This window comes from Bufo gargarizans, chromosome 10 (assembly GCF_014858855.1).
Source record: "Bufo gargarizans isolate SCDJY-AF-19 chromosome 10, ASM1485885v1, whole genome shotgun sequence".
In the NCBI taxonomy this organism is placed as follows: Eukaryota; Metazoa; Chordata; class Amphibia; order Anura; family Bufonidae; genus Bufo; species Bufo gargarizans.
The window spans coordinates 120,877,875-120,949,963 of record NC_058089.1 but is presented as its reverse complement, the minus strand read 5'-3'; the positions used below and the strand labels follow the sequence as shown (position 1 = coordinate 120,949,963).

The 72,089-nt window shown below is 46.6% G+C and overlaps 2 protein-coding genes across 5 annotated transcripts in view; both read left to right on the top strand.

Annotated features, from left to right (window-relative positions):
* Nucleotides 1-3,084, top strand: part of LOC122920969 (IST1 homolog) — a 15,775-nt gene extending 12,691 nt beyond the window's left edge. For all 3 annotated transcript variants that reach the window (XM_044270820.1, XM_044270819.1, XM_044270818.1), the window contains one exon: nucleotides 2,074-3,084. In XM_044270820.1, the coding sequence (XP_044126755.1) occupies nucleotides 2,074-2,255 (182 nt within the window). In that variant the 3' untranslated portion in view covers nucleotides 2,256-3,084. The remainder of the gene's footprint in view (nucleotides 1-2,073) is intronic.
* Nucleotides 3,085-29,702: 26,618 nt separating this feature from the next.
* Nucleotides 29,703-66,347, top strand: AP1G1 (adaptor related protein complex 1 subunit gamma 1). 2 transcript variants are annotated; one of them, XM_044269576.1, is made up of 24 exons: nucleotides 29,703-29,765; nucleotides 34,777-34,980; nucleotides 36,830-36,954; nucleotides 41,525-41,666; nucleotides 41,916-42,012; nucleotides 42,130-42,206; nucleotides 44,562-44,570; nucleotides 44,866-44,961; nucleotides 45,973-46,053; nucleotides 46,675-46,773; nucleotides 48,482-48,537; nucleotides 48,655-48,768; nucleotides 48,980-49,120; nucleotides 49,219-49,273; nucleotides 49,811-49,933; nucleotides 51,656-51,745; nucleotides 51,830-51,957; nucleotides 52,068-52,172; nucleotides 52,251-52,392; nucleotides 58,212-58,338; nucleotides 62,071-62,157; nucleotides 62,472-62,632; nucleotides 62,738-62,836; nucleotides 64,644-66,347. In XM_044269576.1, exons 1-24 carry the CDS (start codon nucleotides 29,718-29,720, stop codon nucleotides 64,743-64,745), a joined length of 2,508 nt encoding a protein of 835 aa, XP_044125511.1. In that variant the 5' UTR covers nucleotides 29,703-29,717; the 3' UTR covers nucleotides 64,746-66,347. The 2 variants fall into 2 exon arrangements, with proteins under 2 accessions (XP_044125511.1, XP_044125512.1); XM_044269577.1 differs by lacking the exon at nucleotides 44,562-44,570.
* Nucleotides 66,348-72,089: the final 5,742 nt, after the last annotated feature.

Below are 72,089 nucleotides of genomic sequence, written 5' to 3'. Positions count from 1 at the left end.
ATTACATGCAGAAATCTCCTCTGCTATGCCATCGCCGGTCCCCATGCTGTATAATGGTTTGCCGGCGGCAGATCATAATTAGACAGCCGCCGGCAAACAATGATTTTTAAAGAGGTTATCCCATCTTAGACAATGTGGGCGTATCGCTAGGAGCGGAGAACGGAGAATGTGGGCGTATCGCAAGGAGAACGGAGCGGAGAAAGTTAAGGAGGGCGCACTGCGCATGCGCAGCCGCGCTCCATTCATTTCTATGGAGCTGCCGAAAAATAGCCGAGCGCTGGCTCGGCTATTTCCGTCGGCCCCATAGAAATGAATGGGAGCGGTGTCTGCACATGCACGGGGCAGTCCCATTCACTTCAATGGGAGAGGCAGGGAGCTGGGCCTGGTGGTGGACGGACCCCGGGGTCCTCCAGCCACAACTCTCCCAGGCTCCGTTCTCCTTGTAGGTGCGGGTCCCAGAGGTCCCCGCACCTATCAGACAATGGGGGGCATATCCTAGCGATAGGCCCCCATTGTCTAAGATGGGAAAGCCCCTTTAAGCATTGCCTTATGAACGAGCAGCAGTTTGACCAATAACAAAAATCCAGATAGGCTCCAGGATTGGCATAATTGGTTCACATCCCCCTAGGAGTACCACCACTCAGAAGCCATACATAAGGGTACCGCCACTTAATCAGGCTCCTGGATGCAGTTTTGGAAACTGAAATCAGGAGTTAATCATAAGGGCTACATTCACACGACCGTAGGTATTTTGCGGTCTGCAAAAAATACGGTTGACGATCCGTCTTGCATCCGTTTTTTTTTTTTTTTTGCGGATCCATTGTAACAATGCCTATCCTTGGCCCCATTTAAGTGAATGAGTCCACAACCATCCGCAAAAAAAAACAGTACGGACACTGAAACAAAATACGTTCGTGTAAATGTAGCCTTAAGGGCTCTTTCACACGAGCGGATGCCGTGCGGATAATCTGCTGCGTGAAAGAGAGCCAAGCCCTGTTCCGGACAGCAGAGACACGGATTGATAACGCTCTGTGCCTCTCTGTGATCTTTCTACTATAAAATCACAGTGAGATAAAGTTGTCACCGTGATTTTGTAGTAAAAAGGTCACTGAGAGGCACGGAGCATCATCAATCATGTTACTGCTCCGTGTCTCTGCTGTCCGGAACGGGGCTTGGTTCTCTTTCACGCAGCAGATTACTCGCACGGCATCCGCTCGTGTGAAAGAGCCCCTAAAGTTGAAAAAATATAAAGGGCAAATACAACTTCTCTTTTTTAATTCACTCCTGGATTTTGGCTTCCAAACTGCACACAGATACCTGACCCTGCGTCCGTACCCTAAGCCTCTGTTCACATCTATGTGACTTATTGCTACTCTTCTGCTCTGTCATAGGAGAAAAACAAAAACAATGCCCCGCACCCCTGATTGACTATTATGGGTTCTGTCTGACTTTATCCTATTTTCTGACTCTGGTTTGTCCAAGTTAATAGAAAAAATAACCAGGCGTGGAAGGTCTTAAAATAACAAAATAATGCACAATCATCAGTTCAAACCCCCTCTGCTCCAGCGCCCCTACCCATATTTTTTTTTACATGGCTGCAGTGGTGCCATGCCCTGCACATGACCTCAGGCAGGCGATCACTGGTCTCAGCAGTCACATGACCTAGGCATTGCTCAGCCCCATAGAAGTGAATGCGCGATACCAAGCACAGCCGCTATACAATGTACAAGAAGAATCATCCCTTGGCGCAAAAACGGACCGGCCAGTTGGAGTTATTAGCAGTCTTCAAATATTTATTGATTACAGAAACACTTCACAACTGCGTTTCGGGGAAAAAAACACACCTTCTTCAGGTGGAAATATACAATGTACGGCACTGAGTTTGGCGAGTAGGGAGAAGGCAGCGGTGCTCAAAGGGGCACCTCAAACAGCTGATCGGCGGGTGCCGGACCCCTGCCGATCAGATATGATTAGGTCATGAGTATTAAAGTCCCGGAAACCCTTTTAAGCTCACCTACGCCAGACTAACAAACTATGATACTGATGCTTGACATCATTTCTTGCCATTTGCAGGCGCTGACACCAAACCGGGAACAAATTTCCCTGGGAAGTATGACAATCTAGCATTACCGAAGCTTCCGTCAGTACCGGTCAGCCCCGCTCGTCTGTCACCAACAAACGACCACGCTCCATACGAGGACATAGACTTTGAAGATCTGTCAAAAAGACTGGAGGACCTTAAGAAGAAGACGTAAGAACCGCGCAACTCATTCAAATCTTGGGCTCGGACCTTTTATTGACCCTGGCCTAAATCAGTCTGGGCGTCATCAGAAGACCATTCGTTACCTATAATCAATCAAAAAGAAAATTGATTTGCTCCATATTGCATCACAGTACCCACCGTCAGATAACCTACATGGTGGCCATGAATACCTTCCTTTCTGGTGGCATCCAGTCAAGATACCCAGAACAGTACATCTATTAATGAGACTGTCTCCATAATCATCACTCATGGCCATACATCATGGACCACACTGAGGACTGGTGAAGCCGCCAGTGGCATCTGCTCCTAAAGCCCCAATGCAAAATCTGTAACGGGGCTTCTCATTTACTAATCATAATTGTATCTTCTTATGTGACCTTCGGGTTCCAGGGCCTAGGTGTGACTGCTTCCTCTGCACCCCCTATAGTTATGCCCCCTGGAGAAGTGTGTGCCACCCTGTTAATACCGCTGCACCGCCCGCTGATAATACCGCTCCTGTATTATGTGACCGGGGGGCTCTTTGGGCACCTCAGGTGCGATGACGGCTCCATCCCCTATAATTACACCACTGGATACATGTACAGATGTTTTGCTACCATTGAAGTTCTGCATTGATCTAAATATGATATTTCTATTATATTCTTATACTAATGATAAATCAAAGACTGGAGGGAAAATTTTAAAAATGTTAAATATTTTGCTTGAGCATATTATATTATTTTTTTTGTATCTATAGCTCTTAAATTTATAGATCTGTTTGTACTTTGTGGAAATATTTTTTGTCCTGAAAATTACCAATAAAGCAAACTGGAAAAAAACAAACAAAAAAAAATCTAATTATCATTTTCCAATGTCGCGCTGCTGTAGGGCGTGTCCCCGCCCTATAGGACATGCCTAGGTTTTAGAGGAGGAAAATAATTTTAATTTTTTTTTTCATCAGACCACAGTTCAGACTGCCAAACAGCAGTGATGGACCAGTTTGCATTGTTCGCCCACGAGCACATGCGGGCTGCCATCTTTTCTCACAAGTCCGGCGAGGCACAGGTAAGCTCTTACCTGTGCCTGCGCCGCGAGCCAGTCTGAAACAAATGCGGTCAGCGGGAGCAGGCAGTTCCGAGAACAGCCGCCGGGAGCCTTCATCAGGCTGTTCTCGGAACTGCCTGCTGCAGTGACCGCATTTGATTTCAGACCGGCTCGCGCACAGGCACAGGTAAGGGCTTACCTGTGCCTCGCCGGACTTGTGAGAAAAGATGGCAGTCCGCATGTGTTCGCGGGTGAATACGGCGAACTGGCCATCACTGCCAAACAGACCTCTGATCAGACTCCCAATGTTAAAGGGGTTATCCGATCCTATAAAAAGCCCCCCCCCCCCACACATTGAATATACTTACCTGGCTCCCTGCGCCGCTCCTGGTCCCCGCACCGCCGCTGTTGCTTCTCTCCGTGCATAGGATAAAAACATCCGGTGTCGAGCAGCCAATGGCAGGTGGGTGACGCTAGGGAGGCTCCGACCCACCGACACCAGATGTTTTTATCTGCGGACGGGGAGAAGCAGCAGCGGCAGTGCAGGGACCCGGAGCGGCGCAGGGACCCAAGTAAATATATTCAGTGTGGTGGGTTCCGGAATGTTGGGGGGGCTTTTTATAGGATTGGATAACCCCTATAATTAGACTGGAGGTCAGACCAAAAAATAAATAAAAATCAAGTCCCCTGTTTCAACCATCAATGCCACCGCTGTGCCTGAGATCCAGCGCTCCTCCTGCTGCGCTGTCCCGTGACCTGACATTGCACAGAGTAAGGTCACAGAATGCGCCTACGTCCTCACGCAGGTCACTGGCACAGAGCGCGGCGCCGGCAGATGAAGACCAGGGAGCGGTGAGTACAGAGACAGCAGAGGGAGCTCTATATTCACCGCTCCCAGTTCCTACTGTACTAATGAGCACTTCCATAATGGAAGCGCAGGCGCTCATTAGTATTCTTCCTATAAGACGCACTTGCAAAAGTGTGTCTTACAGAGCGAAAAATACTGTGTATATATAGAGAACATCATAACAACAAAACCCATAAAACTGTGGCATTATTGGCTTCTGTGATACATACAGTGTAGGTTGGGAAAAGCTATAACACTATCTGTCACCAGCATACTGCTATGGTATCTGTTTGTAACATATACTTTTTTTAGCGGGTGCATCTGTCTGGTGATGAGGGCTATACAGGGCTATTCAAAGGGATCTGTCAGCAGTTTTGTTGATACTTTCCCTGCAGATACGTTAAAGGTTCACTGTGTAAAAAGACCCCAACAAGCAGAATGACCTCGACTACCTTCTCCAGTTTCCAAAAAAAATCATGGTCACAACAATTTCTTACAGACGCCAGAGAAAAGTCTCCTCAAAAGGTCTTTTATTAACTTTAAAGGGGCGTTCCCCTCTGGGACACTGACGGCACATCTGATATGGGCAAGCACGACCCTTCTCCATTCACCGCTATGGGACTTAAACAGCCAAGCGTGCTCACTTAGCTATTTTCGGATGTCCCATATCAATGAATGAAGAGAACGCTGCACACGCACGGCTGCTCTCCCTTCACTTAGGGGGTCCCATTCTGGAAATAGGAACAGGTGTCAGAGGTGGGACCCGCGCCTATCTGACACTGATGGCATGTCCTAGTGATAAGTCATCAATGTCTGAGATGGGAATATCCCTTTAAGTGGGGCACAAAGTGTAATATAAAAATATATAAAAGGATAAAACTGAATAGAAAAAATGGATTAAAAAATGCCACTACTAGCCCACACCGCAGCTGCTAGCCCTGCCCCCCACAACTATATATTCTCTATATCAAAATATCTAAAAATGTACTGTAGTTGCACTTTGTACTATTAAAAAAAAAAAATATATATAATATATATATATTAAAATACACGAAAAACAGACTATTTTCTCCTTTTTTAAAATTTTTCTCAGGTATAAAAAATAAAAACAAATGGGGGGCATTAATATTACTGGCGGGCACTAATGGGGGCATTAATATTACTGGGGGGCACTAATGGGGGCATTATTCATTCTGGGGGGCACTGATGGAGGCATTAATATTACTGGGGGGCTCTACTGGGGGCATTACTATTATAAGGGGGCACTAATGGGACATTACTATTACTGGGGGGCTCTACAATTATAGGGGGGCACTAATAAGGGCATTACTATTACGGGGGGCACTAATGGGGGCATTATTCATTTTGGGGGCACTGATGGAGGCATACATATTACTGGGGGGCTCTACTGGGGGCATTACTATTATAAGGAGGCACTAATGGGGCATTACTATTACTGGGGGGCTCTACAATTATAGGGGGGGCACTAATGGGGCATTACTATTACTGGGGGGCTCTACAATTATAGGGGGGCACCAATGGGGACATTATTTATTCTGGGGGGCACTGATGGAGGCATTAATATTACTGGGGGCACTAATATTACTGGGGGGCTCTACTGGGGGCATTACTATTATAAGGGGGCACTAATGGGGCATTACTATTACTGGGGGACATTAATGGGGGTATTATTAATTCTGGTGGGCACTAATAGAGGCATTAACATTACTGGGGGGCACTATTAATACTGGGAACCACATTATGACTTGGAGACTTAGCACCCCGTGATACGTCACCGCCCCTACAACCACACCCCTTTTGGGGTGTGGCTTAACTGGACCTGTATTTTTTGTTGGGAAAGGTGGCAAGTTCAGAGAGACCCAGGGACTACAACTGCCATCATTGCTGCTGCCTATGCACCTCTATTGGGAGCAGACTGCACTGCTATACACTTTGGAACCTTGCCTTTTGCTGCTGTATGTACTCAGGGCTGGTGCAAGCATTTTTTCCACCCTAGGCAAAAGCTAATTTTGCCGCCCCTTGACTCCGCCCATTGACCACGCCCTTTGACCCGTCCCTTTTTTGTTGGCCACCTATTTAATGATTGTTGCATGCAACATTTTACTTGACCAGCTAGCTTTAGATATTCTGCAGCAGTCCCGTTACAATCCCCCCTCCCCCCAATCAGCCTTTCGACCAAATAATAAAAATAGTAAAATAGAACATTCAATTAAAACATTTTAATTGTAAACATTTTCTCATATGCAAAACATAAGACTGCAGCATTGCACATACACTGCAGCACGTGCCTCTCCCGTCCAGGTGACGTCTCCTCCGATGCAGATCTTCTCTGTCATCATCTTCCCATTCAGGTCCGGACACTTCTCTCAGCCGCTTCGTCTCTGCAGAGTGTGCCCCCCAATACCACAAATACTATCCTGAAGAAATAATAGTGCCCCCATAGTAATAGTGCTCCGCATAGTCCCACCAATAGTATTTCCCTTCTAGAAAGCCCCCATTAGTAATACTGCCCCCACACTGCCCCACATTAAGTATTATGCCCCCACACTGCCCCACATTAAGTAATATGCCCCCCACACTGCCCCACATTTAGTAATTTGCCCCCCACTAAGTAATTTTGCCCCCAGACTGCCCTCCATTATGTATTCTGCCCTTCCCCCGTACTTGTGTCGCTGACACTTGCCGGCTGCGCGAGCATGAGTTCAGTTAAGTTAAGTGTCTTCGGCGCGCAATCCTGTCCTGCGGCGCGTGATCCCGCGAGACCCACATCGGGAGGTCGTGGGTCTCGCGGGATTGCGCGTCGAAATGACTTAACTCATGCCCACGCAGCCGGCAAGTACTCGACACAAGTACAAGGGGGCGGGTGCTAGAGGTGTCGGGAACTTGGGTCAGACTGGTGTCACCCGCCGCACCCACCTCACAACGCCACTGGCGGCCAGACTCCAGAGCGCCGGCGCCCCCAGCAAGAGTGCGCTCTGCGCGGTGGCCTACTCTGCTTGTGGGTGGAGCCGGCCCTGTATGTACTACTACTCCCATCATCGATTTAGTAAATAAAGACTTTATTTATTGAAAACAACAGTCCCGGCCCAACACCAAGTGCGCCCCGAAGACCACCAGGCAGGAGACCCCAAAAGTCCAGGGTGTGCCCCAAGGGAAGAAAGGGGGCTACCTCCCGTCACTGCATGGGCCCAAGGAGCTCCAGAGGGGATATTGCCACTGTAAACTGAGTACTACAGCCCCCAGCATAGTTACCACCACTCCCATCTTCCTCCTAGCACTCCCCAGTGGGTTGCTGTAAATACTGCAATAAAAATAAAGGGGAAAAGAAGAAAAAGATGCAAAAATTATCGGCATAACCAACTAAACAAAGAAAGTCATGGCTTTTGAAGCTGCATGTACAAAAAAAATGTAATATGAGTCTGTTCAGGAAGGAGGGTAAATGGCCAGGTCTTGAACTAATAAAATAAAAAAGTCCCCCCAAAATATATTTTTAATTGAGCCTAGGGATGTGCATTAATTAATATTAACAATAATGGAGTTGCCCTTTAAATGAAGAAGCAGAAGGAAATAAGGGTCGGATCCTGTAACTGACAGCTGCATGAACGTTATGATTCCACGCCCACATTATACCATGTGACCTCAGGGGCACCGCCCTCCCTTACTTCCGGGTCTGGCAGTGACGGGGCACTGAGCTGACGTCATCACTGGCTGCCCTGGCCGCTTCTCTCGTGTGTCCTTCCGCTAGATCACGAAAAAAAAAAAAAAAAAAAGAATTCCGGCCCAAGTAGGAAGGCTCTCGGTGAGCGGCTCTTCACGCGCCTCCACTTGCGGCTTCTGCGCCTCCTCCGTCTCCCGATTCCACTCACGCTCCGTCCATCGCCTTCACGGGACGTCTTTCCCGTCGGCTTCGTACAGATCCTTCCGCACAGCCGCGGTGCTGCGGCCCATCAGCCGCCATTTTGGGTGTCCCGGAGCCGAGGAAATAGCAGCAGCACCGGGCGGTGAGAGTGACAGCGACCTGTGGGGGGGGGGGGACTCTGAGGTGGTCTGTGACAGCTGGGCTGGGGGGGCTGCTGACCCTGGCAGGGGGGGAGGCACTGTGACACGGGTGGTAATGTCACGGAGGGGTGTGTGTGGTCAGTGACAGGAGGCTTGCAGAGGGTGAGGCTTCTGCCTAATGACTGCTGAGGGACTACAACTCCCAGCGTGTGCCACCAGCCTGCTGCAGTCATTGCCCGTAGAGCTGTCATACGTTGTGTAGGAATTGGTAGCGGATAAAAGTTGCAGGTTGGCGCAGTCAGCGCCGCCATGCGACAACGAGAACAAGTGATTAGTGTTTTTTTTATTTTTTTGCAGCGTGTATGTCATGTGACTTCACTCCAGGTAACCCCTGCGCGCGCCGGCCACCGATGGGACTAGGGATTTGTGGCCGGAGGTCGCGTTGGCTTCGGAACTTCTTATGCAGGTCGTTATGGCAACGCGATTCTTTTTGGCATCTGGGGGTCATGCCGGGTGTTGTGTGCGCATTGGAGCGGTGTATATTTATATATATCAAATTTCTTCCCCTTTAATCACATCCCCTTTAAGGGGCACTTACTGACACCGGTCTGGTTGTCCATTTTGGTCAGGTGTAGCTTACCGGTTAGGAAGCTCCTCTGACCGGGATGTATGGACCTATTAAAGGGGTGTTCAGATAGGTCATCAGTATGTGATCGGCGGGGGTCTGACACCTGACAACCCTGCCAATCGGCTGTCTGAGGCGGCCGCGGAGCCTGGGTTAGCCGCGCGGCCTCCTTGCAGCGCCATACCTTGGGTAGCGGCTGTGTTTTGTATTGCACCCCAGGACCTTGTGACCAGTGAATGCGACGTCGCTGGCCGTGTGCAGATATCTGACCCCATGTACACCTTGCTTTTTAAAGGGGTTTTCCAGGATTTTTCCTCAGGATAGGTCATCAATATCAGACTGGTGGGGGTCCGACACCCAGCACCCGTCGCCGATCAGCTGTATGAAGAGAAGGAATGCGCCGTCCGTCTCTCTTCCTGCTCGCTCGCTGCTATGTCTATGGCGAGCAGGAAGAGAGACTGCGCACGTGTGCCTTCTCTTCATACAGCTGATCGGCGGGGGTGGCGGACCCCTGCCGATCTGACACCGCCAGTTACATGTGATTTTTTTCGGGATACAAAAGCACAGAAAACTGCACGAAAAAGGGTTTTCTGGGATTTTTCGGTTGATGGTCTATCCTCAGGATAGGTCATCCATATCAGATGCCCCCCCCGGTGATCAGATATGTGCCATAAAAAATGGTCGGGGGAGCCACGATTGGCGTGGGATATGCAGCAGACACACGGGCCGATCAGTCGTGTGCATGAGCCCTAATGGCGGTTCCTGCCGCAGGTCATTCTGTTTTTGTTCTGAGCAGTTCTGTGTCTATATACCCCCAGCATGCTAGGAGTTGTAGTTACACAGCAGCTAATCTCCTGCTGTATCTGACGTGAAGCAATATAGGGAAGGACTGTGTATAAAGGGAAGAACAGGCCGAGGAGGATCACAGAGAGGAATTTGGTCATTGATTTAGGTGTCATTCCCATTACTCATAGTGAGTGTGTAGGTGGATTGTAGGAGTGATTGTCTGCAAGGTTGAGAGATCGGAGAGGGACGTCATATGGTAGTTACCAGGCGATGAGCCTTCCCTCATAGAATCCCATTGGGAATGGCTATTGGATTGCATGGAGCCGTAAGTGACGTCTTCCACCAACAGACGATCCCAGGTTGGGTTTTACAGTTTGTCTTGTACTTTGTGTGTGAATTCTTCCCTTGTCCGCCCCATCCTAGGCTGACCCACGGATTGAACTGCTGCCGGTCCTCGTCTGGACTTTCCGCCATTCAGTGGGATTTGATAAACCTGCTTCGATTTCCGTGCAGATTTGAAATCCATGTCAAAGAATGACCGGTTGCTTTTTGACGCGGATTTCAAAAGTGCACATGAAAAAAATATCTGTGACTGTATGAAAGCAGCCGTCCTACGGAGAAACCGTATCAGGGCTGAGTATAGGTGTGCAAAATGGCGCCCCTGACCTATTGGGCTTCAAGGGGTTGTCCAAGTGTTTAATAGTGATGACTTATCCTCAGGAGAGGGCGTCAGTATCTGACCGGTGGGGGGTCCAACATCCAGCACCCCCACCATACAGCTGTTTGAGGAGGCCGCAGCGCTGCGGTGAGGGCCGCAGCCACTTCCCTAGGCCAGCGGTGTTGCGTTCATCAGTCACAAGGCCTAGCTCGGTCCTATTCATAAGAATGTGGACGAGCTGCAATACCCAGCACAGCCACTATCCAGTGGACGGCGCTGTGCTTGGTAAGGCTACTTTCACACTTGCGCTTGATCGGATCCGTTCTGAATGGATCCGATCATATTAATGCAGACGGAGGCTCCGTTCAGTACGGATCCGTCTGCATTAATAACTTAGAAAAATTTCGCAAGTGCGCAAGTAGCCTGAGCGGATCCGTTCAGACTTTCAATGTAAAGTCAATGGGGGACGGATCCGCTTGAAGATTGAGCCATATGGTGTCATCTTCAAGCGGATCCGTTCCCATTGACTTACATTGTAAGTCTGAACGGATCCGCTCGCCTCCGCACGGCCAGGCGGACAGCCTGAACGCTGCAAGCAGCGTTCAGCTGTCCGCCTGGCCGTGCGGAGGCGAGCGGAGCGGAGGCTGAACGCCGCCAGACTGATGCAGTCTGAGCGGATCCGCGTCCATTCAGACTGCATCAGGGCTGGACGGAGGCGTTTGGGTCCGCTCGTGAGCCCCTTCAAACGGAGCTCTTTGAACGGCGGGGGGTGACAGATGAAATCCTAAGGAGACGTAATCAGTGTTAAAAACTCGGACATCCCCTTTAATCGATCCACAGCTCGGCTATCCTTAAAAATGGAAGCTGCTCTGTGCCTGGTTGCTATAAGGAGAAGTGTATGAGGCCTGTGGTGCGCTGCTCATAACCCATCCTCGGGGAGGGCCCCTGGAAATAGAGGGGCTCTCCATGACATAGGCACCTATTGATTTTGGTAGGTGGAGTGAAATTTATCACTTGATGCAATGAAAGTGTTAACCAAGCGCTTTCCCTTACAATCGTGTCTGATTATATTGAGTGTTTTTTTTATTTTGACTTCAGGTTTTTGTGCTGTATCGATCGGGTGTGAGCGGGAGGCCTCCGTCTAACTGCGGCGCAAGAAAATATGGATTAAAATTTCAGCCTGTAGCAAATACAGGAATCTTAAGACCCAGGCCGCACAGAGTTAGTAATGTGCACTGGAATTTTTCCAATCCGGAGACCTGGGGGTTTGGTGTAATGGCTCCTGTGTATGTCCTGGACTCTCGCGTACGACCGGATACGCTGTATGCATGCACACAGACGGTGGTATCCGATGTTTCCCCCTCCGTGATGCGGTACCCTGCACAAAGTGTATTGTGCAGAGTACACAAGGCCGAAGCCTTAAAATCCGCAATCGAGAACGTGTATAACCTGCCCATCAGATAAGTGTAGGACGAAGTGATCGCTCAGCGTGGCCGGCGGTGGACTGCTGTCTGCCAAAAGTATGACCTTGTCAGGTTGGATGAGTGCGGACGATCGTGTCTTCTGTTTAATGCTGCTTTATTTATTTTTTCTTGTTTTTAGACCTCCCCCCTCATCTGGCGGTCCGGGTCCGGCCTGTTGATGGTCGGTTGGCTTGTACAGGCGCTTGATCGGCGATGCGGCCTTGTATTAGGACCGCACTGTTTAGTCAGTCTGCATTGGTAAAGGCCCATTAACAATGCAGACGGTGCAGTCCTGGCTTAGTTAATTGGCGCCCGCTGAGGCCCCTATGGCCGTGTGGTACACCGCAGCGCAGGTGGTTGTACCCAAATAGCTTTACTCCGCATGGCGCACATTTGTATTTAGGAGTGGGGGGGGGGGGGGGAAGAATCTGAATGACTATTCATTTTTGTTTGTTTTTTGACATTTTGCCTTTTATTTTCCTCCTAGAAACCAAGATAAAAACTTGCGTGTCCGTTTTTCAACCCATGTGGCCGCCAGTATTTTAGCTTTGACTAGCTCTCCCAAACCTTTCATTCAGAAAGCTCTCCTGGGGGAATTAGCAGTTTGAACAACCCAGACTTGTCATCAGGAGTCTGAGAAAGCTTGGTGACAGCAGTCCGGCGGCCATGTAAGGACGCAGCGAATCTGCGCCGATTTATGGTGCAGATTCCGCATGCTCAATCTATGGGGGGGGGGGGAAGAGCTGATCACACTTTGATTTCTGAGCTGCTCATTCTTGTGCGGAATAGTTGCACGTTTTCACTTTCAATCCCGTGCTTTGCAGTGCATTGTGTTAAATTCGGACAAATCCACGTGTAACGCGTGCAGACTTTGCTGTGGATTTGCCATGGAGCGGCGGTTTTGAAACCCAAAACACGGCATATGACTGCAGCGGTGACTCGGCGTTCCTGCACAGGTGACCGCTGAGGCCATTGATTGGCTGGCAGTGGGGACATGTAGAGGGCACATCACCTTCCGGTCAAGTTTTGCACTCCGCCTGCCCCCCTGTCCATTAGTTTTCAGTCTTGGAGAACCCCTTTCAGGCCCCCATACACATTGACAGCCGAATCTATAGTTTTTGATGGGGCTGGCAGATAATAGAATGTGTTCGGGCAGCTCCTGACTCGAGTGCATTGAATTTCAGCGCCCGATGATTTTATTCCCCCCCCCCCCCCCCCCCCCCCAGCGATAAGCAGTCCGAGATGTCTGGCATTGGCTTATATTCCCTCTCCCCATTGATACCATGTGCATGCTCCGCTGAGTCCAGTGTGCATGTGTACGGAGGAGTTGGGAGAGAGCATCTGACAGCTACTGGGAGGTATGGTAGCCACATTGGTTGTGACCCAGCTTTCCCAAAAAATATGAGAGGAGTGGATGAGTACCTTTTTTTTTTTTTTTTTTTTTTTTTTTTTTTTGAGTTTGGGTCATCCAACTTTACTAGACCAGATTCTGGAATGGCAACAAAACACTTAAAGGGGTGTTCCAGGATTTCACTATTGGGGGGTTCGGTTTTCACCAATCACTTAAAGGGGTTCCACAGTTTGTTTTAACTGATGATCTATCCTCTATCCGACACCCGGGACCCCCGCCGATCAGCTGTTTGAGAAGGCAGCAGCCTCGAGGCCTTCTCATTGTTTACCGATGGCCCAGTGACGTCACGACTAGTATCACTTGAATGGAGCTTAGCCCCGCCCAGGCCATTGATACTAGTCGTGATGTCACTGGGCCAGCGGTAAACAGTGAGAAGGCCGCGGCGCTGCTGCCTTCTCAAACAGCTGATCGGCAGGGGTCCCGGGTGTCGGACCCCCGCCGGTCAGATGCTGATCTATCCAGAGAATAGATCATCAGTTAAAACAAACTGTAGAACCCCTTTATGGTCTCTTGCAGACAAATGTTTTATTTTTTTTTTGCGTTTTGTTTTTCGCGTTCCGAAAACTGAACCGTTCATTTCATTGGGTCCACAAAAAAACCCTGAATGTACTCTGTATGCATTCCGTTTCCGTTTTTCCGTTCTGTTCAAAGATAGAACATGTCCTATTATTGTCCGCATAACAGACAAGGATAGGACTGTTCTATTAGGGGCCAGATGTTCTGTTCGGCAAAAAACGGAATGCACATGGATGTGATCCGTATTTTTTGCGGACTGCAAAATACTGAAAAAGACATACGGTCGTGTGCAAGAGGCCTTTTTTTTTCCTTCCGTTTTTTTGCGGACCGTAAAAAACGGAAGACATACGGAACACAAACAAAAGTCGTTCGTCCACAAAATGCAGACACACGGTTCTGTTATTTGCAGACCGCAAAACGGAATGGATTACACACTGTTGTGTGAATGCACCCTTTAATGGGAGCAGCGCTGCAGTAACTGGGGCACTACTCGGTGTGGAGTCCCGGTGCCAGCAGATCAGTGCCGCTGCTGGGAGTTGGACCCCACCGATCTGTTATCACCTGTCCTAGGGATAAGTCATCAGTGGCAAACTCCCCGAGGACCCCTTTAAGTATGCGTCGCCTATTTTGCAGATATTTGCAATGTTTTGAGCGATGAGGATGGCTCGAGGATTTATGATTTCAGGGGGCAATACTCTCTAATGCTAGCTAGCCCGCACCGTGGGCAGGAACTTGGCATTCATTAAAGGGAGTGGCGCTGCTCCGCCGAGACAGTCATCTATCATTGGGGCAAAGGGAGTAGTTGACATGTTAATTGCCGTTTTGTTTCCTTCCAGCAGTTTTGTAGTCTGTAGTTCTCCCATCCAGCTCCATGGCCTCTAATGAGCTGATAGGAAGGGAATAGGAGGCCGCGAACACATCCTGTGACATTGGCACGCAGGAGCTGCCAGTCTGCTGTGCGTGGTTCGCTGCAGGAGCAAATTCATGACAAGGTTATAGTCACATTCCAGGCAGCGATCCATGGAGGGGGGGGGAGGCACACAGGTTTCTGTTAATGTTAATGGATTACTTTGGGGACTGTAAGCACCTCTCGCCTTGTGAAAGTGTCTTAGGAGCTTTTGTGTGAGTGGGATTATAGGGCGGTGCACCACGGCAGAGGCAGTGTAGTTTTCCACTTGTGCCTTTTTTTTTTTTTAAAGGCCTTTTTGTGTGTGAAGTTTAGCAAATTCTTAAATACTTATATTTTGTCCTTTTTTCACCATTGCAAGATCTCTGCCTGCAGTCGGTGAATGGGAACGTTCCTGAGACCTATGTGTACGTTTGTATGGCATCCTAGTGCGTCCATTTTTTTCCTTCCCCTACGGACCTCCTTACTTGAACGCGTTTCGGACAGAAAAACTTTTTCCTGCTGCTCTGGTTCCGTCCTTTCCCGGTCCCTACTTCCTGGTCAATCACATATTGGTAGCCTACCTCGGTCAGCGTCCGGCATTTCCTGCGAGTTTAAAGGGACCAGGAAGTAGGGACCTGAGAAGGAGTGGTAAGGTAAGCATTTCTTTTTAAAATCCACACTGATCCTTTAACTGCTTAAAGGGGTTGTCCAGCCGAGGAGCAGACAACCACAGTGCTAATTTGTGCCCTATTAAAAAAAAAAACTCTCACCTGTCTGTGTCGGATTGTGCCCGAGCTGCTACTGGTTACCGTTCTCCTCCGTTCCTCGTAGGACCAGGAAGTGGCTACGTCCCGTGACCACTGTGGCCATTCTGTGGGCACATCTGCTTGAGCGTCATATCAATAGCAGTGATGTTCAGTTCAAGCAGATGTGACCACAGAGGCCTGTGATTGGCCACAGTGGTCAGGAGACCAAGCCACTTCCTGATCGGTCCAACGGAGGACTGGAAATGGGGTCATGATGGGCACTGGGGCACAAGTTAGGAGCCTGGGGGTTGTCATCTCCTAGGCCGGACAACCACTTAAAGCGGTTGTCTTATCATAGACAATGGGGGCATATCGCTAGGATATGCCCCCCATTGTCTTATAGGTGTGGGACCTGCACCTATATAGAGAACGGAGCCCTGCAAGGTGGTGGCTGGAGGACTCCGGTCCGGCCACCACCAAGCCGGCTCCCCATAGAAGTGAATGGGAGCGATGTAAATTTCTCTGGGGCCGACGTAAATAGTTGAGCTATTTTTCACCGGCCCCATAGAAAATGAATGGAGAGCGGCTGCGCATGTGCAGTGCGTCCTCCTTCACTTGCGGGGCTCAGTTATAGGTGTCGGTCCCAGCGGTAAGACCCGCACCTATAAGACAATGGGGGCATATCCATGATGAGACAACCCCTTTAAAGGACCAGGCCAGTTTTGGGGCGATGTTCTAGTCTTTTGTCCACCGTCTTCCAGGAGCCGTAACTTTTCAGTTTTTCCATTGACCCGGATGCACGCTTGTTTTTTTATGAGATGAGATTTAATGTTTTATATTTATACCGTATATATTTGTGGGGTGCAATAGAAAAAATTGGCAGTGCAGTAAAAATGAGAAGTACTCTCCGATCCCAGCTGCTGTGCCATCCGCCATGTATAGAGGGGGCCGAGCTCGTGGACCCCCTCCATCCAGTGACTTACACGTACGCCATTGGTTAAGGTGACGGCGGGTAATTGCCTCGGCTGGATCCAGTCATAGCAATCCTTCCATGATGGGAAGTATTAGGTCTGTATGGGGTGTTGGAGAGTGTTTCCGTTCAGTGACAGCAAACAAAGATCTGGAAATTGATAAAATATCAAGCACATTAGAAAATTTTTCAACACTTTTTATTTTATTTTATTTTTTCTAGTTCATATTTCCCGCTAGGTGTGAATGGGGTATTGATGTCCCCGACCTCGGGCACTGTCACAAAATCAGACTACAGCCGTCGTATTGGAAGTGTCCTGCAGGTCAGAGTCGGCATGTAGTGGGAGTTGCTATTTATGCAGTTTCCCCAGTATATCCTCCTAGCAGTATATTAGTGAAGGTTTGATACTAGATAAGACTGGGTCCTTGTCTGTTATATAGATATTTCACTGGTGAAATTACTTACGGGTTTTCAGTTGTACTTACCGGCTGGTTTTAAACACAGCGTTTTTCGGAAAGGCGTCACTTTTTTATGGCGTTCTGCTTTGCCAGAAAACGCTGTCTGTAATGTCTATATTTCAGAAGTTAGTTTCTTTTTTTTTTTTTTTTTGTGATGTAAGATGCTTAAAGGAGTTGTCCAGCTTCAGAAAAACATGGCTGCTTTCATCCAGAAACAGCGCCACGCCTGTCCCACAGGTTGTGTCTGGTATTGCAGCTCGGTGTTATTGAAGTGAATGGGTCTGAGCTGTAATATTACACGCCACCTGTAGGATAGGTGTGGTGCTTTTTTGGTAGACAGGTGTTTTTTGTAATTCTGGGCACCCCCATACTTTTATATAAAAAATAAATAAATTTTGATCTGTTGGGAAGAGATATCAAAGGTTTAGCTCGTTTGGGTTTTATCGCTGAGACACCCAAAATCTTTAGAATGAGCGGAGAGACACGCTCGCATATCGTGCGCTCTCTCATCAGACGGGCCCATAGTCCGGTGAGGAGCGCTATCCCCTCGTTCTAGAGATCAGACCCCCCACCAATCTAAATTTTTCATATGTCTCTATGACATATCAAATGTTTTATTTATTTACATTTTTTGCCTTTTTCCCTTTAAGAGAGACCTGTGTTGAAAGCTGAACATTTAGGTTATGGTCATGTATTTTTTTTTGCATTTTTGTGCCAAAACCCGCTAGAAATAGATGGCAGTCATTATGTGAAACATATGGATTCCTCATAGATTTTGCTGCAGATTTCACTGGTTACACCGCGCAACAATGATTTTGCTACTGAGAGAAAAACATGTGATTTACATTAAAATGAGCGCACGGATTTCAAATATGAACTCGGAATTTGCCTGACACATCTAGATTTTACCCCCTTAAGGACGCTGGGATTTTCCATTTTTTGTATTTCACTTCCCGCCTTCCCATAGCCCTAACTTTTTTATTTTTCTATTCACATAGCCTTATGAGGGCTTATTTTTTGCGGGACAAGTTGTACTTTCTAATGGCACCATAGACAGTTGCATAACATGTAGTAGGAAACGGGGAAAAAAATCCAAATGGGGTAGAATTGGTAAAAAATGCAATTCTGATAAAGGTTTTTAATTTTTACACTGTACACTATGCAGTAAAATTGACCTGTTATCTTCATTCTCCAGGTCAGTTCGGTTACAACAATACCACACTTGTATAATTTTTCTTGTGTTTTAATGCTGAAAAAAAAAATTACAACCTTTGGGAGATTTTTTTTTTTTAACCATATTCTGACCCCTATAACTTTTTTGTAGTTCTGTGTGAGGGCTCATTTGTTCCGGGACAATCTGTTTTGTTCGGTGATACCAATTTGAAGTGTGTGCGACTTTTGGATCACTTTAAAAAAAAAAAAAATATTGGGTAGTTGAAGTGACAAAAAAATTTAAACTTGGCTGTTTTTATTTTTTCCTGTTACGCCATTTGCCGTATGGCATTATTATTGTTATATTTTAATAGTATGGGCATTTTCACACGCGGAGTTGCCCATGATGTTTTTTTTTATTAAGTATTTTTATTTTAAGGAAAGTTTTTTTTTTTGCAAAAAAATAATTTTTTTTTTACTTTTTTTTTTAAGTCACCTTGGGTGACAATAACTGGCAATCATTAGATTGCCTATTGTTTATTGATGTCTATATAGATGCCATTGAACACTTAATTTGCACTATACCAATACAATGCTGCCACCTAGTGGTCGGTATTGGTATAGTCATCTAATGGGCACCGAAGCCTGCTTGAGGTTTCAGCCTATTAGATCAATGTAACAGGTTCCCCGATCTTAGCCGGAGAACGCTGTTACCGAGCGGAAGTGTGCGACTTCTGCTTCCAGACTGCGCAGATGCCGTGGTCACATTTGACCACGGCATCTGAAAGGGAAAATGTATGCGATGTATGCTGTTTAAAATAGCAGAAACCTGGCTGCACGTGCGAGCGGGCTCCATGTTTGGGGACATGTACGGCGAAGGTCCTTCAAGGGTTAAGTTATACATGCAAAGCCTATTCAGTTATAAGATTAATGCATTATATTGGAGATATTCCAATGGACATGTCCAGACCTGTCCGGACGCACTCAGGCTGATGTCAGCAGTAAGTATATAAGGCAAGCTGGACAGATTTTGATAAAGTGATCTGTTATAGTGCTATCAGTTTTGAAACTTAGAGGACCTTTCACTAGTTTAAAAACGAAAAAGAACTATATCAGTGGGAAGAGCGGCGCCCAGGGGTCCCCCTGCACTTACTAGTATGTCTGGGTGCCGCTCCGGTGTCTGCAGCTCCCTCTGTTGTACTGGACGGATTTTTTGTATTAGGCGTGTCCCTTGCTGCAGCGCTGACCAATCGCAGCGCACAGCTCATAGCCTGGCTATGGCTTATTCCTGACGCTGCCGGTAAATGCAGAGTAGATTTTAAAAGTCTCTGTGTAAATACTGACTCATCTTCGCTCAGTCATTTTGATGGCGGGGCCCCTGTCCTTCCTGAGGTGGTACCTCTCTGGCACATATAGACTATACCCGGCCTTCTGTATCGGGTTACCATCACAGGTAGGAGCGCACAGCCCAAAAGTGTCAGGTTCCCTCGGATCTCTTTACGTCTGTCCACTCGCTCTAGAATTACCTTCCTTTCCCTTCACACGTTTTATTGGCGTCCTAAAAAAGTCTAATTCTGAAAACCTGTAAATGACTGTGGGGCTAGAGGGACAGAAACTGCTTTTTACATACGAGCTTTATGATATTGTTGGTTGTCCCACGAAAAATACTCTACGGTTTTCTAACCAGCCCCTGGATCTGAATACTTTTGTAATTGCATGTAATTAAAAATGTATTATAGCTACTGAGTTATTCAGTGAAATCTATATGTACAGCGCCACCTGCTGTTTGCTCTTTTTCTGATTTCTCTGTCCTGCTCACTGAGATGGTCGCACATGCTCAGTTTCATCCTTCAACTGCCACCAGCTGCAGCATAGAGGACACGCCCTCTGAGAAAAAACACACCCCCTGTGCTGACAGCTTGATATAAATGTAGCAGAAACATTGGTGCAATGAATGGGGAGATCTCTGGATCCATGTGAGGTACAGGGCTGGGTCTAGCTTTGTTAGAAAGAGATTGTCATCTGCTATATGATGTCAGATTTTTTTCATTTTTTACATTAGTCATGAGATCACCCCTTTAATAAAGTCGGGAAGTGGTAATTAGGGATCGACAGATTATCGGAAGTACCGATATTATCGGACGATATTCAGGATTTTGTACGTTATTGGTATCTGCATCTAACCTTGCGTATAAAGCGAATACTAGTGAGCTCTTCCATTATAGAAGCGTGCACTAGTATGCATCGGGAGCGGGGAAGAAGCGCAGCAAGCGCTTCCGATACTCGCCCTCCCTGGTCTTCTTTGATGGGTCCCGCGCTGCACTGTCCTGACCCCGTACAGCGCCAGGGTGTAGTGCGCGCGCTGTGACCTGATGCTGCACGCTGTCAGGTGACAGTGCAGTGCGTACCGGAGAACACAGGGGAGCGAGACGCCCGACCCGGAGATGAAGAGGAGCCGTGGCGCAGGATAGGGGTTAATAAAGGGCTGATCTGAGGTCTGATAGGGGTTAATAAAGTCAGTGAGAAGGGGGGATGGTGTGGAAATTGGCATTTGGCACTAGTATATTATAAATGTAAATGATAAATTGATTACCAACTAAGGGCTTTATTAATTTATATTTATAATATACTAGTGCCAAATGCAAATTTCCACCACCTCGGTGACTACCAACTAATATAACATAATTTATACCGATATTTTATATCTTATAATATATCGGCTATCGGCCTGAAAGTTCACAGGTTATCGGTGTCGGCTCTAAAAAATCAATATCGGCCGATCCCTAGTGGTAATAAGTTCTGCCACAATTGCGGGACTATTAAAGGGGCTCCCGGGATCAGCATATTGATGGTATGGCTCACCGGCCTCGCTTATCATCTAGGTGCCCGGGAAAGTAGGGTTATTCTTACCTGGATCTGCGCACATTTACGTTGTGAGCCGCCCGGAGCACACCGATCTAGCGGCCATACTGGTAGAGTCTAGAATCTGCCCTCTTGATTGGTTTATGCAATTTATTTTGCGCCAAAATGATAGCCTATGCCGATGGTAAATGCACTGTGCGAATACACTGAACCATACCTCTTTCCTAAAGTGCATTAGACACATGGCGAATGTCACGTGTGCACCAGAATGCTGTCTCCATTAGTAAATCTTTCTATTTTGTGTATCGGTTCCTTGCCAGTTTCAAGATACTTGCATGCTGTAAGTGAATGGAACCCATGTTAACCCCCTCCCCCTTATCTCATGATTTATTTTCCATTAGCTATGAAATGCTGTGAATAGCAGTTTGTAAGGAATGTTCAGTGTTTGTAGCATACAGAACATTTGCTTTTCATCATTTTTTTTGCTTCTGTGTCCCCCTCGTGATGCTGCTGGGTGTAGACAGAATTAGTCGTCTTCCCCCTCTGGCAGCTTACCTCTACAGAAGGAGTCCTCTCGGCTATACTGCCGTGTACTGCAGAGGCTCTGCTCCTGCTATTTCTTTTCAGTGAATAGAGAATAACTATGCAAAGACCAGGCTGTGCGGAGACTGAGCATGTGTGACCACCGGCACTTGGCTCATTAGCTGGACGTGCACATTGCTATACACTTTGACCACCAGGTGGTGTTGTACGATCTTAAGTAAATATCAGAACTGTAAACCAGATTGAAAATGGCAAATATGCTTCCTTTAAATTTTTTTTTATGATCTATGCAATGGCTGGGATTTAATGGGGGACAAGCCCTCTAAGTAGGGGTTACTGCCTTGTGTAGTTTCTGGAGCTTGGTGCAGCCTGATAAAACCTTAGAATCCATTTTATGGCTTTTCATTATTTTGCTGTTGTAGGCTGGCGTTGTGCCCTCCTGTATACAAGGATGCACCTGACATAACCTCCACTCCTGAAGACATCAGACTGGCTGCAGCCGGCGGCGCCCGAATTCTTATTTCCCTGTTCCTTACTGATCTTTGTCTAAACCGAGTGCGGGTTTTTAAATCTGTAAATTTCCATCGCCGATGTCGCCCTTTGCAATACACAGGGTGTGATCTGTCGCGAATCCACACGGAACTGCATACAGATTTAGCTGCAGATCCGTTGAGGAAAATCCACCGTACAGTGTGTGGCTTTTTGTGGTGGCCATCATGACACGCATTTACCCACACATTCCCAGGTGTCACATTCAACCCTCATTATACAGGCCCGGGTTGGCAGGAGTGGAGAATAGGAAAGGAGAAGGAGAAAAATCTTAACTGTACGGCCACACTATTCAGATTTTGCCTGCAAATCCGTTGCAAATTTTTGCTGCGGTCTCACCACTGATTTCACCCTGTGTTATTGCAAAGGATGAAATCGGCAATGGAAATCCGCAAATTGACTTGTTGAGGTTTTATAATCCGCACCTCAGCGCGTGGATGAGATTGATTTATTTATATTGACTTTTATTTTATTTTATTTTTTAAATCTATTCTTTTTGCACCCAAATCTGTGGCATCAGATAGGGGACGTGTGGACGTACCCTCGAGGGTTATCCCATTCATCACCTATCCAGTGATCGGCGGCGGGCTGCCTGCTTGGATCATCAAGTCATTAGCAGAGGGGTCCCAGTAGTTGCATTCCCTTTCACTGGTGCAGAGATTGGGTATGGGGCTTTTGCTACTCCTTCCTGAGGGCTGCCATGGACAGCTGAGCATCTGTTCTTATGACTGTGTGTTATGCCATTCCTCTATTATTCCTGCTAAAGCGTTACAAACAAATTGCCAGCAGTCTGCAATAAAAGGTACTGCTAGGTGTTACCAGTAGCGGGTGTCTGACTCCCAATCAGTGATGATGACCCCCCCCCCCCCCAACTGGTAACACCCACCTGTACCTTTACTGCAAATTGCTGACAATTCATTCATAAATTTCTAGTAGAAATAACGGAGGAACGGGCGGCACATTATAGAGTCATAAAAATTGAGGCTCCAGAATTGTTATTACAATCCTGAGGGGTTAATTGCTGCAGATCGCAGCGCCTTGTCATAGAGTTCCAGTGCCGGGTATGTGATTCTCCTGCCGCCTATATTTGTATTAAAAGGTTAGTTATCTTCATTGGTGGCAGTGGCCACAGTCCCTGCCCTCCTCTTTCCATCTCTTGTTACTGGTGGCAGTAGTGGCACACTGGGGACGGAGGGACTCCCTCCTTCTCCACTGTGGTGTTGAGAACATGGAGCACGCTGAGTGCAGCGTGCACCATGTTCTCTGATACTAGGCTGCTCAGTAGCGCAGCCTAGTATCGGTAAATGGAAAATCCCGGTATCGATCGATCCGAATACAAAAGTATCGATGGGGTATCGATAATTCGATACCCGGTGCAACCCTAATGAGGAGGAGTAGTGTGAATATGAACTTTTATTCTGCCAGGTTCTCCTCCTGCAAGTGCCCAGGAGGTGGGGCTTCTCTGTGAAGTGCTCTCTGCATTCAGCTGCACAGCCCCTCCCCTCTGCTGAGTGACAGCTGTAGAATCCAACCAGAAGATCACTACAGCTCAGAGGGGACTAAGGGCTGTGAAGCAGCAGAATGGCCACTTAAGGAGCAGAACAAAAGTTCATATTGTCTCTACTCCTGAAAATAAAATATCCACTAAAGTTCTGAATGTCCTGCTCTCCCGAGCAGCAGTGTAGCACAGTCAAGAGGAGGTCTGCAGTACATTTGGTGCAGTCATACTGCCCTCTATCTGTCTGTCTCCTGCTTCTTAAGAAAATATCTGAGTTCAGCAAGAAATAGGGGCTGCAGGATCAGAGTACGCAGGGTTTGTTTTGGGGTCAGTTTCCATGGAGACGCCTAGTTCAGCCTCTGAGCTGCAAACACAGAACAAACAAAATGCATTCGAGCAGGATGATGTCCCATGGACAGTGAGCGGTGAGGACCACACACTCGACAGATCACTAGTGGTGGGCGTCTAAAGCAGCGGGGGTTGCTGTTTACTTGTCCTCTTTAAAAGATTTCTCCACTTTGGATGGTCGCTAGGACCTCCAGCGATCACCTGTAATCTGTGGGGGTAACCTGGCAGTAAGGCCTCCACCATATCCATTTAGCGGATCTGCCAAGTATGGATGCAGTCTGTGTTACATCCATGTTTTTTGCAGACCCATTGACTTCAGTGGGACATCAGTATCTGACATTATTCTATCTTTTTGCGGAACGGACATACGGGTGTGGAAAGCACGTCTGCGTTCTTTCTGCATCTGTGTGTCCATTCTGCAAAGATATACTATGTCCACAAAATGTGGACCTCAGACCCATTGAGAACAATGGGTCCGCAAATAAAATGTGGACGGCACATGGACCGAATCCGTAGTTTACGGATCTGTGATTTGCAGACTGCAAAACTGATATGGTCATGTTCATGGGCCCTTAGGTTCTTCAGTTTCCCTGCAGCGCCACCACAGGAGAAAAAAAGCATTACACCGTAATATAGAGCAGGTCCTCTAGAGCAGGGATCAGCAACCTTCGCCACTAGAGAAAGATGAGGAAACAAACTCTGAATTCCCTGATGGGGTTAGGAAATGGGTTATTTAAACCGGACTTTCCCGTTTAAACTTCTGATTTTTGCATTAGGGGGCGCCATCATGTTCATATTGCCTTAGGGGCTCATGGCCGTAGCCGTTCTTGCAGTCCGAATCCGCAAAACACGGACACCGGCCGTGTACATTTTGCTGAACGGAACGTCCAGCCCAGAATACAACAGTCCTATCCTTGTCCGTAATGAAGAATGTGTTCTATTTTTTTTGCGGGGGCCGTTGAAGTGAATGAGTCCGCATCCGACCCACAAAAAATGCAGATCAGATACGGATCAAAAATGTTTGTGTGCATGAGGCCTAATCTAGAGGGTTGACCTTAAAAGGCTGAATTTTAGTACGTGTGTACAAGGCTTTTCTTCCCATAATCTAGAAAGTTTGATAATCCGGCAGCTGCAGACTTAGTGCTCATGCACACGGCCGTTCTGTGCATTTTGGGATCGCAAATTGCACTGGCAACATCTGTGCGGATACCGCGGACAGATCCAGACTCGGTCAACTTGAATGGGTCCGTGATCCGTCCCCACTGCAAAAAATTAGAACATGTTAATGGGTCCGCATCCGTGATGCAGGGTTCACACACGCGGTGATGCGACATTCATTTTTGACCGTTCTTCCCAGAAATGAGCAAATTGTTTTTACTCTCGCCTTCTAACGAGAGAATCGATTGGCCAATTATTACCGTTCACTCCCACCGCAAGGGCTCCGTTGGGGGATCCATGGGTGTTCTCTGGCATGCCACGTACGGCAGGAGCCACCAGAAACCACCGCTGCTTGGCGGGGACCTTGTTGGTGAGAATGATAGATATATTTTTTTTTTTTCTCCACACGTCGCTTTAATGCACCAATGGGGATGACACCCTTCATCCGTTTTTGGAGATTACAGATGCAGACAGGGTTAGGCGGTACGTGCACGGACGACCTACCTCCCAGCTTTGTCTGTCAGGGAAAGCACGGCGGTCTGTGCTTGTCTGCCCGCACATGATCACATTACAGCTCAGTGGCCGTACCGAGGGGAAGGAAGGGCTTCAAGGCGGCGGCTGAAATATACATGAATGGCTTTGTGCAGCCTCCATTATTGCACTGTGCGCTCGCTATTCACAACACAGTGGACTCTGCTGTATCAAGTAACAAGAACGCTGCAAGTCTAAGAGCAGGCTCACAATGATGGGCTTTCATTTTGGGGACTGTTGGCACAGTTCCCCCCCCCCCCCCTATGGGTCACCCTCTTCTACCAGCTTCTTTTCAGCGGTCTCTTAGGCTACTCTCACACTAGCATTTTTTGCGGATCTGCAAAAACACTTCCGTTACAAAAATACAACCGCATGCATCCGTCATTAATGGATCCGGTTGTATTATGTCTTCTATAGCCAAGACGGATCCGTTTTCTATTGTGCCAGATTGTGTCAGAGAAAACGGATCCGTCCCCATTGGATTACATTGTGTGCCAGGACGGATCCGTTTGGCTCAGTTTCGTCAGACCGACAGCAAGCAGCCGTTTTGGACCGCTTGTGAGAGCCCTGAACGGATCTCGCAAACGGAAAGCCAAAACGCCAGTGTGAAAGTAGCCTTAGATTTCCTTCTGGGAAACGCTGGTTGTCGATATCGATCCCACAGCTTTTTCAGCCCTTTCACACGAGCGTGACTGATTAGGTCTGGATGCGTTTAGTGAAACTCGCACCATTTTGCAAGCAAGTTCAGTCAGTTTTGTCTGCGATTGCGTTCAGTCAGTTTAGTTTTTTCCGCGCGGGTGCAATGCGTTTTGATCAGTTTTTTAGCACGCGTGTGAAAAACATGGTTTACAAAACAACATCTCTTAGCAACCATCAGTGAAAAACGCATTGCACCAGCACTTGCTTTCGGATGCAATGCGATTTTTCACTAAAGCCCCATTCACTTCTATGGGGCCAGGGCTGCGTGAAAAACTCAGAATATAGAACGTGCTGCGATTCTCATGCAACGCAGAACTGATGTGTGAAAAAAACGCTCATGTACACAGACCCATTGAAAGGAATGGGTCAGGATTCAGTGCGGGTGCTGTCCGTTCACGTCACGCATTGCACCTGCGCGGAAAACTCGCTCTTGTGAAAGGGGCCTTAGGCCTCTTTCACACGGGCGAGTTTTCCAGCGCGGGTGCAATGCGTGAGGTGAACGCATTGCACCCGCACTGAATCTGGACCCATTCATTTCTATGGGGCTGTGCACAGAAGCGGTGATTTTCACGCATCACTTGTGTGTTGCGTGAGAATCACAGCAAGCTTTATTTTGTGCGTTTTTCATGCAACGCAGGCCCCATAGAAGTGAATGGGGCTGCGTGAAAATCGCAAGCAAGTGCGTATGCGATTTTCACGCATGGTTGCTAGATGATTGGGATGGAGACCCGATCATTATTATTTTCCCAGTATAACATGGTTATAAGGGAAAATAATAGCATCCTTAATACAGAATGCTAAGTAAGTTAGGGATGGAGGGGGTTAAAATAAATAAATAATAATTTAACTCGCCTCATCCACTTGTTTGCGCAGCCCGGCTTCTCTTCTATCTTCTGCTTTGATGCCCAGGAGGAAAAGGACCTTTGGTGACGTCACTGCGCTCATCACATGGTCTGTCTCATGATGGATCATGTGATGAGCGCAGTGACGTCACCAAAGGTCCTTTGATGCCCAGGTCATCAAAGAAAAAGAAAGAAAATAAGTCGGGCTGCGTGAACAAGTGAATGAGGTGAGTTTAAATTTTTTTTTTACCCCTCCATCCCTAATTTACTTAGCATTCTGTATTAAGAATGCTATTATTTTCCCTCATAACATAATAATAAAATCTACACACCTAACCCAAACTTCTGTGAAGAAGTCTGGGTACCAAACATTCCGATTTTTCTCACGCTCGTGCAAAACGCATTAAACCGCTTTGCACTCGCACGGAAAAATTGTGCATTTTCCCGCGACACACCCGCATCCTATCCGGCCCTCACACGCGACGCACATGTGAAAGAGGCCTTAGTCTCTGAATAGGTCATCAGTCTCTGATCAGTGGGGGTCACGGGTGCTTGAGAAAGCAGTGGCGTTCCTCTGACTGTGAGACCTCTGGCCTTTTCGCAGCTTCCCTTAGACCAGGGATGCTCAACCTGCAGCCCTTCAGCTGTTGCAAAACTACAACTCCCAGCAAGCTCTAATAACTGTAGGTTGTCCAGGCATGCTGGGAATTGTAGATTTGCAACAGCTGGAGGGCCGCAGGTTGGGACATCTCTTCCCTAGGCTGATGATGCTACGTTCAGTCGGTCGCGTGCCCTAGGCGCAGCTCGGTCCCATTCAAGTTAATGGAGTTGAGCTGCAGTACCAAGCACATCCACTATACAATGTACGGCGCTGTGCTTGGCAAGCTGAGAGCAGGCCGTGGCACACACCTGGGGGTGGAGTGGGGGGTCATTATTAAAGGACCGGGGCAGTTGGTGTCCATCTAGGCCAGGGATGGCCAACCTGAGGCTCTCCAGCTGTTGCAAAACTACAACGCCCATCATGCCTGGACAGTCTACAGCTATCAGCCTACAGCAGGGCAGGTGGGAGTTGTAGTTTTACAACAGCTGGAGAGCCGCAGGTTGGCCATGCCTGATCTAGGCTAAGAGAGCTTTCTCGTGTTAGGGGAAGAAAATGTCCCTTCCATCTGCAAAATGCACAATGTCACCTAATGTTAAAGGGGTTGTCCCATCCCACCTCAGCAAACACCATTTATCATGTAGAGAAAGTTACTACAAGGCTCTTACTGATGTATCGCGATTGTCCATATTGCTTTCTTTGCTGGCTTGGTTAATTTTACCATACCATTCTACACTTCTCGTTTCTATGTTTACGACCACCCTGCAGCAGCAGAAGAGGTGGTCATGCTTACACCTTACAGGAAAAAGCGCCAGCCTTATGTGCGCTCCCATGGTCCCGGCCACCACAGAGGCAGGCGCTTTTTTCCTATAGTGTGCAAGCACGACCACCTCTGTTGCAGGGTGGTCGTAACCATGGAAACGAGCAATGTATAATGTGATGGAAAAATGAATGAAGCCAGTGAAGGAGGCAATATGGAGAATCGCAATACATTAGGAAGTGCCTTGTATTAACTTTCCCCACATGATAAATGCAACTTGCTGAAGTGAGACAACCTCTTTTACTGCATTTTCTGTTTTTGATGTGCAGCATTAAAGAGAGTGTGTCAGCACTTTGGACCATGCTAAACTGCTGACAGCACTAGGTAGAGGCTGGGCAGAGCAGTACAATCATGCCTTTTGTGGAACTTTTATTATCAGGAGTAGGGAAAATATGAACTTTTATTCTGCCAGGTTCTGCTCCTGCAAGTACCCAGGAGTCGGAGCTTCACTGAGAAGTGCCCTCTGCATTCAGCTGCCTTACAGCCCCTCCTGTCTGCGTGACAGCTGTTGTGATCTCCTGGTTGGATGCTGCAGCTGTCACTCAGAGGGGAGGGGCTTTGAAGCAGCTCCATGCAGAGAGCACTTCACAGTGAAGCTCTGCCTCCTGGGCACTTGCAGGAGCAGAACCTGGCAGAACAAAAGTTAATATTCACACTGCAGCAGATGATAAAAGCTCCACAAAAGGCATGACTGTCTGCTCTTCCCGGCCACTACCTACAACAGTTAAGCATGGTCAACAGTGTTATACACTCCCTTTAAGAGGAGTTCTGCAGTACATTTGGTGCAGCAGAAGCCCTACCGATCAGACACTTATCTTCTATTCTGTGGATGGGGATAGGTTGTTGTAATTGGACAATCCCCTTTCAGGGTGTCTTTATAGAAATGACCCAGGTTCAAGAGGTTTTCAGAAATGGCGCCACACCCGTCCATGGGATGTTCCTGGCATTGCCGCTCAGCTCCATCAAAGTGAATGACCCTGTGGACAGGTTTGTCGCTGTGTGTGGACGAAAGCAGCCATGTTTTCCTAGTTCTGAACAACCCCTTTAAATCAGGACCGCACAGGAGCTAGGCAGCTGAGGCTCCTTGAAGTCTGCTGCCGGTACTGATCCTAAAGCCTGTACCTTACAGATAAACCCTCCTAATTTTGCATAGACGTGTAAGATTGTGATTATGAAGTATTTTGTGAAATAAACACATTTTCCGTACCTTCTGCTTTCTCCCTGCCGCACCCCCAGGGTCCACACTCCGGTGGTTCCACGCTGCACTCCACTCCTCTTCCGCTCGACCTGTCTGGATTGCTGAGTTGGTCTTGTATGACCCTCCCCTGTCAAGATCCCATTCACCAGAATACAAAGCTTCTTGGGGAGGGGCGTCACCCTTCTCTGAGCCTGATTTAGACAGGGGAAGGGTGAAGAGGAGAGTGTCGTGTAACTTGGGGCCGATGGACTTGTTGGAGACACTGTCAGACCTGGCAAGTGAAAAATGGAAGGTAAGGAAGCGATGTTTAGCCTTGGTGTGGAGTACTTCTGTTCTTAGACCGGTGGTCTGCAAATGATGGCTCTGCAGCTGTTGCCAGACTGCTTCGATGTCATGCTGGGAGTTGTAGTCTAGTAACTGGAGGGTCACAGGTTGCGGACCACTGCTTAGACTGCTGGTAGCACTGAGTAGTGTTTGCTTCTTTAACCTCCCTCGACTCCATAAAGATGGTTGAAGCATGGCCCCTGTATCCCACAGCTTGCTCCTTCCCCTTTCTCTTCACCCGTCATACCCCATCCCTCCTCTGTGTGACGCTTTTCTGCCCTATAGTCCTTGCACGCTCTATAGCCTCCAGCCAGAGTGCTGCCATCATGTCTACATGATCGTGCACCATCACTGCTGGGTCATGGGGGCAGCACTGGATGCACTGAGCTGGCCTAGAGAGAAATCTAGTGTGAGTCTAATATGCACGCACACCCTCCAGACAGGACCGACTTACTGCGCATGCGCCAAATGCATTGCCTTCATGGTCAGCGGCACTGGGCCGGGAGCAATCGATGCACGCTCGTCTTGTGTCCTATGGCGATCAGTGGCATAGAGAGAGGAGATTGTGGACACTTTGGAGAGTTCCATTAAACGTATGGCAGTCTAGAAAACCGAGCACAGTTACGTTTATTCTTATGTACTGCTCGTTAGGGCATGAACTTAGGTTTTCCCAGACACAGCGGGTCCCGCAAACCCACTTCAGTTATACACAACACGCCTGCAAAAGAAAGTCTCTAATATATGTGGATCTAACCGCTTGGGAACCTGGTCATGTGACACTCTTTTTCTGAAAATCACGCTTCCGCCGATGTCGCCGCCTTTCCCAGGTTTTGGGCCCGAGCTGTGGACGAGATATCACTTCTGCTGCGGAGTGCGGACACGGCCAGAGCTGTTCCCCTCTCTGGCACATGTGCATTCACCTGATCGGTGCAGACGCCAGGACGAGGATTAGTTCTGGCCCCGTCCGCAGTGGAAGTGCCGTCCTGTGCATTGCCAAGGCCAGAAACCCGATGAAGGCTGTGATGTTCTGATTTTCAGAAGAGAAGCATCACGTGACTGGTTTGCCAAGCGCCCGAACCACGCAACTTTGGAATGGTAAGGGCGATTTCACATGAGCGTAGCCAGCACAAGAAACGCGCTCTGTGTCAGCGGTATTTCCTGTACTGAGCGCTGCTTCTGTGACACAGAATTACGGCATTCTAATGATTTATAAAGCTGTGTGTTCCTGCCCGAACTTGACTATACTGAACTGTACTGACAGAAATTCAGGCAGGAACACACCGCATCATGAGTTATCATAATGCTGTGAGTCCGTGTCTCAGGACAGGAAACACCGCTGACACACGGAGTGTATTTCCTGCGCTGGGAAGAAGTATATTACAGACTTTCTTCAGTCGTGTAAGGCTACTTTCACACTGACGTTTCTGGGTCCGCTTGTGAGATCTGTTTTCTTATTTTTATATTTTTTCCTTCATTGTAATGCAAATGGATCCATTCTGAACGGATACAAACGTTTGCATTATAGGTGCGGATGCGTCTGTGCAGATACCAGACGGATCGGCACCTAACGGAGGTGTGAAAGTAGCCTTATGTGTAATTAAGGTGGGTTTTCTACCTGAAAAAGCCATTTAATAGTAGGAACACCCCTTTAAGGTTGGATGTACACAGCACAGGTTTATGTCCTGATATAACGACCATGTTGGGCAGTGGTCTCCTACGTGTATCTGTCCAGCTACAACTCCCAGCATAGCTTGGTGGACTGCACTACAACCCGTGTCTGTCCGGCTGTGAGGGCACGCTGGGAGTGATGGTCGGACCCCCGCTAATCCTTACACTGAAGGGGACGAAGTGCATTCATGCAACTGCGGCTGGCCCCAATCACACGAAATGGTGAAGGGAACACAATGCTAAACCAGCCCGGTGACCCTTCCATTCTTAGAATGGGTGAGGGTCCCAGAGGTCAGGCCAGCACGGCCATCTCTTTATATAATGGGAGGACCCCTTTAAGCATCCACTGGCAGGTGTTTTGCTAGTTGCCTGTGCAAGACCAGGTGCAGCGTGTTATGCCGCTGGGCCCCGCTTGGACGCAAGAAGCTGTATGTGGCCCTCAATTTTTCCAATCCACAGCACTGTTTGAACTACACTGTGGATTCCCACTGAAATCAGGGGGTCACTGAATACACGTGGACTGCATCAGAATCCGCAGTGTGAACATACCCTAAACCTCATTCTTTCACAGTGTTTGGGGATTCTTTTAGGTGGGCTTGCCCAGAACATGCTGCATTTTGGGGATAAATGCTGTGAATCCGCCCAATAGAAGAATTTTTTGAGGTGGCTGTAGGTCGTGCAATAACAGGCTCTGCAGCTTCTGAGATTTCTTAGCCCAGCCTGCAGGTTACACTCAGCAGGTCCGAGTGGTCACGCCCCTGGGACAGGAGCTGTAGGTGCTGTTTGTATAGGGAGGTGTGGCGGCGTTTCCACGGACTCTGATCTGTAACGACCAGAACTGCTGTTCCTGGAACAAAAAAAATCCTGTCCGTGGCGTTCATTGCCGGGTGTTAACATCCCCCTGTGGACTACAGCATGTGGGGCGGCTCTGGTCCGTCATTACGGTTTTGACACCTTAATCCGCAAACAGACGCGTCCCCTTTTTAACAGTCTGTTGTGCAGCTGAAGATGAGCTATTGTTCCCTGTTCTCAGCCACTTCAGGTGGAGCGGAGACGCTCACTTTATGGCCGTCTGCATCCGTCACTGCTTTATCTCACATATAGCCAGTTCTGGAAGCCTCCAGGAACATTTACATACGTACAGATGTAGCAGAGCTGAATTTTGTCACAGTGTGTTACATTTGTCTTTTTATACGTCCGCCCGTAACCTTTCTATGCTGTCGCTGGACACCTTTCAATATTGATAGGCCATCAATTTAAGATCGGCGGGGGTCTGACACTACCCTGACAGCAGACAGGCAGTGTCTGGGGTTGTCAGACCTCCGCTGATCTGATAATGATGACCTGTGCTGAGGATAGGCTGTTCATATTAAAGGGATTGTCCATCTTTTATGAAGCTATTTGCCTATCCTCAGGATAGACCATCACTAGCTGATTGGGGGGGGGGGGGGGTCTGACACCTGCACCCCCCCCCCCACCAATCAGCTGTTTCGTAATTCGATCCAGTGTCAAAATCAGACAGATCATCTATTTTGTAGTGGACGGAGTATGTCACTGCCGCTCCCACAGAAGATGATATATGGAGATCTACAGAGGGCGTGAGATTGGAAGGGCGCATGTTTTCCTGTTTTTCCAGTGCATGGCTTGCAAAAAAAAAAAAAAGCTTCTGCAACAGCATGCCAGTGTATTGTCGGCTGCCAGAGGGGGGAGAAGACTGATAATGTATAGAGTCCCTCCACAGCGGCATCATGGGAGAAACATGGATGCAAAAGTTTTAATTAAGTTGTAAATTACTTGAGGAAAGTTACTACAGGATATCAACATTTTTACGGCGAGACAGTCTAGGCACAGCATGGGTCTCCCCATAGACTCTGCTCTCACATGAGAACTGGGCTTTATCTGCAACAACCCGGGCCCTTAAACCCTGTGTAGCGACTGCGGCATCTCAGCAGTTACAGAGGGAGCGGGCTCCCTCTGTCTCCCATCGGCACCCCCTAAATGAGATCATGGGGTACTAATGTCTTGGCCTTGCAGCCTAGAGCATAACGAAGGCTCAGGCCTGCCTTCAGTATATTCCTAGTATATTAGGAGATTGTATATCTATATTGTTCTCTGAGCATCTCTGCCATACAGAGCAAGTGTGCTGGCTGGGCCTGTATTACGGGTCCACAATATACAGGCCCCGGCCATTTGTCCACCGCATCACGGATGGGTCCTCAATCCGGAGCTGTGGTGTGCAACAGAGGCACGAAACCCCATGGAAGCACTACAGAGTACTTCCGTGGGGTTTCTCTCCGCACCTCTGCACCATAAAAAACTTGTTCTATTATTTATTTATTTTTTTTGTGTGGTGCGGACTGGATCACGGACCCACTCACGTTGAATGGCTCTGGATCCGTCTGTGGCAGCTGCGCGGATGGTGCTGGGCCCTTATGGACATTCTGCATGTAGACGGTCCCTCCTCTTCCACAGTCCTTATTGATGATGATCCGTTTTTACCAGAATTAGGAAGTTGGAGGCTAGGCTTGCTTAGTTAACTTTGTCTTGTTAAGGGGATATTTTAATGATAAGGGACAGGTGTCTGATTTTTGTCTGTCACGAGATTTAGGGTCTTGTCCCGCCGTATGAATGGAGTAGCGGTCGGGCATGCACGTTGCCGCTCCATTCATTTCTATCAGACTGACTGAGATTGTCACCCAAGACTACTGCCATTCACTTCACAGTGACGTTTGATATCCAGTAGTAATGTACCTGAGCTTGGGAAGGAGCCACCTTCATTGTGCTATTCCTCCATTATTCCTCTTGGAAATGTATAAGTGAATTTTTAAACTGGGTGTAACCCTTCCCCTTTTTCGATGTGTCCCTGCCTTCTGCTTTGTGAGCACTGACTGGACAGGGTTATGTTACAGGGACACATCCCCCCCCCAGTTGTCCACGTAGGCTGGGGCCACATCCGTTACCGCCAAATGACAAAAAGAAAAATCTAACACTCCTGGATTTTTTGGGGAATTGTAGGGCTGCGGTAAATTGTGAGTTGCTTTGCAATCGCATTTATTTCTAATAATTTTTTAGGCTGCTCTGAGACGCAGCAATTTTTGGTCTCTGCCAAAGTCACTCTAAAGCTCCAGCCTTATTCACACATTTCTAGGAGGAATAACAGAGGAATGGCACAATCCAGAATTCCCCTAGTCAATGGGGCATGTCCCTACACACTGTTTGTCTAAGACAGACAGCATGACTGGACAGTGCGAGTTTCCTAGTTGACTTTTTTTTTATTTTTTAAGTAATGACATTTTATCTGTTTTGTGCAGAGGATGCCGGCCCCTATCAGACTGCGGGAGCTGATCCGCACCATCCGGACAGCACGCACACAAGCTGAGGAGCGGGAGATGATCCAGAAGGAGTGTGCCGCCATCCGCTCATCATTCCGCGAGGAAGACAACACATATCGCTGCCGCAATGTGGCCAAGCTGCTATATATGCACATGCTGGGATATCCTGCTCATTTTGGTCAGGTAAGATCTTGCTGCGCCTCGGACCTGTGGATTTATTATTGAGGACATGCAAAAAAAAAAAAAAAAGGCGTTTATGTTCCCTTTAATTAAAAGTATGAAGGGACAGAACTGCTTTCATTGGCTCTCCTCGGCTTTTTGAGCGTGGGGGGGTTACGGATCCATAGAAAGTATATGCGATCTGTACTCCATATGCTTGGAAATCCGAGCAGAACTATTGAAACCCGAGGCGGCAGAGTGCTGTAAGCAGTGCCGCTTCTGCCTCTTCATGTTTCCAGCAAGGTTTTGTTAAAGGGGTTGTCTGGGTTCAGAGCTGAACCCCGACATACCCCCATTTTCACCCAGGCAGCCCCCCTGACTTGAGCATCGGAGCAGTTCATGCTCCGATGTTCTCCTTTGCCAAGAGTTCCAGTGACGAACTGGGCTCTCCACGGGGCTGCCAGGAAGCCTGGTGACATCACCGGCACTGATGGGCGGACTTTAGCGCTGCCCTAGCCAGTAAAATGGCTAGGGCAGCGCTAAAGCACGCCCATCAGAGCTGGTGACGTCACCGAACAGTGTGAAGCTTCCGCCCGGCAGTGTGTTATTGTAAACAAAAGAGCCCGTACCCTGCGCGATCTAGTGCAGGGCAAGGGAGCGCATCGGAGCATGAGATGCTCTGATGCCAACATCAGGGATGCTGCCTGGGTGAAAATAAGGGTATGTCTGGGTTCAGCTCTGAACCCGGACAACCCCTTTAAGCTTTAGGGGGTAATTGTTCGGCAGGGGTGTTAATACTGGGGCTCTTGCTGATCATGAAAACAGGGGCCTGTGCTCCCCCGTTAGAATGAAGCGCCTGTCACACGTGGGTACTGCCGCACCATTCCTGTCTGAGGCTGCTAGAGATGGCCAAGCGCTTGTACTCTGTCATCTTCGGCAGTTCCATAGTTGAATGGAGTAGTGGACCCACATGCATGTCTGCCGCCCCATTGAAATGAGCAACACTGGTCCCCATTCTGAATGGTTAACTTAGCAGATTTGCTATTCAGAGAGCTAGAAAAGTTGGGTGGCCACCCTTCAGCACAGTGTAACAAGGGCCATAGTGTTATTTACGTTTGCTGAAAAACCATTAGGAATATACATAGAGCCTCTACTTCCATATTTATTAGAGGGCATGGCTGACCTGTTACACTTGGCAGCTGAAGGCATCTGTGTTCGTCCCATGTTCATATGTGCCCGCATTGCTGAGAATAATGATGCTTTAATATATGCATATGAACCTCTAGGAGCAATGGGGGCATTGCCATTGCACTTAGAGGCTCTGCTCCCTCTACAGCTGCTACCCCCTCTTCACTTTGACAGGTCCAGGTGTGATGACGTTTCCTTGCCGGGTCCTGTCAAAGTCCAGAGGATGCCGCAGTTGAAGAGAGAGCTGAGCCTCTAGGTGCAATGGTAACGCCCCTGTTGCTCCTAGAGGCTCATTTGCATATATTAAAACATCCTTTTTCCCAGCAATGCGGGCACATATGAACATGGGACCAACACAGATGTCTTCAGCTGCCAAGTGCACATGGAGCAGGTCAGCCAGTGTCATAGGTACTAAACTGCTGACAGCTGCCCTATTGTTGAAGCTCTTGATATGCACATCACAGGACTTCTTCATAATGCTTCTTCCGGTGTTTATTTATACAGATGCTTCGTCATTTAGATACGTCCTGTTTTCCTTGCTCTTTCTGGTACTTTTTTTAAGCCCTTTTTCTTGTATTTCATGATTTATTTATTTTCCTATCACTTTACCATGTGAACAGCTGCAGTTTATGTGCCTGTAGAATGACCTGCACTCAGACTTGAACTGTCCTCCTTTCCTCTACAGCTGGAGTGCTTGAAACTCATTGCCTCTCAGAAATTCACAGACAAGAGGATCGGTTACCTTGGTGCAATGCTCCTGCTGGACGAAAGACAAGATGTGCACTTGCTGATGACCAATTGCATTAAGAAGTAAGAAATAAACCTACATCTGCAGAAGGGTGGGGGTGATCCTTGGCTGATTGCTCCACTCGCCTCCCTGCTCATGTCTACGATACTGGGTATGCTGAGATCAGTGGGTCCACACAACCACTTTTGATCTACTGCACTGATGATAAAGGGACAGCTATTCCTCCCAACCCCCCCATACACATGCATGCTTGGTTGTGCTAAGCATGCAGTTGTTCCCTGTAGGAAGCGGAGAATAAGCCACTGCCAGGCACCGCTTGTCTCCTGTGAGAACAAGTGGATTGGGCATGAAGAAATCCAACATGCCTGCCTCTTCTTTTTATTTTTTTTCTCTGACATCTTAGTGGAGAATCGCAGCACCTCCATACACATTAGATGGTTGGCTGCTCTTACCAATATCCCAACGTGTATGGCCACATTAATGGTCTCCATGATTGATTGATTGTCTAGATCAGGGATGCTCAACCTGCGGCCCTCCAGCTGTTGCAAAACTACAGCTCCCACCATGCCCTGCTGTAGACTATCCGGGCATGCTGGGAGTTGTAGTTTTGCAGCAGCCGGAGGGCCGCAGGTTGAGCATCCTTGGTCTAGATGTTTCCGCCTACACGTGATACTGGTCATAGGAATCTGTGTAACGTATAAGTTGTGCCAAGGTGCCATAGGTATGGTGGTGGCAGGTTCCCTAGAGAGACTGATGTGATAGAGGCTGTCCCAGAAACCAAGACCTGGAAAGGTTGTAAACTGCGGACAAATTCTTTCTTAATTTGCAAAAAATCTGCACATTTTTGGACGATTTAGATTGAAATTTAGAAAAATGCCATAAGGATACATGACCTTGTACTATCCCCCAGCTGTGATCGTGAAGGTTCCCCTCTCCTGCGGTAAAAACATACAGACCAGGCATCCTCTGCGTCCACGGGCTGCAAAATGGTGTCTGTCACATGACCACTTCCTCGGGCTGTAGTTTGGCTTGGGCAAGTGTATGCACCTGGTACATGCTCAGATGTCAGCAGGCAGACACATATTTTACCTGCAAAAGATTTGTCTGCTTGCTGTTCAGCACCAGTCCGAACCACTGGAAGCCAGGAACAGCCCGAGGAAGAGGTCCTGTGGAAACGTCACCGCCATCTTGCAGCCTATGGATGAGGAGGGTGTCTAGTCTGTTCCACTGCAGGTACTGAGGCACCTTTGGGCCCTCACTATCTCAGCTTGGGGACAGTACAGAGTCCTATATGCTTGCATTAAGCGTGCTTGACTGTTTATGGCAGAAATGTCAGTCTAAATTGGCCAACGCCTATAAAGGGGCTGTCCCTCTTCAGCAAGTGGCATGTATCATGTAGAGAAAGCTAATACCAGCCACTTACTAATGTGTTGGGATTGTCCATATTGCTTCCTTTGCTGGCTGGATTCATTTCTGCATCACATACACTGCTCGTTTCCATGGTTTCGACCACCCTGCAATCCATCAGCTGTTGTCGTAATTGCACACTGTAGGAAAAATGGACGGCCTGTCTGCTGGCTGAGACTGTGGGACTGCACATAGGCTGATGCTTTTTCCTATAGTGTGCAAGTGCGGCCACCGATGCTGGATTGCAGGGTGGTCGTAACCATGGAAGCGAGCAGTGTATAATGTGATGGAAAAATGAATCCAGCCAGCAAAGGGAGCAATATGGATAATAACAATACATTAGTAAGTGGCTTGTATTAGCTTTCTCTACATGATACATGCCACTTGCTAAAGTGAGAGGACCCCTTTTAAAGTTTTCATTGTATTTTGATTTTTTTTTCCATTCAAGTCAATAGGTGCCTCTGCCTCTCCCTGGTAAACGCCAACCTACAGTCATGCTGTAGATTTAATTCTGAGGGTTTTTTTTTGTCTCGTTAATGCTCTGTGAAATTCAGGCTACCCTTTAGTCCAAACCTACAATGTGACTATACACATGGGGCTGAGCTGCGCCTAGGCCGTAGAAGTGAAAAGGGCTCAGCTGCAATACCAAGCACAGCCACTATACAATGGGTGGCGCTGTGCTTGGTGATCAGGGAGAAGGCCACAGCGCTCACAGGGTTATATTTGTATGTGTTTGAGTAGAGAAGAGGGTTTATCTTGATAGGTTTAGCATTCTGCAGTCTATTACAGTTCCAGATGGTTGTAACCCAGCTTTCCTGGGATCATGGAGAGTCAAATCTGCTTAGCTGTGGCACTATTTAGCAACGGGGAGGGGGTTTATCTTGGTAGATTTAGTATTCTGCAGTCTACAGTTACAGTTCCACGTGGTCGTAACCCGGCTTTCCCAGGACCCAGCAAGGAATATCTGTTTAGCTATGGCACTCTTTAGGAGTGAGGAGAGATGGAAGATTTGTCACGGGGTTTTTTACTCTACTTTTCCAGGCCCCTGGCTATCAAATCCAGCTAAGTATCCTACAATACAGAGCATTTACCAATTCATAATGAGCCGACATTCTGCAGCCTGGGAAAGCTGGGTAACCATTTCTGCGGGGTGGTGATGGGGCATATAGGTTTTATAAAATACACATCATGCTGCCCTGATACATGATTCTATCAAATGGATCAATATAATCTGTCGTCACCCATGGATCTCTACCCGGCTTTTCCAGATCCCTGAATGGCAAGTTGGTCTAGCTATATGTAGGAAGTTATCACAACATAACCAGGTAAATTTGGAATTCAACAGTGTGAGAAAGCTGGGTAGCAACCTCTGCAGAGATGTAATGGAGGCCACCTTTTGTACATGCATTTTAATTTTTTGGGGATTCTGGGTTTCCCTTCAATTAAATGTGCTGCAAATTAGCAGAATACTTACTTTGAAAAGTATCCCACATAGGCTCATGCAGCTGGGTCATACAGGTTGCTCCCATAGATACGGTCCCGAAAATCCCCTCTTAGGGATGGAAATGTCAATTACTGTATGTACGCTGCATACGGAATTCTTTTTTCCTTATTGACCCATCCTCTGCAGTGGTGCTAAAAGGGGACCCCAGGGGTAAGATTAAGGGTGGTCTGTCTTTTAGAGATGTACAAAGTAGGGAGGCTTTCGTTCCTTCAAGTGAATATTCGTGACATACCACTAGATTGAGTACCACACCATGAGTCGCTGTGTAGCCATGCACATTTAATAAGTCGCGGGATCAGCTGATGATCTAACGTAGGGATGGTCCAACCTGCGGCTCTCCAGCTGTTGCAAAACTCCAACTCCCAGCATGCCCAGACTGCTTACAGCTATCGGCCTACAGCCGGGCATGGTGGGAATTGTAGTTTTACAACAGCTGGAGAGCCGCAGGTTGGCCAGCCCCGATCTAATGCATATAAGAGGGTCCTTGATTCTCCCGCAGTGGCAGGAACGGGGGGTTGAGCATGTCGAGTCTTCATGACAGACCGACGGAGACAATGCAGCGTGCAAAAGCACAATGTCGACTAAAGTGATAGGTGAGAGCGGGGCCCCCAAAAGCTGCATGTTGTGTTTCCCAATCACATCGTAACCTGTCCGTATTTGTTACCTCGAGACAGTTTATTCCATCTTGTCGCCTTTTTCCGTCCTCTTGTTTGTTTAAATGCTTTGTGACAGCAGGGACCCTCTTCTCTTGATTATACAAGCATTTACTGCGGCCGTGACATCATTTTGTGTGGGCGGCATGGAGAAAACGGAATAACAGCTGAGTAATACCTCGCATTCATGGCCGCTCTGCTGTTCTGTGATCCAGGGCAGCACATTCATTAAAGGGGTATGGCTAGGATACATCATCACTTTCTGATGGCTGGAGATTCCTCACCAATCCTTTACAGCAGCCTAGTGGACCATAGAAACCTGTAGTCTGGAGATGACACCTTTTGTAATGGGAGAGCATTGCAGGAGTACTCTGTGACCTATGCATAGGTCGTTGTGCAGGAAGAGGGGAGGAGGAGAGCTGTGACATCACCTGTTGTGAATGGTGGATCCTGTGTTATCTGTCATTGTAATTCTGCCTGTGATGATAATGAGATGACTGCCGAGAAGCGATCTCTACAGAACAGGAATTGTCAGCCTTTTTTAATAGTTTCATGCATTCCCCGTGTAATAACAGTTCTGGATCATCTATTCTTATGTCTCTATGTTGTGCCATTCCTTTATTATTCCTGCTAGAAGTTATGAATGAATTGCTAGCAGTCTGCAGTAAGGGTACAGAGGGGTGGTAACAAGTTGGAGGGGTGTCCCTGCACAGTCTGACAATGACAGCACTGATTGGACAGAGTCGGACTGTGCAGGGACACCCCCCCCCCCCAACTGGTTACATCCCCTCTGTACCCTTACTGAAGGCTAGTAGCAATTCATTCATAACTTCTAGGAGGAATAATAAAGGAATGGCACAACATAGAGCCATAAGCATCAATGCTTTAGAATTGTTATTACATGGGGAATACAACATGCAGTAGTTTTTTCTGATATTGATGACTTTTAAAATTTAAATCACATCACTGAAAATTCCTAAATATTACTTTTAATAAATGGATTCCTCCACTGCTTGTGTGTTGCATCCTACATATAATGCTAACCCGTAACATCTGCTTTTTTTTTAGTGACCTGAATCACAGCACCCAGTATGTGCAGGGTTTGGCCCTGTGCACATTGGGCTGCATGGGATCCTCCGAGATGTGCAGAGACCTGGCAGGAGAGGTAGAGAAACTTCTGAAAACGTCCAACTCCTACCTACGTAAGAAGGTGAGTTTATAGAGCCGCAAACACCGTAGAAGAAGCGGTAGGCAGATCTCATCTGGTCGTCCGGCATAGGCCTTTGCTAGGGCAGTCGTCTTCTGCCTCTGCTCTTGCACAGACTTTATAGCTGGCAGCCGACTACATCTTAGGAGTTGTAGATTTGCAACGTCTGGAAAGCTTAGAGGATGGGGAACAATATTAGGGAACTTTAGGTATCTCTTGTAAATGTCATGTGTTCTGTATGCGTCGTTACAGGCTGCCTTATGTGCCGTTCACGTCATCAGAAAGGTCCCTGAACTTATGGAAATGTTTTTACCTGCAACGAAAAACCTGCTGAACGAGAAGAACCACGGTATGTAAGAGCTACAATATGATGTGTGTCATTGGCTCTTTTGACCGCGTTTCTGCTTTTCTTTCTCTTCTGCTAAATTTCGCCTTTATTTTATTCATGATTCATCGTATTATACAGGAGTGCTGCATACCTCCGTGGTGCTCCTGACAGAGATGTGTGAACGAAGCCCCGACATGTTGACACATTTTAGGAAGGTAGGATTTTATGGCCGTTTTTTCTACTCCCGATCCTTCCCATCTTGGGGCCCCTTTAATCCACAGCTTTAATAGACTTTGGTTGACATTTATCATCCCTTGTACACCAGAAAAATGGCCTCAAAGTTTGGTGCATGCCATGGTTGCGCAAAATTTTGCTCGCCATGAGGTGGGGCTATAGCCGGCCAGGCACATTTATTAAAATCTACACCAAGGAACTGTCATGGATTAGGGTCTATTCACACGTCCGTGGTGTGTTGCGGACCCGCAAATTGTGGATCCGCAACACACCCGGCCGGCACCCCCTATAGAAATGCCTATACTTGTCCGCCGCTGCGGACAAGAATAGGACATGTTCTATCTTTTGCGGAGCTGCGAACCGGAAGTTCGCGGCAGAAACCCTGAAGTTTGGGGCCGCGCTCTGCAAATGCGGAAGCGGAGAACACATAGTGTACTCTCCGCTTCATGTCCAGGCCCATAGAGAATGATCGGGTCCGCACCCGTTCCGCAAAATTGCGGAACGGGTGTGGACGTGTGAATGGGGCCTTATAGTGAAAATCTACACCAGTTCCCTGGCTGGTATAGATTTCCATTTTGGTGCATGGACAAGCACAGATGCACCACAATTATTTAGGGGCACGCACCTCTTAGTATTTGTGGCACACCTCTGCCAGCAGGAGATAGATTAAGACCAGTGTGTATTATTAAGAAGTGTCTGCTTTTGTTCTGAAAGGGGTTGGCTTATTTTTCTTAGCTAGAGTTTAACTAAGGGTAGTAACCTGCTGAGACTTGGCTTTGTTGAGCTGTTGGCATTGGTGGATGGCAAGGTTTTCTTTTGAAAATAAAGATGGCATTCACATCTGTTGATTACAATGGGCCCTTTGTTTTACCAATACCGACTGACAAACTTCAAACTGCTGATCAGGGGTTCGAGAACTCTCAGTATCCCTTCTTCCCCACACACCAAAAATAAGTTAAATGCAATCCTAAAAGAAATTGACTCCAAAGGTGTATGTAGCCTTTAAGCCACATTCTAAATAGTCTTAGGCTACTTTCACATATTGTAGTTTTATTCCGGCTGCCTCTCGGCATGTTTGCCATGCTGCCGCCGGAACTCCTTATAGTCAATGGGGCCGGAGCGGTCCTTCGGCGGCACACAGTGCACTAGCACTGATCCAGCAGGCTATTCACCCGCCGGACCCAGCCTGCCAAAGAAGGCTGCCGCTAGTGTAAAACTAGCCTTAGTTTAAAAATGTCAAACTGTTTTGCAGAGTTTGTGTTACTCCTTCACATAGCTGCTTCCTGGATGCGTAATTTACCATCAGTGCTGCGAGTATGCTGGGGTAGAAGGTTGTACACAATGTCAGAACATGGCATGGAGAGGGAGGAAATCGTCCTATGAGGGTGGCACACACAAGCTGTACTTAGGGAGGAATACACACACACAAGGCAAGTTGCATGGGGGAGGCTGCATAAGTGTAGAGAAAAAGCCGAGCACCCGCGGCGACGGTCTTTCTAAGGGCTCATGCACATGGCGGTGTTTTGCAGTCTGCAAATCGCAGATCCACAAAACACTGATCCCGGCTGAGTGCATGCCACCTATTTGTTTTTTTAATTTCTGTAGAAGTGACCTATCCTTGTCCTGAAAACAGGCAAGAATAGGACACGTTCTATCTTTTTTTTTTGTTTGTGGGGTGAATGGACCTGCGGATGCGGACAGCGCACAGTGTGCTGTCCGCAGTCTTTTGCGGCCCCATTGAAATTAACGGGTCCGCATCCGCACAAAGTGCGTATCGGACACCGTCCAAACATACAGCATGAGTCCTAAATGAGAGGAGATCCCTTATGAGCCGTAGAAGGGGAAATCAGTCCAGGAACGAATCAGTGTTTCCACATGAGCTAGTGAAGACAGCAGCATCCTGGACACACAGATCTCACATCCAGCATGAATTACTAGGATGCACTTGGCCATATGAGAAAAATCTAAAGCTGTAGGTTGCAAACTAAATATCAGGGATCTGAAAATGAACGATGGAATGAAGACTGAAACTTGATGCGACTTTTTAAAGTCAAGGTAACCACTAACGCGTGTAACAATAATTTCACGGCAAAGTGGTCCATAGCCTTTAAGCACGGCTTCCTTTTACATAGTTGCACTTTTCAGAATGACTGCAGAGATGTCTGTCTATGCATTTGCCATGAGTGACCACAGTAATTTTCTAAGTGTATGCTACATGTCAGGATCCCGGGGTTGTACTACATGTAATGTGTGGCTCCGGTTCTGCTGTTCGCTCTTCCTAACACCTGCTTCCTGTCTTTTGCTCTCTGCCTGTTTGGGATCCTGCTGTTTGTTAGAATGAGAAGGTAAGCATCATTAGTTGTCGTCTTTGTTCCCGTATGCCTATTCAATCATGAGTATATACACTTCCCTCCCATATGTTCTAGGACTAAACCTTTCCCGTTCCATTGATTTATAACTGCCCGTCTTTGTGATGCTGTAGCACAACCTGGCCTATGTAATTCTGGCTCCAGGGCCTCCTAGTTATAGAATATCCAATATGTCAGTGTAAATTTAACGTCCAGTTTGTGACAGTATTGTGTCTGTGTCTGGGGGGAGACCATTAGGTTGCGTGGTTAACGCGGTCCTTCATCTCCACAGCTTGTTCCTCAGCTAGTTCGTATCCTTAAGAATCTCATAATGTCCGGGTATTCTCCAGAGCATGACGTGTCTGGCATCAGTGACCCTTTCTTACAGGTGAGCATGAATATTCTTTATGCCATAATCCATAGGTTTGTCCGCTTTTTTATTTTTTATATTTTTTTATATTTATAACCGATATCAGATTGGCAGCAGTTCAACTTCCAGCACCCCAGCCAATCCTCTGTTTGAAAGGACCACGGCGCTGGGCCGAGCACTGTGGTCCTTGATTTTTTATTTTTTTTGCATCACTTCCTTCCTGAAACCGTAACTTGAGTTTTCCATTCACATAGCCGTAAGAGATCTTATTATTTGCAAAACAAGTTGTACTTTCTAATGCCTCCATGCAATATTGCATACAATGTCGTGGGAAGCTGATAAGAAAAAAAAAAATCCAAATGGGGTGGAATAAAAAAATATATAAATTAAATTTCGCCATTTTTATGCGTTTTTTTGTTTTTATAACATTCCCTATGCAGTAAAACTGACTTGTTCCCTTCATTCTCCGGGTCAGAACAATTACAGTGATACCTTTAATTAGTTTCTCTTGTGTTTTAATACTTAAAAAATAATAATAATAATAATAATTTAAAAAAATATATTTTGCTGTGCATTGCCAGCAAACCTGTGGAACTGTGTAAGGGCTTATTATTTGTGGGATTATGTGTAGTTTTTATTGATAGTTTTGGAGTGTGTGTGCCATTTTTTGCAATTACAAAACTGTGAATCTGCCATTTTTTGATTTTCCGTACGGGATAAATACATTTAATATTTTAATTGTTTGAGCTTTTGTTTATTTTTATTATGGGAAAATGGTGTGCGCACGGAATAACTTCAGTTTTTTTTTTTTTGCGGACCCATTGAAATGAATGGTTCCACAAACAAAACGGACACGGAAAGAAAATACAGTCGTGTGCATGAGCCCTAAGGCTGCTGATGCTATGTAGTCCAGGCGCTGACTTCGAGCTGCAGAAATTGGTGGTGTGTTGGACCACTGCTGATCTGCCAGTGATGGCCTATCCTGAGGATGATCCATCCTGATGACATTTTATTTTTATTGTCTTTTAGGTCCGGATACTCCGACTTCTCAGGATTCTTGGTCGAAATGACGATGACTCAAGTGAAGCAATGAATGACATCTTGGCGCAGGTGCATAGTTGTACTTTAGTTATAGTATGCTTTTCAGGCATTACAGAAGGCAAACTACACCATAAACCTGCACATTCGGCTCAGCTAGACGTCCGTGTTATTTCCATGGGGTACTGAGAGAAGCAGCTGGCAGACATCTGGTATGTCTTGGGAAAGGATCACATAGGTTACAATCAGTATGTCTGACCCTTGCTTCCTCCAACTGGAAAAGTTAGGACATAGTCTGGCTGGACTTAAATGCAATATAAAAAGTAATGGGAAGCAAATAGTCCCTGACTCATGCATGCACGTAGGACCCTCTCAAATCATCCGCTTGTACTTCCTAGAAAACATGTGGCACGCTCATGCCTTTTATATAAAAGGAATTTGCAAAGTCGGAGCGTGCCACTTGTGTGCTTTTGAAGCACGTATAGTCTAGCCGGTCCTAAACACAAGACCATCAGCGGATCTCGCCAGAAATTTCAGGATCTTCTCACCAGCACATGTTTTCTGCTGGTCACTTTAATCAATGCCACAAGATGTACAACTAGTAATTCTAATGGTGACCACGAATTGTGCGAGTAGTAGTGTGCAGGATCTGCTGAATACATCTGCCTAATACTGCACTGCTATCTTTTCCAGGTTGCAACAAACACAGAAACCAGCAAAAATGTTGGCAACGCCATTCTGTATGAAACAGTCTTAACGATCATGGACATAAAATCAGAAAGTGGCCTGCGGGTGTGTATCTTGGAAGTCTCTGCTGCATTTCTGACACTTCCTCCGGACACGTTATCCAGTGGTGATGCTTAGTCTCAGTTCACACTGCTGCAGCCGGTACTGCGCTGTTTTGTGTTAGGCAGCCCCGCTCTCTCTTCAGGCTGTCCTCATGCTGTGTCTCACAGGGAGGATGTAAACAATTTAAAGAGGGAGCTGGAGGATTTGGGATAAGATTTTTATTCCACTTTGGAGACTGACACCAAAACGCTGCAAACAGCGTTTTGGTGTCCGTCTCCAAAGTGGAATAAAATCTGTCTGATGAAACTGAGCCAAACTGATCCGTTCTGACACACAATGTAAGTCAATGGGGATGGATCAGTTTTCACTGGCACAATAGAAAGACAGATCCGTCTTGGCTATGTTAAAGATAATAAAAACGGATCCGTTCTGAATGGATTCAGTCGGTAGTATTATCTGAACGGATCCATCCGTGCAGATCCATGATGGATCCGCACCAAACGCGAGTGTGAAAGTAGCCTTAGTTAAAGGGGTTAATATTGGTGCCCTATCTTCAGTTTAGGTCATCAATATCAGATTTGTGGGGGTCCGACAGCCAGCAACCCGCCGATAAGCTGCTACAAAGTGCTTAGTCCTCTTCCTAGGCCAGTGATGTCACGTTCATCGGTCACATGGCCTAGGCCAGGCATCCTCAAACTGCGGCCCTCCAGCTGTTGCAAAACTACAACTCCCAGCATGCCCGAACAACCTACAGGTATCGCCCTACAGCAGGGCATTGTGGGAGTTGTAGTTTTACAACAGCTGGAGGGCTCCAGTTTAAGGATGCCTGGCCTACGCGCAGGTCAGTCCCATTCGAGTGAATGGGGCTGAGCTGTAATACCAAGCACAGCCACTATCCAATGCACGGCGCTGTGTTTGGTGAGCAGTAGCGCTCACTGGTGCTTCTGGTCTCCTCAAACAGCCACCGATCTGATATTGATGACCTATCCTGAGGATATGCCATCAATATCAAATTCCTGGATGACCCCTTTAAACCCTCAGTCAGGCCATGACACAGACGTGTGAATCCAGTCTAGAAACAGCATTCTTACTGGAGGCAGTTGCCGTGAAAATGACCTCAGCTGGATCCTTCACATGAAGAATATTTGTTGCAGAATTTTCTGTGACTGAAAATCTGTTCCATACGTGTGAATGTTGGTGGTGTCTGCAGCAAGCGCATGGATTTCTGCACACCTCATTGGGATGAATGGCACAGTAGCTGCAATTTCTGCAGCAGCTCAACTGCATGTGAACAGGTCACCAAATGATCTAATCATTTATCAATTTTATTTTTTTATGGTTAATTATTTTTATGACCATAATTAATAATTCTTAATTTAATTATTACCCCCCGACATACTCTATGTGAAAATAGTCGGCAGTGATGAGATTAGAATGGCTTTTTAAGGTTTTTTTTTTTTTCACAAAGATATGACATCGCTTTCTGATCAGTGGAAGTCTGACCTCTAGGACCCTCCAGATCCGAAGAATGAAGGGGCTGCTGTGCAGAGAAAGTCGGCATCATTGGGGGTCCAGGAGGTCGAGCTCCCACTGAATCACTTTACAATATGTAAATACTCCTTTCACAATGTATCTAATTAGAAAATTGACTGGGACAATATTGCGCCATCTTTATTATTATTATTATTATTATATTTTTTTTTCCTTACAGGTTTTAGCAATTAATATTCTGGGACGGTTCTTATTAAATAACGACAAGAATATTCGGTGAGTAATTTTGTATGTTTTCATATTCCCTGTGGAAATCACGAGGCTTGCAGCAGGTAACGGAAAGCATGCACATGGTTGTGATCATCACGCTATCTTGTTTGTTTTTCATTACAGCTATGTTGCTTTGACATCCCTACTTAAAACTGTACAGACGGATCACAATGCAGTCCAGAGACACCGCAGCACCATTGTCGACTGTCTGAAGGACCTGGACGTCTCCATTAAGAGGTAAGGATAGCTGATTGCATTGGCGTTATGCCAGTGACCTGTGTGCCGTGTTCTGGGATGGCCATATGATGATTACTGAGTGATCCATCGTCTGAGCTTCACTGCTGACACCAATAATCTGACTGCCTCCCCAGCTGTGACGTATACGGCATTTGCAGCAGTTTTTTCAGTACATTTCTGACTCCGTTCTGTAAAAACCCTTGCATTGTAGGCGAGCCATGGAGCTTAGCTTTGCATTAGTGAACGGCAACAACATCCGGGGTATGATGAAGGAGCTGCTTTATTTCCTCGACTCCTGTGAACCAGAATTCAAAGCGGATTGTGCATCAGGCATCTTCTTAGCAGCAGAGAAGTGAGTAATGTCTGAGTGACTGGGACAGAGACATTCACCAGCCACCGTGGCTGCACATAATGCTGCAGATTTGACTTTTTAATTCCTATTTCTTATAGATATGCTCCTTCAAAGCGGTGGCACATAGACACAATTATGAGAGTCCTCACTACTGTAAGTATCAGAAAACGGGGTTCATTTTAAATGGTTATTGCCATCTTGGACGTATATGGCATATCCATATAATATGCCGTAGATGCCTTTCCCCACCTCTGTCGAGAACGGGGTTCCCCAACCTTTCTCATCAAGAGAGGGTGGCTGTAGCTTCAAGGCGGAGAATTAATGGAGAAGGGACCATCCATGAGCAGAGCGATTTTCCTTAAATTTTACAGGAGTCATGAAAGAGGTTCTGTAACGTGGTAGAATTAGAGCGTGCCGTGAACATGCATGGTCACCTTTCCATTCGTTTCCAGCCATCGGCTACATCACCAGGAGGGATGGGGTTGGGGGACCACCCCACTCTGTATAGGAGCAGGTTCCATAGGGTGAACCCGCATTGATCAGACATTTGTCTAACATAGGAATACCCCTTTAATTTTGTCTTCGTTACGGTCCTCATTCCATTTTCTATTATCAAAAGGAACTACAGATAGGAGATCAGTTCTGTTTGGGAAACAGTTCACTAATCTGATTGTTAATCTGTATTTCTAGGCTGGAAGCTACGTGCGGGATGATGCAGTACCCAATTTAATTCAGCTGATCACTAATAGCAATGAGATGCATGAATACACTGTACAGAAACTCTATAAAGCTATTCTGGATGATATCTCCCAGGTAAGTGGCTGCCACTGTATTGCTTCTGCACAAGCGTTAGTCCACTTCAATCATGAGGACAGCAGAAGTGAGATTTGCGGGAAGCATAAACATGGATTTGTTTCTGAACTTACCAAATTACGTTTCTTGGAATATAATAAGTTTTTGTTTTGGAGTTTCTGGAAGCTGCAAATAAGCATTCAGGGGGTCCAGCCTGAGCGTGCACCTCAGTGGGAGAGAGGAATACGCTGCTGCCGGACCCCCCTGGGGGCAGCTTACTGTATCTCTAATGGGAACAAAGGATTGGGCATGCTGAAACCCAGTGCGCCCGATCCTTTCCCAACATCTTTGGTCAGAGGATAATAACTCCCTAGATCAACAGGTCCACTGCTGGGAACCGCACTTACAATGAGAACGGAGCCGGGAAATGAACAGAGGGCGCACTGCGCATGCGCAGCCGCCCTCCATTCATTTCTATGTGTCCTGCTCCATAGAAATGAATGGCAGCATGGGCCGCGCATGCGCAGTGCGCTTCCATTCACTTCTATGGGAGCAGTGCTTGGTGGTGGACGGACCCCGGGAAATCCGGGGTCCTCCAGCCACAGCGTTCTCTGCTTCGTTCTCTGTGTAGGTGGGACCCGCACCTATCAGACAATGGGGGCATAACCTTACGATACACCCCCATTGTCTGAGATGTGAATACCCCTTTAAATTACTTTGACATGACCGGTCCCTCATGAAGCCATGCTGATATGGCGTTATTTGCTTATTTTCATTGAGGTCCTCAAAGATAGCATCGCTTAGAAAACCTTTAAACCGTTTACCCAGATGGTCCCCATACATATTAGATCTTTCAGGTTCTGCAGAGTTCAGTCTAATGTGTATAGGCCCATTGAGGCCATGTTCAGGCGCTGCAGAATATATCAACATACAGCGTTCACCCCTCACAGTGCTATAGGTGAAATCTGCAGCCATTTACAGGGGCGTGGCCTTTCTTCCCCCAAAACACCATCATCAACTACATGTCAACCCAATTGGGCTGTGATGGCTGACCTCCGGCACTCCATCTGTGGTAAAACTACGACTCCCAACATGCACACTTGCTTGGCTGTTCTCAAAACTCCGTAGAAATGAATTAAGCATGCTGGGAGTTATAGTTTTACTACAGCTGGAGTCCCGGAGGTTAGCTGTCACTGCAATAGGGGATACAGAGATTACTGACTCCTCAGTATATTTTTGTATATATATTTTTTTAAATGAGTGCAAAAATATGTGCATATTGGGAGACAATTGCTTTTATTGGTATAATTAACTCTGGGGCTGCACAGTGACTTTGGCCACAACAAGCCTTGTACTTCCAAAGATCAGCCAAGCGGCTGTGACCCCAGAATCGCTAAAAAAAAATCCAGGAATGTTGGACTTTTTATTTTATTTTTTATTTTGCTATTCTGAGCTGTGTTCGTAGCAAATTGCACACTGCAACCCCATTTACGTTGAGAGGCTGCAGCGCTGGCGGACACAGTTGCTGTGTGCCCCGGCCTAAAGTGTCCTTCCAGTTTTACTCTCCTGCCCACTGTGACATTGAGTGTGGAATGACGCAGCCACAAATTGGGCGCTACGTTTTTATTCTTCACTCTTTAGCACATGCAGTTCTTTGTGCGACCACTAAGTGGCACTGCTTTCCATGTATTTTATATTGGACGTCTGTTCAGTTTTGTTCTACATTTTTCTTTTCTCTCACAGCAACCTCTGGTCCAGGTGGCCTCGTGGTGTATAGGAGAGTATGGAGACCTGCTGGTATCGGGCCAATGTGAAGAGGAGGAACCTATACAGGTACAAATGCAGTTACTGGCACGGTGCATGAGAGTCGTTTAGGCAATTGATGCAATATTTTAATGAGCTTTCTTTTCTGAACAGGTCTCAGAAGACGAGGTTCTGGATATTCTAGAGAATGTTCTTATTTCTAACATGTCCGCATCAGTTACACGAGGCTTTGCACTGACGGCCATTATGAAAAACTCAACTAGGTTCAATAACACTGTCAAGTAAGTACGAGGCTAGATAATGGGCTTCACCTGGATCCGAGCTGCACAAGAACCATGATTTTAGCTTTCGTCAAACTGTTTTCTCACCAAGTCCTCTTTGTTCCTTGCAGCCGCATAAAGAAGGTGGTTTCTATCTATGGGAGCAGCATTGATGTGGAGCTTCAGCAAAGAGCTGTGGAATATAATGCTTTATTCAAGAAATATGACCACATGAGGTGAGGAGACCGACTCCATCTGTGATAACGGCTGCCTTGATTACTTCATGAGCAATTCTAACATCTGATGCCTTCTAGGCCTGCACTTCTGGAGAGGATGCCTGTAATGGAGAAGACCATGACCAATGGACCAACAGACATAGCGCAAACGAATGGTGAAGCGGAACCTGGAATCATAGATACCAAACCAGTTCTTTCCACTCAACCGCCAGCCAGCCAGGTATCTAATAGTGGTGCTAAGTCTATGAGGGTTAGCTAGTTCATTTTACCACAACGGAAGCATTTATTCTTATGTTGGATGTCTGGTTGCAATTATTTGCTTAAAGGGGTTGGACATAACCCCTTCTTCACCCGTATAGCCCCTAGGAGTGAAGCATCGGAGCATGAAATGCATTGCGCAGAGCAAGGGCTGTTTTATTTACATTTTTTAAACTGCTAGGTGGAGGCTTCCGCCTAGCAGTGTTCCCAGAGACATCACCGGCACTAACGGACGGTGTTTAGCACTGCCCTAGCACTGCCTATCGTGCCCATCAGAAGCCCGGTACATCACCGGTTCTGTAGAAAAAGCCCTTGCCCTGCGAAAGGCAAGGGGGAGCATCTGAGCATGAAATGCTACAAGGCTCCACTCATAGGGGTTGAATGGGTGAAGAAGGGTTTATGTCTAGGTTCGGCCGGACAACCCCTTTAACCACTTCAGCCCCGCTAGGTGAAACCCCCTTCATGACCAGAGCACTTTTTACACTTCGGCACTACACTACTTTCACCGTTTATCGCTCGGTCATGCAACTTACCATACAAATGAATTTTACCTCCTTTTCTTCTCACTAATAGAGCTTTCATTTGGTGGTATTTCATTGCTGCTGGCATTTTTACTTTTTTGTTATTAATCAAAATGTAACGATTTTTTTGCAAAAAAATGACATTTTTCACTTTCAGCTGTAAAATTTTGCAAAAAAAACGACATCCATATATAAATTTTTCGCCAAATTTATTGTTCTACATGTCTTTGATAAAAAAAAAAATGTTTGGGCAAAAAAAAATGGTTTGGGTAAAAGTTATAGCATTTACAAACTATGGTACAAAAATGTGAATTTCCGCTTTTTGAAACAGCTCTGACTTTCTGAGCACCTGTCATGATTCCTGAGGTTCTACAATGCCCAAACAGTAGAAAACCCCCACAAATGACCCCATTTCGGAAAGTAGACACCCTAAGGTATTCGCTGATGGGCATAGTGAGTTCATAGAACTTTTTATTTTTTGTCACAAGTTAGCGGAAAATGATGATGATTTTTATTTATTTATTTTTTCTTACAAAGTCTCATATTCCACTAACTTGCGACAAAAAATAAAAAATTCTAGGAACTCGCCGTGCCCCTCACGGAATACCTTGGGATGTCTTCTTTCCAAAATGGGGTCACTTGTGGCGTAGTTATACTGCCCTGGCAATTTAGGGGCCCAAATGTGTGAGAAGAACTTTGCAATCAAAATGTGTAAAAAATGACCGGTGAAATCCAAAAGGTGCACTTTGGAATATGTGCCCCTTTGCCCACCTTGGCATCAAAAAAAATGGGGTGGGGGGGTGGGGGTGATCAATGACAGGGGGGTGATCACCCATATAGACTCCCTGATCACCCCCTGTCATTGATCACCCCCCCTGTAAGGCTCCATTCAGACATCCGCATGATTTTTTACGGATCCATGGATACATGTATCGGATCCACAGAACGCATGCGGACGTCTGAATGGAGCTTTACAGGGGGGTTATCAATGACAGGGGGTGATCAGGGTAATCAGGGTGATCACCCCCCTGTCACTGATCACCCCCCCTGTAAGGCTCCATTCAGACATCCGCATGATTTTTTACGGATCCATGGATACATGTATCGGATCCACAGAACGCATGCGGACGTCTGAATGGAGCCTTACAGGGGGGTTATCAATGACAGGGGGGTGATCAGGGAGTGTATATGGGTGATCACCCGCCTGTCATTGATCACCCCCTGTAAGGCTCCATTCAGACGTCCGCATGTGTTTTGCGGATCCGATCCATGTATCCATGGATCCGTAAAAATCATGCGGACGTCTGAATGGAGCCTTACAGGGGAGTGATCAATTACAGGCGGGTGATCAATGACAGGGGGTGATCAGGGAGTGGATATGGGTGATCACCCGCCTGTCATTGATCACCCCCCTGTAAGGCTCCATTCAGACGTCCGTATGCTTTTTGCGGATCCGATCCATGTATCCGTGGATCCGTAAAAATCATACGGACGTCTGAACGGAGCCTGACAGAGGGGTGATCAATGACAGAGGGGTGATCAATGACAGGGGGGTGATCAATGACAGGGCGGTGATCAATGACAGGGGGGTGATCAGGGAGTTTATATGGGGTGATCATGGGTGATCAGGGGTTTATAAGGGGTTAATAAGTGACGGGGGGGGGGGGGGTGTAGTGTAGTGTAGTGTGGTGTTTGGTGCGACTGTACTGACCTACCTGAGTCCTCTGGTGGTCGATCCTAACAAAAGGGACCACCAGAGGACCAGGTAGGAGGTATATTAGACGCTGTTATGAAAACAGCGTCTAATATACCTGTTAGGGGTTAAAAAATTTGGATCTCCAGCCTGCCAGCGAACGATCGCCGCTGGCATGCTGGAGATCCACTCGCTTACCTTCCGTTCCTGTGAGCGCGCGCGCCTGTGTGTGCGCGTTCACAGGAATTCTCGCGTCTCGCGAGATGACGCATATATGCGTGACTGTGCGCCAGCCTGCCACCTCCGGAACGCACATGTGCGTTAGGCGGTCCGGAGGTGGTTAATGCCCAATCTAGATAGCTCTTGTCACTTTCTTTTAGCATTTTGTGCCCATTGACTCTTAACAGGCTGACCGTGCCTCTGTAGAAAGCCTATAGGAGTCAAGGTGGCACAATGCTTTCCTATCGCTGCCACATTTTGGATATTTTTTGCATATCATAGCGACATTTGTCACCAGCCTCTATTCTTCCAACAACTTAGTTGTGACATGGAAGCTCTGCTATCAAACTGACACTTGAGTTTATGAAAATGACCAGATTCTTGTATATTTTGGTAAGGGGCTGAGCTTTTCTTTCCTTAGAACTAGAGGCCCTTTTACCCTTTCTTCCCGACAGTCGCCTGCAGTGGAGGAGACCACTGCATTTACAGACATCCCAGCTCTATTCCAAAATCAAATGAGGAGCTTGTCCGACTTCATGTGGTTCCAAAACCAACAGATTGTCTCTCGGTGCAGATATAGCTTAAAAGGAGTTTGTCAGCAGTTTTGACCACTTCCCAATGTCTCACCTCTGTTCTAGCATCCAATCAGAGGACTGTTACAGCTGTCACTAAGATTAGAAGGCGAGGGTTGGGGGTCGCCTTCAGTGCAGAGAGCCCAGAACCAGGGTCCGACTGGAAACTAAAAGTGGCCCTGGGGGAAAAAAAAAAACTAAAAGTTTCCCCATGTTCTAAATTGACAGAAGGCCGGGCCAATATAAGTAGTTGGAGCCAGCAATACCACAGTGCAGCGCAAAATACTGCCCCATCAGAACCAGATACCACAGTGCAGCGCAAAATACTGCCCCAGCAGAACCAAATACCACAGTGCCGCACAATATACCGCCCCAGCAGAACCAAATACCACAGTGCCGCACAATATACCGCCCCAGCAGAACCAAATATCACAGTGCATCACAATATACCGCCCCAGCAGAACCAAATACCACAGTGCATCACAATATACCGCCCCAGCAGAACCAAATACCACAGTACAGTACAATATACCGCCCCAACAGAACCAAATACCACAGTGCAGCACAATATACTGCCCCAGCAGAACCAGATAACACAGTGCAGCACAATATACCGCCCCAGCAGAACCAAATACCACAGTACAGTACAATATACTGCCCCAACAGAACCAAATACCACAGTGCAGCACAATATACCGCCCCAGCAGAACCAAATACCACAGTGCAGCCCAATATACCGCCCCAGCAGAACCAAATACCACAGCGCAGCACAATATACTGCCCCAGCAGAACCAGATACCACAGTACAGTACAATATACTGCCCCAACAGAACCAAATACCACAGTGCATCACAATATACCGCCCCAGCAGAACCAAATACCACAGTACAGTACAATATACTGCCCCAACAGAACCAAATACCACAGTGCAGCACAATATACCGCCCCAGCAGAACCAAATACCACAGTGCAGCCCAATATACCGCCCCAGCAGAACCAAATACCACAGCGCAGCACAATATACTGCCCCAGCAGAACCAGATACCACAGTACAGTACAATATACTGCCCCAACAGAACCAAATACCACAGTGCATCACAATATACCGCCCCAGCAGAACCAAATACCACAGTACAGTACAATATACTGCTCCAGCAGAACCAACTACCACAGTGCAGCACAATATACTGCCCCAGCAGAACCAAATACCACAGTACAGTACAATATACTGCTCCAGCAGAACCAACTACCACAGTGCAGCACAATATACTGCCCCAGCAGAACCAAATACCACAGTACAGTACAATATACTGCTCCAGCAGAACCAACTACCACAGTGCAGCACAATATACTGACCCAACAGAACCAAATACCACAGTGCAGCACAATATACCGCCCCAGCAGAACCAAATACCACAGTACAGTACAATATACTGCCCCAACAGAACCAAATACAACAGTGCAGCCCAATATACCGCCCCAGCAGAACCAAATACCACAGTACAGTACAATATACTGCCCCAACAGAACCAAATACCACAGTGCATCACAATATACCGCCCCAGCAGAACCAAATACCACAGTACAGTACAATATACTGCCCCAACAGAACCAAATACCACAGTGCATCACAATATACCGCCCCAGCAGAACCAAATACCACAGTACAGTACAATATACTGCCCCAACAGAACCAAATACCACAGTGCAGCACAAAATACTGCCCCAGCAGAACCAAATACCACAGTGCAGCACAAAATACTGCCCCAGCAGAACCAAATACCACAGTGCAGCACAAAATACTGCCCCAGCAGAACCAAATACCACAGTGCAGCACAATATACTGCCCCAGCAGAACCAAATACCACAGTGCAGCACAAAATACTGCCGCTCCTGCTGCAGTATTGCCCTGTATTACCATCCTGATGATGACGATACAGTTGACTTCAGGAGGGCACTTGCCAGGTGCATAAGTAACTGATGCTCCAATGATTTATCAAGGCTCAGAGCATTAGATCATTATGTACCTGGCTGGCGGCCGTGAGGAGGGCTCGGGTGTATCCCTGATTATCGGCCCACTGGGAAATTTCCCTGTAGGGTCTACGGCCAGTTCTCTCCTGTCCAGGACACTGTACTTTTAGGAACTGTCTCCAACGCACTTGCAATCACGATGCCGGGAGTATTAGAACTTCTCCATGGTCATGCAAGAAGCATGAACACCAAGGTATGTTTAAGGCAGCTTTACTTCTCACCTTTCTACCTTTAGTAGCAATTTTGAAAGGAAACAAACGCTGATGGGACTCCCTTTAAGCTGTATCCTAATTACAGCAGCTCTCAGACTGATTGGATGGGGGGCACTTTGTGGTCACAGTCAGTACATTTGTGTACTGAAAAGCTTTGCAGCCATGACTACTTGGTGCCTCTGGACCAATGAGGCAGAGAGGCGCTGTAATTAATACATGGCAGATGCTTCTGGATGGCAGTAGCACCTGCTGAATTCCATATCGGGTACGTCCACACGGGACACGCTCTCTGTGGGTCTGCATGTGGCAGGTCTGCAATACCTTACAATACCTGTACCAATGGATATGTTTTCTATACTGTTTCTTCAGTTTGGCCGCCTACGCTAATAATTGGTGGCATCCCGACATTGCCAAATGCAGACGTTGCTAAAAATGTGAACATCTGGTGATAAAATTACAGCTGCTGCTGAGTCATTCGGACTCAGGGAGATTTCTGTTTTTAAGAATACATCTGTTTTATCTTTTCTTCACAGGCCAACGATTTATTAGATCTATTAGGAGGAAATGACATTCAGCTGGTTATACCCACTGCACCACCTCCGAAACAATCCACTGTGGGAGGAGAACTTCTAGATTTACTGGGCGATCTAAATCTTGGAGGTCAGTGTTTGATTAGGGGATGACTGTGCTAAAGGGGTTTCAGAGAGTGACGTCAATGATTTTTTAACCCCTTCCCGACATATGATGGAGTGACTTGCTGTATTTTGACTGACTTTTACATCATGGTGATCGGGAGCGATGCACGCCTGATCACTGCAGGGGCCTGGCAGTCCCCTGCTGTATCCGATGGCATCGATGTAAAAGCCGATGCTGGCGGATTTACCTCTTCTATGCATAGAATGTGCATGCGGTGGGTAGGGGAGCCCATCGGGTCCCCGCACTGCTGTGGCGGAGTCCTGATGGGTGACAAGGCAGCCTGATGCCATGCACAGCCTGCCCAATGACTTGCACGGCATCGGGACCTGCTTTCTACGGGGGCCGAGGAGATCCAGGCCCATCTCCTAGGCAACCTGTTAGTGTATTACTTAGTGTAATACACTAACAGGCAATGCATTACAATACAAGATGTATTGTAATGCATTGCAGAGAGCATCAGACCCTCAAAAGTTGAAGTCCGAGAGTGGGACAGAAATAAAGTTTAAAAAAAAAAGTTTTATAAAAAAAATATATAAAAATATATAAAGTTTCAAGTAAAAAAAAAGAAAAGAAGAAAAACGCCCCTTTTCCCTGTTTTTATAATAAAAAATAGAATTGAAAAAATCACACATATTGGGTATCACTGCGTCTGTAACGACCGGCTCTATAAATATATCACATGTTCCACACCGTCTGATAAACACCATAAAAAATAAATAAATAAAAACTGTGTAACAAAAAAAGCTATTTTTGTCACCTTACATTACAAAGCGATCAAAAAGCATATGTCACACAAAACGGTACCAATAAAACCGTCACCTCATCCCGCAAAATAATGAGCCCCAATATAAGAAAATCGAAAAAAAAAACTATAGCTCTCAGAACATGGAGACATTAAAACATCATTTTTTGTTTCAAATATGCTATTATTGTGTTAAAGTTAATAAAAAAAGGTTTCATATTAGGCATCGCCGCGTCCGTAACAACCTGCTCTATAAAAAAAATCACATGACCTAACTCTTCAGCTGAACGCTGTAAAAAACCCCATTAAAATCAGTGCCCAAAAAAGCCATTTTTTGTCACATTACATCACAAAAATTGCAACACCAAGTGATCAAAATGGCGTATGCCCCTAAAATAGTACCAATCAAACCTTTACCTCATCCCCCCAAAAATGAGACCCTACCTAAGACAAACGGTCAAAAAATAAAAAAGCTATGGCTCTCAGACTATAGAGACCCTAAAACATCATTTTTTGGGGTTTCAGAAATGCTATTATTGTGTAAAACTTAAATAAATAAGAAATATACATATTGGGTATCGCCACGTCCGTAACAATCTGCTCTATAGAAATGTCACAGGACCTAACCCCTCAGGTGAACGCTGTAAAAGTAAATGAATAAAAACTGTGCCAAAAAATGTTTTGGTCACCTTGCCCCATAAAGCGTAATAATGAATGATCAAAAAATCATATGTACCCAAAAATGATACCAATAAAAACGTCAACTCTTCCTGCAAAAAACAAATCCCTGCACAAGACGATGGGCAGAAAAATTAAATAAGGCGTTCAGAAAATAGACACAAAAACATAATTATTATATTTTTTTAATGCTTTATTTAAAACTGAAACAAACAGAAAGTAGACATATTTGATGTCATTGGGGCTCTATAAAAAATAGCACATGATCTGCCCTGTCAGATAAATGTTGTAAAAAAATAAAAACGGTGCCAAGACAGGTTTCCTTGCTTCACTAAAACCGTAATATAGAGCAATTAAAGATTTGTACCCCAAAATAGTACCAATAAAATTGGCACCTTATCCCTTAGTTTTCAAAATGGGGTCCGTTTTTGGAAGTTTCTACTGTAGGGGTGCATCTGGGGGGCTTCAAATTGGACATGGCATCTAAAAACCAGTTCAGCTAAATCTGCCTTCCAAAAACCATACAGCGCTCCTTTTCTTCTGCGCCCTGCCGTGTGCCCTTACAGCAGTTTACGTCCACATGTGGGGTGTTTCTGTAAACTGCAGAATCTGGGTAATAAATAGAGTTTTGTTTGGCTGTTAACCCTCGATGTGTTAAAGAAAAAAATGGATTAAAATTGAAAATCTGCCCAAAAAGTGAAATTTAAAAATGTCATCTCCATTTTCCTTTAATTCTTGAACACCCAAAGGGTTAACAAAGTTGGTAAAATCAGTTTTGAGTACTTGAGGGGTGTAGTTTCTACAATGGGGTCATTTATGGGGGGTATCCACTATGTAAGCCCCACAAAGTAACTTCAGAACTGAACTGGTTCTTTAAAAAGTGGTTTTTGGAAATCTTTGTAAAAATTAAGAATTGCTTCTAAAATTCTAAGCCTTCTAATGTCCTAAAAAATTCTAAAAAAATAAAATGGCATTTACAAAATGATGTCGACCTAAAGTAGACATATGGGGAATGTTAAGTAATAAATATTTTATGAGGTATCACTTTGTTTTAAAAGCAGAGAAATAGAAATTTTGAAAATTGAGAATTTTTCCAAATTTTTGGTAAATTTGGGATATATTGACTCAAATTTATGACCATCATGAAGTACAATGTGTCACGAGAAAACAATCTCAGAATGGCTTGGATAAGTAAGTGTTCCAAAAGCTATTACCACATAAAGTGACACATGTCAGATTTTCAAAGAATGGCCTGGGCAGGATGGCGAAAGCTGGCCCGGGGTAGAAGGGGTTAAAGTGTTTTTCAGGAATTTGATATGGATGGCCTATCAATATCAGATCAGCAGGATCTGACTAATATATTCTGTTGGTCATACTGTATTACGTGGCCTAGGAGCAGCTCAGTCCCATTGAAGTGAATGGGGCTGAGCTGCAATACCAAGCACAGCCACTATACAATGGACTGCGCTGTGTTTGGGAGGCTGCGAGGAGGCCGCAGTGCCTCTTCAAACAGCTGATCATCTGGGGTGCCGAGAGTCTGTTCCCCGCCAATCTGATATTCAGTTGTCAGTGCAGAGTGGTTCCAGCAGGTGGCAGCAGAAGTTCTTCCTTTACCTATCCCATTCGCTTGGATCCACTTCTGGCTTTGGCTCCACAAACTGCCACAAAAGCTGCATGTGTGGCTTCGGCCTTAGGAAAGCTTTCTTGTCTGATCCTAGCCCAATCCAATCCAGCAGTAGGATGTATAAGGCCGGGTTCCCATGTATACGGACATCCATGGTTTAGGAAACGCCAGAGCTCAGCGCGGGTAAGCTGTTCGGGCCCTGGGCGCACAGCGCTCCCCGGGAAAGATGCCTCAGATGCCGTGGTCAGAATTGTTCACAGCATCAATGTCTGCAATCGGTGTTATCGCCGATCAGACATTAGCCCCAGGGGTCTGCTGTGTGAAAGTGGAGTGGAGCGGACATCATCTTTAAAGAGACAACATCTGCCATACATGTGCAGCTTATATCGTCAGGGGCTTAAAATACTAATAGCTTTTTGGTTGAAGTCTTGAAATTTGGTCGCACACAACCAGAGTCGGAAACTGAGCCACAAACGTCGCAAATTGTGTGCCAATGTAGCTCGGCTCCACTGAAGTGAAGCAAACGTTGTAATGCCACACACAACCTGTGGACAGTTGGGGCGCTGTTTTTGGAGAGCAGCCATGTTTTGCTAATCGGGACAATCCCTAATATTAGTCTATATTTTACTTCTTTTCTTCCCTATTCTATCAGCTCCTCCAGCACCTGTCCCTCAGATGCCTGCACCCCAGCTCTTACTAGATGGACTGTCAGTCCAACCTCTCTTCAACGAAATATCAGGTCAGTACAAAGTCCCCTCTCCTTCTGTATTGAAATATTAAAAGGTGCCCATCATTTTGGCAAACTTCTGACGTGTGACATTTTTCCGGTGCGGTGGCGATTACCTGAACGTTGCGCCCCTTCACTTTCGCACAGCTCTCCAAGCAAGCAGTGTACAGATTCATAGAAAGTGCATAGACCTTCTATAAATCCATACACCGCTCTCTAACAAGAGCTGAATAGAAGTGGACCGGCACAGAGCTCCGCCGATCGCTTCTGCCCCTTCATCAGTACTCGACCCCCCCCACCAATGACTATTCCTCCCATCTCTCCAGGTATTCCACCCATCACTGCTTACAACAAGAACGGCCTGAAAATAGACTTCAGCTTTGAGCGGTCCAGCACAAACGCCAGTGTGACTGTGATTACAACTCAAGCGTACAACAGCACAGACGGCGAGATGACAGACTACGTGTTCCAGGCGGCAGTACCAAAGGTAGCCCTTCGCGGTTGCAGCAGTTGGACAGTATTGTCATTGTCCGTGTATTTTCTGTTTTTAGGCCTGAGGCCAAGAACGATCACTTATCTGTTTTACTTTCAGACGTTCCAGCTTCAGCTCCTATCCCCGAGCAGTAATGTCCTTCCACCCTTCAATGCTGGTAGTGTCACGCAGGTCATTAAAGTTCTCAACCCCCAAAAGGTAAATGTGCGCACACAATAGCATTTGTCCGTTAGGCTACGTTCACACAGGGAGCAATATGCTGTGGCGTTTAAGCTGCGGAATTGTGGGTGGAAAAGATGCAACTTTTTACAATTGCAGCAAATATCCACAATCCGCCTAAAACAATCTGCGGATTTCTGCCTCTGGTTGCTGACCTTAGCTGCGGTGCGGGTGCCTGCTGTTTCATATGCTGGCTGTGGGCATTTAACTACTCAGATGCTCAAATGTGACCACTGTGTCTGAGAAGGCTAAAATCCCAGAAGAGCACCCTTCTGGGTCAGGCGCGCCTTTACCCCAGCAGAGATCTGGCAAAGCGCCCTGTTGTAATAATGAGCTCATTATTAGTATATCCCAGTTCAGGCCAGAAGGTGGCAGCACTGAACTGGCATATAGTGATTTCTGTACAGAATAAGGGAAAATTCACACGACAGGATGTGGTTTGCGGTCAGCAAATAGTGGATTCGCAAAACACAGATACCGGCCGCGTGCGTTCCGCATTTTGCCTATTGTCTGGACATATCTTTTTTGCAGGGCCGCAGAGCGAAACTATGGATGCGGACTTATCTTTTGATATGAAAAGGTCCGCACCCGTTCTGCAAAATTGCTGAATGGATGTAGATCCAGAACTGTGGTCATGTGAATGCTCCGTTATCTGAGGATTGCAAGTTGTGGTTCACTTAGGAATTTTACAAAAATTAAAAAAATAAAAAATGTTTTGGGGAAAAAAAATATGAAAATCCACTTCCTTTCCCCCAAAATCTAAATAAATAAAAATAATTAAATATGGGCATTGCCGCGTCCAAAACCGCCCACACTATTAAAAATATTTAAAAAGCTATCCCATAGGTTTAATGGCATAACGGGGGAAAAAAAAGAAAAATGGCTAATTCTTAGTTTTTGTTTTTTTTTTATCACTTTACCCCCCAAAAAAAAATATCAAAAAGTCATACACACCCCAAAATGGTATTATCAAAAACTACAGATCTTCCACCGAAAAATGAGAACCCGTTTTTTTTCCTACAGTATTCAAACGCAAGAAAAACTATACATATGTGGTATTGGCAGATTCATACTGACCTGGAGAATAAAGGGCACAAGTCAGTTTTATCGCATAGTGAAAAAAAAAAATCGTTTCCACCCCGTTTGGAATTTTTTTTTTTTCTCTGCTTTCCACAACATCCTATTAAATAGTGGCCTTAGAAAGTCCAACTTGTCCTGCGAAAAATGAGCTCCCATACGGCTACGTGAATGGGGAAAAATTAAAAAAAAGTTATGGCTCCTGGAAGCATGAAGCAAAAAATGGAAAATTGCCGCGCCAGGAAGGGGTTAAAGGGGTGCGACTGTCTTAGAAAACGAAGCTTATTCTATGGCCTCATGCACACGGCCGTTGGGCGTGGCCTTATTACGGCCCGCAAACTGCAGTGCCGTGTGCACCCCACATCACGGATGCGGACCGCAATTGCAGTCCCCAATGCAAGGAACGGCCGTGTGCATGAGGCCTTTGTCTAATGAAAACGTATGCATTTTTTGTATATTTGTTTGGTGCCGTTTTTAAGATCTCTGCTTGCTGTCATCAGTAGGAAACTACATTGTTTAGCTCCCATGGATGAAAGAATCTGGCCATGTGACGGTTACGTGGCTGCATGGCTTGTTACATGACACGGGACTGCGTCCACGTGCCTGTCACATGAACACGACTGGAAGTAAACAATGAAGGCGCCAATAATTAATGTTCTCTTTCCTGTTTTATATATGAACTTCTTTTTTTTCTTTTTTTTTCCTGCAGCAACAGCTGCGTATGCGGATCAAGCTGACCTATAACCATAAGGGCTCGGCTATGCAGGACCTTGCCGAAGTGAGCAACTTCCCTCCTCAGTCCTGGCAATAAGACGGCGCTGCGTCTACTCTCACCCTCCCCACCCAAGATGAAGGAACTCTGGGCTGGAGCCGATGCCCTTGGAATGCCAACGATTGCACTTTGGGCCTTGGGGTAGCTGAAAAGGTTGAGGGACATTCTGCAACCGAGTGAAGCAATGAACACAAGGCAAGGACACTGCTGCCTCTCTCCTCCTCAACGCAAGAGGGAGCAGCCTGGCCTCCTCCAACCCTTCCCGCCCGGGAATAAGAGCTGATTTTCCCAGGCCGGATCTCATGGGATTATTTTTTTTTATTTTTTTTTGTGTCCCCCCCACATTTTCTCCTCTGTACATTCCTGCAGACATGTTTCCACTCAGACGCCTTCCAGGCTCCTCTTTCTTCACCTCTCTAGAACGGAGAGAAGCTCTTGTTTTTAGAATAAACATCCTAATCCGAGGAACGAATCGCCGCTCCCTTCATTCTTCCGGATACTTAATGCCCCTCCCCAAAAAGTGCTAGTTCTGCAGCCTCTGTGTCTAAACTTTAAGCCCCTTTTCTCCCCCCCCCCCCCCCCCGAATCTGCCGCTCGGCACCTGATAGTAACTTCTTTGTAAATTACTACTGTTAATCTCTTGCAATGAGCTGTGTCCAGGTTACAGCGCCTCACGCAGGTTGCATCGGGTCATAGGGCAGGGAAGTAGTGAACGCTACAGAGGTGGCCTGTCCTGGATCTCTTCTACCGGACGGTGTGTAGATTTGTGGTACTGAAGCCGTGACTTTCAGTAGGTAGGATGCACAGATGTAAAGGAGCTGACTATACAGTATCTGATTTATATAAATATATATATATTATTATTTTTTTTAATTTTTCGTTAGTTGCAGCTGCTAATTTCTTAATCATTTGTAGATTTTGCTGGGCCTGCTAAGGGGACGGGAAAAGCGGCGTCGCCCCTCAAAATGAAATTATTCTGTAAATAATGAGGGGGGGTGACGGCCGCTCTGACGTTCTCACGGGAGGCCCTAGCTGGAATGATTCGCCCGCCCCTCTCTGCCGTAGAAACGGTTTCGCCGGTGAAATGAGCTTGGATCATTCGTTAAAGAACAAAAGCAGCAGCAGCAAGATACAAAAAAAAAACTAAAAAAGAGACAAACTCCTACCCCCTTCGCCCCCGCAGTCCCGGTGTGGCCTCTAGTCTCCTAATACTTGGGCAGACATTTTATTTGCCACATGTTGGTACTCTGTGTTTTTATTTAATTTTTTTTCTTTTGGGGCTCCCTACTGCAAATTCATCTAATCCCCCCCCCCCCGCCGTTCCAGTACGTTAAAACTTTCTTCAGACCCCCCCCCATTTCTTGCCCACCCTCCCCCTGGCAGCCTCATCGAAGGAAACATTCAAATTCCGTCTGTGAGTGGGGTGGATAACAAACTGCTAATTACCGCAGACTTATTTTTGAGATGTAAAAGAAAAAATTGTAAAAAAAAAACAAAACAAAAAATTAAACAAAAAAATAAGTCATCGGGGAGCATTAAAGGGTGTAAACATTTTCATGGGTTACTAGACTGCTGTGTATTATCGTCTTTTGGTTGAAACAAATTATGAAAAGTGACTAATAAAGAGTTAAAAAACAAAAACGACTTTGATTATGGTTTTGTACTTAACTTTTAGAGGTTTTGCCGTTAAATGATGTGACCCTTAGGGCTCATGCACATGAACGTCTCTTGTGTTCAGTATGCGTTACTTAGGCCTCATGCACACGACTGTTGTTCCTAGAGAGGGGATATCCACGACGATTGGTGGAGAGGATCTCTCAAAAGGTGGGGGAGGTTGACCGGGAGTCCAAGTTCCAGGGAAAGAAGAAGGAGAGGGACCATAAACAGATCCCGTTTGTTTCCACGTATGGAACCAACAGTGGTGACAGCGCGCGTATTATACGCAAAGAATGGCACATTTTGCAGAAAGGGTTACCCATGATAGACGAATTTGTGGGCTTCCCTATGATGGCATACAAGAGAGGGGCCAACCTACGTGATAAACTGGTGAGAACCGAGGTTGGTGAGCCGCATGGGGATGGGCAAAGGTATCTGGCACCAAGGAAGTTGGGATGCTTTCCCTGCCTTGGTTGTTGCAACTGCGGCAACATGTTAAAGGGAGATACCTTTGCCCATCCCTATAGTGGCAAGCCCTATAAGATTAAACATTTCTTCACATGTAGATCACGGGACGTGATATACATGATCACGTGCCCATGTGGCCTTATTTACATAGGGGAAACCACAATGGAAGCCAGGGAGCGTATTAACTCCCATAAGAGCAATATTCGCAGGGCGCAGATTGACTAGCCGGTGGCGAAGCATTTCCTGGAACGTGGACACTCGGTCAACCAACTCAGGTTTAGAATCATTGATTCTGTCGGCCCTCTGAGACGCGGGGGGGACAAGGATCGGATTCTACGTAAAAAAGAGCTTAAATGGATCTTTGAGATGAGAGCGCTCCAGCCATTTGGAATGAACGTAGACTTCTCTGTGACAAATGTGTAATTGCTCCGAGTGACCTTTGAACTGGTTCTCTGTATAGTGTTTTTTAATTGTATTTTGTTTTTTATTAATTCACATTTACACTAGTTTCCAACCCACACTGGATCATGGCACACTGATAGATTATGGGGCTCGCTCCTGCCTGCCCCCTGCTGTGAATGTGGGTGTCTCCCGCTACACGTCACTGTGGTGGGCGGTGTTGGATCCTGGATGCGTCTCTGGCAACACGGGCTGGTTGGATGATAGAGAGGCGAGGCCATGACGTCACCTAGGCCGGGTTTCGGCTGGAGACATGGAGGTTGGGAGCCTCTACCTGCACCTCTCCGGACGGTCTCCGATTGTGCCAGATGATGTAGTGTGGTTGGCGGTGAGTTCTGACTACCGCACCGCTTGATCTAGGATCCGACTGCTGACGCTGATGACGTGGGGATGTGAGGCGATCGCTCATCACGTGGAGGTGGGCGGACCGGCTCATAGGCGCACATGACATGGGATGTTTGCGATGACGCAATGATCGCCAGGTCCGGAGTCGCTCGCGATCAGGTGATCTCGGGTTAGTCAGGTAGTGACGTAACTCCTTCTTCCCTGACATGCGCGCTGTCGGCCTGGGAACGCCGAGGAACATGTGTGCCCTGAAGGTATGTGGGGTAATGGATCTTATACCTATGGTGGGTGTATATTGAGACACTATGTAGGAGCACCGGAGGACGCATCCTTGATGACATCAGCACCTTATTCACTGTGTTATTGGCCACTCCTGTGTGAGGGGGCGTGTTGTAATGTATTTAAACAGGTACTTTTAGATTTCACATTGTGTTTGATAAAGGCTGTGGATCAGCCGAAACGTCACGACCTGTTGCACGTCTGTTCACTTGGCGGTTCCCATTAAAGGTTTTTTTTTTACCGGACATGCTGCCTCCATCTTCTTTCTTGGGACTTGTTACGCAGGAGCCCTGATGAATCTTGGACTCCAGGTAGGCTGTTGCATACCGGACGACCTCAAGATCTGGTGAGTGCGATTCCACAACTATTTTTTGCTAATACTTGGGCAGACATTTTATTTGCCACATGTTGGTACTCTGTGTTTTTATAAAAAAAAAAATTCTTTTGGGGCTCCCTACTGCAAATTCATCAAATTCCCCCGCCCCCGTTCCAGTACGTTAAAACTTTCTTCAGACCCCCCCCCCCCCCCCCCCCCCCATCTCTTGCCCACCCTCCCCCTGGCAGCCTCATTGAAAGGAACATTCAAATTCCGTCTGAGTGGGGTGGATAACGAACTGCTAATTACCGCAGACTTATTTTTGAGATGTAAAAGAAAAACTTGTAAAAAAAAAAAATGAAAAACTTAAACAAAAAAAAATAAGTCATCGGGGAGCATTAAAGGGTGTAAACATTATCATGGGTTACTAGACTGCTGTGTATTATTGTCTTTTGGTTGAAACCAAATTATGAAAAGTGACTAATAAAGAGTTAAAAAACTTTGATTATGGTTTTGTACTTAACTTTTAGAGGTTTTGCCGTTAAATTATGTGACCCTTAGGGCTCATGCACATGAACGTCTCTTGTGTTCAGTATGCGTTACTTAGGCCTCATGCACACGACTGTTGTTTTGGTCCGCATCCGAACCGCAGTTTTTGCGGCTCGGGTGCGGACCCATTTACTTCAATAGGGCCGCAAAAGATGCGGACAGCACTGCGTGTGCTGTCCGCATCCGTTGCTCCGTTCTAAGGTCCACAAAAATAACCTGTCCGTTTTGCGGACAAGAATAGGCAGTTATATTAATGTCTGTCCGTGCCGTTCCGCAAATTGCGGAACGCACACGGACGCCATCCGTGTTTTGCGGCTCCGCAATTTCCGGACCGCAAAACACACAACGGTCGTGTGCATGAGGCCTTATACTGAACCATTCATTTCAATAGGTCAGCAAAAAAAACTGAAGTGTCTCCGTGTGCATTCTGTTTCCGTTTTTCCGTATTTTGCAGAACGGAACAGCCGGCCCCTTATAGAACAGTCTTATCCTTGTCCGTGATGCGGACAATAATAGGACATGTTCTATTCTTTTACGGAAACTGAATGCACACGGAGTAACGTCCATTTATTTTTTTGCAAACCTATTGAAATGAATTGTTCCACATACAATCCGCAAAAAAAAAAAACGGAACGGACACGGAAATAAAATACGTTCGCGTGCATGAGTTATTAGTGTAGTGATCTTTCCTCTGGCGTCCTCTTCTGTAGTAAAGTAGAATTTATACGCCATTCAGAAGCTGTGGAAAGCTGGGTGACGGCTCCTACAGACCATGTAATGGATCAGACACCCAGAACAGATGACCCTTGGACATTTCCTCAGGTAGGTCTTTTTTTTTCTTCTAATTTTAGGAAGAAATTTTTTTATTTTATTTTTTTTTTTTTGCTGTGTACTTTAGGGGTCTATTCACACAGTGCTGTCTACTTCTGGGTTCATACTGTGAAATTATGGCAAAATTCTGTGGATTTTGTTGAGGTTTCACAAAAACCACTATGTTTTGCTGCGATTTTGTGGTAATCGCAACCTGAAAACGGAATTTTACTGCACCGTGTGAATAAGTCTTTAGGCAAAAATTATTATTTTTTTGGGCGCTCAATGGCTGTTTGAATTTCTGTGATGTATCGAAGCCGCTAAGACCCTGCGGAGCTAGTCGTCAGTGTATTTAAAGGCGTTTTCTGGGATTTCACATTGGCCTATCCTCAGAAGATTGAGAGAATGATGGGGATCCGACTCCCAGCACCCCTGCCCATCAGCGGCCGAGGCTGCGGCGCTCCGAATCTGTCACCTCTCATGACGTCTGTTTTGGTAAATAACTGTATTCCCCATGTAATACCAATTCTGGAGTGTGGATTCTTACAGCTCTGTGTTGGGCTGTTCCTCTCTTATTCCCCCTAGAAGTTTATAAATAATTTACCAGGTTGTGTCCCCCACTTACTGCACAGTTGCCCAAGCGGTGCCAGGCAGGGTAAGGACACAACAAGGAGATGGGTAACACCAGGGGTGGGATTCAAATTTTTAACAGGTTCCCTACTCAGCGGTGGATACGCAGCGCGTCACGAGTCATGACACATATTTACATACACCATATATATGCAACACAGTCACGACATATTTACAGGCCCCCTCTTTATTATTAATATAATGGCCCCCTCTTTATTATTAATATAACGGCCCCCTCTTTGTTATTACTGTAACGGCCCCCTCTTTGTTATTACTGTAACGGCCCCCTCTTTGTTATTACTGTAACGGCCCCCTCTTTGTTATTACTGTAACGGCCCCCTCTTTGTTATTACTGTAACGGCCCCCTCTTTGTTATTACTGTAACGGCCCCCTCTTTGTTATTACTGTAACGGCCCCCTCTTTGTTATTATTATAATGGCCCACTCTTTATTTTTAATGTAATGGCCCCCACTTTATTATTAATATAATGGCCCCCACTTTATTATTAATATAATGGCCCCCTCTTTATTATTAATATAATGGCCCCCTCTTTATTATTAATATAATGGCCCCCTCTTTATTATTAATATAATGGCCCCCTCTTTATTATTAATATAATGGCCCCCTCTTTATTATTAATATAATGGCCCCCACTTTATTATTAATATAATGGCCCCCTCTTTATTATTAATATAATGGCCCCCACTTTAATATTAATATAATGGCCCCCTCTTTATTATTAATATAATGGCCCCCACTTTATTATTAATATAATGGCCCCCTCTTTATTATTAATATAATGGCCCCCACTTTAATAACAAAGAGGGGGCCATTACATTAATAACAAAGAGGGAGCCATTACATTAATAACAAAGAGGGGGTCATTACATTAATAACAAAGAGGGGGTCATTACATTAATAACAAAGAGGGGGTCATTACATTAATAATAAAGAGGGGGCCATTACATAGTGGAGTACCGCTTAAAAAAGCTGCTCTTACTCTGTGGGCAAAATAGATGTGTTTCCCTGTGTGTGGCCACCTTAAATATTGTCATCAACCCCATCCATAACTCTTGTTTGGCTAAAAGAATCTAAACATTGGGTCAGGATGAGGGGAAGGTGGAGTAGGCACCTGCTTAGGAGAAATAATTAATACTTACCTCTCTCCAGCTTGTGGCATCCTGGTACAGGCGGTCACCAATGCCTCGCTCACTGTGCCTTCCCGCGCCGCGTCATCTCGCGAGATCCGCCGCAGGAGGTCACAGTGAGGTACGTGACTAAGTCCTGCGTCGCACCTCAACTGAAGCCGCTCCCCCGGCCCCTCCTCACTTCGCCTGCCCAGCTGCCCTGCACAGTGCGCGTCACACAGGGCCGGCCCTCTCCTCTCGGCTTCCGCTCCGCCCCCACCCCTATAGCTACGCCACTGGTGCAGGCGCAGCTGCAGGACCGGGTCGGGATCCCTGCTTCTCACCGGTCCTGCGAACCGCCTGTAATTTTAACAAACGGTTCGGCAGAACCGGAGAGAACCGGCTGGATCCCATGCCTGGGTAACACCTGTCGGTTTATTCGATATTTCTGGGAGGAATAACAGAGGAACGTCACACAGCAGAGAGAGAGAATAAAGGATGATGATGTGATCAGAGGCGGAAGCACGGAGAACCTGACCAGCAGTCTTTGTTTGCGGTTTAGTGCAGGCTCCGAAGTACATTTCATCCTCTTCTTTCTAATAATCCAGAATAATCTGGTAAATGGCAGCTCCTGATAATAGCTGAAAACGAATGACTGCGTTTAGACTCACGTGCTGGAGGGGAACGGACTTGTCCTCAGCAGTCCGGGCCCGGTCAGGACTTGAATTTTCCTTCCACGTCTAG

Coding starts and splice junctions, on each gene's coding strand:
- AP1G1 (XM_044269576.1), top strand. CDS start 29,718: ATGGACTTGTTGGAGACACTGTCAGACCTGGCAAGTGAAAAATGGAAG. Junction 48,538..48,654: donor AATAACGACAAGAATATTCG/GTGAGTAATTTT, acceptor TTTTCATTACAG/CTATGTTGCTTTGACATCCC. Junction 48,769..48,979: donor CTGGACGTCTCCATTAAGAG/GTAAGGATAGCT, acceptor CTTGCATTGTAG/GCGAGCCATGGAGCTTAGCT.